The 72,089-nt window shown below is 39.7% G+C and overlaps 2 long non-coding RNA genes across 13 annotated transcripts; both read left to right on the top strand.

Annotated features, from left to right (window-relative positions):
* Positions 1 to 2,055: 2,055 nt before the first annotated feature.
* On the top strand, positions 2,056 to 23,498 carry LOC139157732 (uncharacterized). Of its 11 annotated transcripts, none has more exons than XR_011557547.1 (6): positions 2,056 to 2,070; positions 4,084 to 4,277; positions 6,796 to 6,919; positions 8,646 to 14,187; positions 16,261 to 16,384; positions 23,313 to 23,498. It is a non-coding gene; the product is annotated as an uncharacterized lncRNA (long non-coding RNA). The 11 variants fall into 11 exon arrangements; XR_011557549.1 differs by lacking the exon at positions 2,056 to 2,070 and adding an exon at positions 3,231 to 3,245; XR_011557548.1 differs by lacking the exon at positions 2,056 to 2,070 and adding an exon at positions 3,360 to 3,374.
* Positions 23,499 to 32,894: 9,396 nt separating this feature from the next.
* On the top strand, positions 32,895 to 46,173 carry LOC139157731 (uncharacterized). Of its 2 annotated transcripts, none has more exons than XR_011557546.1 (4): positions 32,895 to 33,139; positions 34,682 to 34,870; positions 36,947 to 37,070; positions 45,988 to 46,173. It is a non-coding gene; the product is annotated as an uncharacterized lncRNA (long non-coding RNA). The 2 variants fall into 2 exon arrangements; XR_011557545.1 differs by having other exon boundaries at positions 34,648 to 34,870.
* The last annotated feature ends 25,916 nt before the right edge of the window (positions 46,174 to 72,089 follow it).

Genomic DNA, 72,089 nt, shown 5'->3' with positions numbered 1-72,089 from the left:
ACCTGGCAGTGAAATCAGGTACTTTGGGCAAAAACGTTGCTGCACAAAGAGCAGACCTGGTCAGTTGTGCAAGCTTCTGAATCCTTAACCGATTAAGGGATATTGCTCACTTGCATCTATGTTCACCTAATAAACATTCCCTGAGAAGCAACATTTCACTGCTCTTGACGCTGCTTTCATCTTACTCTGAACTCATAGATATGTTGACGGCAGAAAAAAACCTCATGGTCCATCTAGTCTGCCCTTATACTATTTCCTGTATTTTATCTTAGGATGGATATATGTTTAGCCCAGGCATGTTTAAATTCAGTTACTGTGGATTTACCAACTATGTCTGCTGGAAGTTTGTTCCAAGCATCTACTACTCTTTCAGTAAAATAATATTTTCTCACGTTACTTCTAATCTTTCCCCCAACTAACTTCAGATTGTGCCCCCTTGTTCTTGTGTTCAGTTTCCTATTAAAAAAAATCCTTCCTGAAGCTTATTTAACTCTTTAACATATTTAAATGTTTCGATCATGTCCCCCCTTTTCCTTCTATCCTCAAGATTATACAGATTAAGTTCATTAAGTCTTTCCTGATAAGTTTTATGCTTAAGACTTTCCACCATTTTTGTAGCCCGTCTTTGGACCCATTCAATTTTGTCAATATCTTTTTATAGGTGAGGTCTCTAGAACTGAACACCGTATTCCAAATGTGGTCTCACCAGCGCTCTATACAGCGGGATCACAATTTCCCTCTTCCTGCTTGTTATACCTCTAGCTATGCAGCCATGCACAAGACAGCTTTATGTCATCCTTAGCTGTAATGTATGAAAGATTTTCCCTTCAGCAACTAATGTCTGTTTCTGGATTTTGCATTTTTATCTCATTTCATCACCTATGCCAGTGATTTTCAACCTTTTTTGAGCCGCGGCACATTTTTTACATTTACGAAACCCTGGGGCACATTGAGGGGGGGGGGCGCTAAAAAAATTTGGACAAAAAAATTCTCTCTCTCTCTCTTCCTCCCCTTCACTCTATTTCTTTCTCCCTCCCTCTTTCTCTCCCTTCCTTCCTCTTTCTCTCTCTCTCTCCATCCCTCTTTCTTTCTCTTCCTTCCTTCCTCTCTTTTTTGCTCTCTTTCTCTCTCCCTCCCTACCTCCCTCTATGTCTTTCTCTCTTTCTCCTTCCCTCCCTCTCTTGCTCTCTCTCTTTCTCTCTCTCTTTCTTTCTCTTGTTTTCTCTCTCTCTTTCTCTCTCTTTCTTTCTCTCTCTTGCTTTCTTTCTCTCTTGCTTTCTTTCTCTCTTGCTTTCTTTCTCTCTGAGCTTCGCGGCACACCTGACCATGTCTCGCGGCACACTAGTGTGCCACGGCACACTGGTTGAAAAACACTGATCTATGCATTTGGTGAGTAAATCAGGTGACCTACAGGGGAGTAGATTCAAATCACTTTGGGTGCTGCAGGGACATTCTGCTGATCTTCAGGTATTGTCCTCCACTGCCATTCGCTTTTTCTCCTCATCTCATAGAAAGTTGTAAAAAAGCCATACTTTCCTGAAAGCCAGTAGCCCTAGATGTTTGGGGAAAAAACCCTTAACCCATAGTTATTCAGTAGCGGTGAAGAACTGCTTATCTTCAGCACTACCGATGCATTCTCTGAGGCCATCGTGGGTGCGTGCATTTTGGGCATTTATTTATTATTAGATTTGTATGCCGCCCCTCTCCGAGGACTCGGAGCGGCTTCCAACAAACAATACAGTCTACAAATCCAATGTTAAAACATAACACATTAAGAACAATCACACAATTCAGCAAACCATGCATAAAACAGAACAGCTAGGGGAATCAATTTTCCCCTGCCTGGCGACATAGGTGGGTTTTTAAGAGTTTGCGGAAGGCAAGGAGGGTGGGGGCAGTCCTAATTTTTCGGGGGGAGATGATTCCAGAGGGCTGGGGCCACCACAGAGAAGGTTCTTCCTGCCTGGGTCCAGCCAAACGACATTGTTTTGTCGACGGAAGCCGGAGAAGGCCAACTCTGTGGGACCTAATCGGTTGCTGGGATTCGTGTGGCAGAAGGCGGTCTCAAAGGTATTCTGGTCCGATGCCATGTAGGGCTTTATAAGTCATAGCCAACACTTTGAATTGTGACCGGAAACTGATCAGCAGCCAGTGCAGGCTGCGGAGTGTTGTTGTAACATGGGTGGATCAAGGGAAGCCCATGATTGCTCTCGCAGCTGCGTTCTGCACAATCTGGAATTTCCGAACACTTTTCAAAGATAGTCCCATATAGAGAGCATTACAGTAGTTGAGCCTCGAGGTGATGAGGGCATGCACACGCGCACCTGCCAGCATGAGATTTGGCTTCTGCACATGTGCAGGAATCAAAATCTCACGTGAGGACATGCATACGAGCAAGATTTCAGAGATTTTCACAGATATTTTTGCTTCCGCGCATGCATGTTTCAAAATTTGTGAAACACGTGCTTAGACTCATCTTCATTTATTTTGCCATGCCATACTTTGCCATGCAAACAGGTAAGCTTTAATCACACCATCTATCAAAATTTTACATCTCCTATCACTGCCCATTCCCACTTCACTGTTTTGTTTCCTTGATTGCTACTAACATTTTGATTGCTAGTGACTTTTGAGATAGTAATGTTGTAGCCTTTATCCAATTTTCTTGGCTTAACGGTTGAAAATTGAAATTACTTTGTCTTGCTCAGTTGAAGTAAGGATAACAGCATCTATCTATCTATCTATCTATCTATCTATCTATCTATCTATCTATCTATCTATCTATCTATCTATTTATTGTTAGAGTTGAAAGGGACCATGAAGGTCATCAAGTTCAACCCCCTGCCCAAGCAGGAACCCTATAGTACACCAGTCAATCTTGGCAGTTCAATCTTCTCTTAAAAATGTCCAGAGTGTTGGAGTTCACAATGTCCGCTGGTAGGTTGTTCCATTGGTTGATCTCTCTGACCGTCAGGAAGTTCCTCCTTATCTCCATGTTGAATCTCTCCTTGGTCAGCTTCCAGCCGTTGTTCCTCGTCCGGCCCTCTGGTGCCCTGGAGAATAAAGTAAGGTGTTAATACCATTTTATAATGCCTTGTTCAAGCCACACTTGGAATACTGCATTCAGTTTTGGTCACCATGATGCCAAAACGATGTTTAGATTCTAGAAAGAATACAGAAAAGTGTAACAAAGATTATTAGGGGACTGGAGGCTAAAACATATGAAGAACAGTTGCAGGAACTAGGTATGTCTAGTTTAATTAAATAAGGATCAGGGGAGACAGTATAGCAGTGTTCCAATATCTCAGGGGCTGCCACAAAGAAGAAGTCAAACTATTCTCCAAAGCACCTGAGGTCAGGACAAGAAGCAACAGGTAGAAACTAATCAAGGAGAGAAGCAACTTAGAACTAAGGAGAAACTTCCCAACAGTTGGAACAGTTAATGCGTGGAACAGCTTCCCTCCAGAAGTTGTGACCTCTCCAGCACTGGAAGTTTTAAAGATGATGTTGGATAACCATTTGTCTTAAGGGGTGTAGGGTTTCCTGTCTATGCAGGGAGTTGGACTAGAAGATCTCCAAGGTCCCTTCCAACTCTGTTATTCTATTCTAAATGAAGAACATTGTTATAAATATAAAGGAATATTTTTAACATAAGTCTAGCAAACTGCAATCTCATATTGTTATACTTTGTGTATGTGGGGGGGGAGTAAATGCTAATGAGAGAAGAGCATTCATAAATAGGTCATGTACTTAATCTTTGTAGATGTATTTACACACATCTACAAAAAGCTTGATATCTGCTATGATTGCTGTTTTAATATCTAGAATCCTTCAATAGAATGAAGGAATACATCTTTCAATGCCAAATAATAGCAAGGGCAAAGGAATAACTTTCACATCTTGCATTTGAATCTCTGCTGGAGAAAAATACTTAACTGACTGAACTTTGTTCTGAAACTCAGGAAGTCAGTTTTTAAACCACCTCTTTTCTCCTCCAATCCTGAATCCTTTCAGGAAACAGCCCACCAGAAAGTAGTTTTTTTTAAAAAAGCCAATGTAATTGTGATATTGTCATTCCCTCAGGTAGCCAAAAATTAGCCACCTTTGACCCTTGTGCTCCTTAAAGCTTCATAAATAGCCCCAGCAAACAACTGCTCAGTCCCACTTGACCTGACTTAGAGATTCCTGCATCTTGAACAGGTTGCTCCGAGCTTCAACCATGAAGGCTTTTCTCCTCCTTTTTGCCATCTTCTTGTTTTCCCAGCAGACACTCACAGGTAAGGAGAGTATTAAAATGACCCAGATGGTCTACAGGAGAAATATACTTGAAAGTAATCTCAAATGCTTTTCACAATGATTATTTACTTATTGTATTTTTGGTGTGGACCACCTCCAGTCAAAGAGCACTAAGGATATTTCAATCTACAAATGTTAAGAGGGTTGTTCTCATCCCATTTTTCTAACAAGAAATGTGTCAGGGGGATCATATCTACTTGTCTTCTATAATAATGCTATGCCTTGTCTTAGTAGTTTGCCCCTTTTTTTAAAAAATAAAAATATTTTTTTTCTTTTTCTCCCATCATATCTGAGAGAGATACTGTTGGAAACATGATAAATAAGATAAAATAATATTTTGTGCCATGGTACCGCAGTGGTTAGAGTGCAGTATTGCAGGGTACTTCTGCTGACTGCCAGCTGACTGCTATTTGGCTGTTCAAAGCTATTTTGGGACTGTAACTTCAGACTTTATACTTGAGGCTGGATTAGTTGTGCTTAATAACAAAATGGACCTGGTTTATTGGATGGCAATTGAAATCTCACCAGGCTGAAGGTTGACTCAGACTTCCATCCTTCTGAGGTGAGTAAAATGAGGGTCCAGATTGTTGAAGGAAATATACTGACTCTGTACACTTCTTAGAGAGGGCTGTAAAGTTGTATACAAATCAAAATGCTATTGCTAATAAGTGCTGTTGCTATCTTATTTTGTGAGTGTATCTTCAGACTTTAATCCTGAAGTGATCTCTGTCTGGACAAAGATTTGTTCTACATACTGACAAAATGGATCTGATTTATTAAAAGAAAGCATTGATAGTTCCTGAAAAGTAGGGAAACTTGTTAAACATGATTATATCTGGAGGAAGACTCATTTCCATATCTTTCAAGATGAGTGTCTGAAGATACACTAACAAAATATTATTTTATGTTATTTATTATGTATCCCTCAGGTATGCTGGGAGAAAAAATAAAATGATTTTTTTTAAAAAAAGAATTTATGGCATTATTATTGAAGACAGGTTTATATGGTCCAGTGGGTACGGTCAGGTATGCAAAACCGGTAGCAAAATTTTGGTCAGGTAAACTGAACCGGTAGAAAAGATTTGAAGTTTTTTCTTTTTTTCCCTTTTGGGCTCTGGGTATGTTTTTCTTATTGTGGTAAATGAAGTTGAATGTGTATAATTTTAGAGGAGCTGTGTGTATGTGTGCACATACACTTTGTATAGTATATAATGTATATTTTTGTGTGCCTGTGTGTAATATGTATGTACCCATATGCAGTAAAGGGCAGCCATTTGCGGCCCTACTGGAATGCTCCTGGGGGAGCATGCATGTGCGCGCACCCACCCTTCAGCTTCCTGCGCTTGTGCAGAATCATGCCCAAAATAGTCCCACATGGGAGCCACCAGTGGGAAGAAAGCAGCTTTTTGGGGAGACAACGTCGTTCCCCCGTCACCCCCATCACCCGCTTGCCAGAGTCTCTCTGATTTATTTTATTATTTATTTATTAATCAGATTTGTATGCCATCCCTCTCCGTAAATTCGGGGTGGCTAACAACAACAATAATACAATATAAACAAATCTAATATTTAAGTTAATTTTTTTAAAAAACCAATTTAAGAAACCAATCATACATACTGACATACCATACATAAATTTTATAAGCCTAGGAGGAAGGGAAAGTCTCAATTCCCCCATGCCTTATGACAGAGGTGGGTTTTAAGGAGCTTACGAAAGGCAAGTATTAAATAGGACACTCAGTCAGCGTTGAACACAGCTTTATTGGAATCCACATAGTTCAGAATAAACAGCTCTGAGGCACCTCCAAATGACAGGCAATAAAGAACCCTCCCCCAAGACAAGCAAATTAACTTGAAGTAAACCTCCCGCCAAAACCAACCTGACTTCCCTAGTAACACACATAACCAATAGAACAACCGTCCCCAGTATCTGGGCAGGAAATAACAGCAAGGAGGGTGGGGGCAACTCTGATATCTGGGGGGAGTTAGTTCCAAAGGGTCGGGGCCGCCACAGAGAAGGCTCTTCCCCTGGGTCCCACCAAACAACATTGTTTACGACTGATGAGCTGGGTTCAATGGACTTGAATCTAGCTAACATCACATCCTATTACAGCATCCACACCATCATCAACATGTAATTATTATTGGTTTATTGGACAATCAGCCAGATGTTTAGACTAGATTTGGCACTTTTATCTACCTATCAAGCCCTTCCCAATTAATGGGGATAGGCAGATGTTGTTGTTTGATGTTATGAAACGTTTTGCCACAGGATTTAACCTGTTCCAAGTAAAGCTGCCTTTTATTGTTAGGAATTTTGTCAATGCCAACAGTATTCAAGCGGTTTCCCTAATATTTTGGGCTTCTTATTATTATTTATAAATGAATGTTAATCATGAAATATGTAAAGTTTGTGAACAGAATAAAACATAATTAATAACAATAAATAAATTCAGATTCTAAAATGTCAATGGTATTTTCCTTCGTTTTTTTTTGCAGTAACTGGCCAAAGTGACCCTGCTAACATTGCTTGTTTCCAAAGTGGTGGCTCCTGTAGACTAGCCTGTCCACCTCCTGGGGAAGCTGTAGGAGACTGTGCTGGTGGTCTGGTTTGCTGTCAATGGTGAGTTACTATTCTATACCCGAGTGTCTTATTCTGCTCTAAACAATGCAGCAATGCAGGATTAAAAATTACAGAAACATAAATCTAGGAAAGATAAAAATCATGAAAAATTCAAAGAAAAAGAGAAAAATGATAAAAGTAAAAGAAAGAGAAAGAAGAGAAAGAAAAAGAGAAATATTTAAAGAAGTAAATTTTCATCATAATTTCAGCAGTATCAGTGCAATGATTTTAATTGCTTGGAAACATTTTTTATTTAAATACTACTAAAATCATTTTGGATTTTTCTTTTAAGATGCATATCTCTCTGATGTAAAGTGTTGAGGAAGTCTTTAACAATCTATTTACCCAGGTTCTTGAATAGGGGACTCTTCAGCTCTTGGGATTTTGTGTTTTGTACTTAGTATCTCCACATATATGTAGTCTATTATTGTTTTTTTAATTCTCAGCAGTGTAAACCACCCAGCATTGATCTTTAGCTGGGTGGCCTTATAACTATACCAATACCTATATCGATATTTTATATCTACATCTGTAGGTACAAAAAATCAGGGCCACATGTTAACTTCCAATTAAACTGATTTATTGCTCATCCCCATGCACAGGAATTTAGTCAATTAATGATCAGTGCCATTTGGGTGCTAAATAACGATTAGCAGAATTTAAGAGTGTTTGGACATAGGCCACTTGTAGGAACATGATGGCTGCAGGCTGATCCCTCTTTTTGATTCTAATGAATGAATGAATTAATTAATCTTATTCTTCTTATATTTTTCTAAAAGTTTGTTCTCTTTTTAAAGAATATTTATATTTCCCATTTACTATTAGAGAGCAGAAGTGTCTCTAGAATGATGATTTTATCAAAATGACAAAGTAAACATGACAACGGATCAATGCGAATGCTACCAATGTCATGATGCATGTACAATAGGGGAACAGCTGATGCCATAATAATATGATGCTCTTATTATTATTTGTCCTGCTTTTATCCCAACCCATCAGAGAACATCTGTAAGAGAAAACCATATTGGGCTTTTGGTTGATTCTTTCTAACATTCCCGTTAAGCATTAATGTTTACAGTTTGAAATCAATTAGAAGTATTGTGATGAGATTTGTCCTTTTTGATTATTAAATCTTTTTCTTATACTCCCTTCTTTAGTCGTCCTGTATTTTCCCATGTAGTTCTTTTAAAACAATTGATCAATGAATGATTTATCTCTTTCCATTGCTTTATCCTTCTACCATGAAATGTTTTTCCCAGTCAGCTGTATTATTTCCCATCGTAATAGTAATTCTCTTGTATATCAGAACATATTCTGAACAAATGCTACTCCTGGGGTTGGGAATAATAGAACCCATAAAGCAGGGCTTTCAAACTCGCAGCCTGTGGGCAGAATGCATCAAATGCTGGCCACTCCCATGCCCAGTTTGACAAAAGGAGATACATCATGTGCTGCCACAATGCTGCACAGATGACACGATTTCAACACCCCTGCCATAAAGTATATAACCAATGAAAACGTATACAATATGTTAATAATTCTAGAACAATATACTGATGTATGCTTTTATAGAACATTGTCTATTAATAGTAGTATTTTCAAAACTGATTTGCTGCTGACTTTATTTATTTATTTATTAGATTTGTATGCCGCCCCTCTCCGTAGACTTATGGTTCTCCTTTCTAAATCTGCAATTCTTATTTCTTTTCTTTAAAAAATTCTACAGGCCGCGCCAAGGTCGTCCTGTATAAAGTATCAGGAAAATTCTGAAGAGTTCTGAAGAAGATATTGAAACATGGTGGCTGGAAGGTGTGCAAGCAATTATGCTGAGATACAAATATTTTGATTGAATATATAATCTGGAAAAGGATAACTGTTTAACCTGTTGATCAATATATTAAAGCAATATAATAGCAATTGGTAATTGGTAATTATTATACTCCTTTACTATATCAAACTGGCATTAAATATTAATTTTAAAAAGTTGATGGAACTGAGATTAATAACATTACTAATTAGTAACTAGGTAGAAGTTACCTAGAAATTGCCTAGTATTACCTTGAGGCCTAAAACTGCTTCATACTCCTTTTGTTTAACTTTGACACAATGTTACAAAATTTGTGATAAGTCCTGTTGGAGAAATCGTTCTTATCTTATAGTTTCCAAATGTAAAATAATGCACTAGGGGAAAAGGAATCCTCAATCTGAGTATTGTATTGGCAGTTCTGTGTTAGCAAAAATTTCAGAAGAGAAGGATTTAGGGGTAGTGATTTCTGACAGTCTCAAAATGGGTGAACAGTGCAGTCAGGCAGTAGGGAAAGCAAGTAGGATGCTTGGCTGCATAGCTAGAGGTATAACAAGCAGGAAGAGGGAGATTATGATCCCACTATATAGAGCACTGTTGGAATATTGTGTTCAGTTCTGGAGACCTCACCTACAAAAAGATATTGACAAAATTGAACGGGTTCAAAGAGGGCTACAAGAAAATTGGAAGGTCTTAAGCATAAAACGTATCAGGAAAGACTTAATGAACTCAATCTGTATAGTCTGGAGGACAGAAGGAAAAGGGGGAACATGATCGAAACATTTAAATATGTTAAAGGGTTAAATAAGGTCCAGGAGGGAAGTTTTTTTAATAGGAAAGTGAACACAAGAACAAGGGGACACAATCTGAAGTTAGTTGGGGGAAAGATCAGAAGCAACATGAGAAAATGTTATTTTACTGAAAGAGTAGTAGATCCTTGGAACAAACTTCCAGCAGATGTGGTTGCTAAATCCACAGTAACTGAATTTAAACATGCCTGGGATAAGCATATATCCATCCTAAGATAAAATACAGAAAATAGTATAAGAGCAGACTAGATGGATCATGAGGTCTTTTTCTGCCGTCAGTCTTCTATGTTTCTATGTTTCTATCTGAAAAACAGATGAATTTTCGAAGTGCACAGAGGAGCATTTCTAGTTTTCAAGTCTAGAAACTCAAAACAATATTGATCCATTCAGATATTGTCACATACAAGATAACATTCATGACAATGCTGGCATTCCAGGTCATTAAATGCAATACACATGGGTACAACTACAGATAACATAAAACACATTAAAAAAACACCAAATGTAAATGGTATTTGAGTTAAACTTTTCAGAAATTACTCTTTAAATAAAAACTGTATCCATTTGGGATACCACATGGGATATTTTGAAAGCTCAAAAGCTCAAAAGAGATTTTCCGCCCCGAGTCTACGGAGAGGGGCGGCATACAAATCTAATAAATAATAATAATAATAATTTTCATAGGAATCTATGGAAGATTCTGGGCTTGATTCCTTGCTATGCTAGCCCATTAAATGTTCATCCTATTCAAAGACCTGATGATAATCCTTTGGTTCTCTGATTATACATGGGAACAGCAAATGGCATAACCACTTTCCTCATATTCAACCAGTCCAAAGACCATTTGAACAACTTGAGCATATTACCTCCTACCCCTCCGGTCAATTGCAGTTGGTGCAGCTAGGGCAGAGGTCAGCTCCTACACCACTCCTGTGTGAGGTACCTCAGGGGTCAGTTCTCTCCCCACTACTGTTTAATATCTACAAGAAACTGCTGGATGAGATCACCTGCCACCACAGGGTGAGCTTCCATCAGTACACTGATGATACTCAGCTGTACATCTCCACCCTGTGCCAATTCAGTGAAGCAGTTAAAGTAATGTGCTGGTGCCTGGAGGCTGTGAGGGTCTGGGTGGATGTCAACAGGCTCAGGCTCAAACCCGACAAGACAGAGTGGCTGTGGGTTCTGCCTCCCAAGGGCAATTCCATCTTTGACCCCCTCAGAGAGGATCCACAACTTGGGCACCCTCCTTGATCCACAGCTGACCTTAGAACATCTGTCAGCTGTGGCAAGGGAGTTGTTCATCCAGGTTTGCCTGGTGCACCAGTTGTGGCCCTACCTGGAGAGGGAGTCTCTACTCACAGTCACTCATGCTCTTATCACCTTGAGGTTTGACTACTGCAATGCTCTCTACATTGCAGCACCTTTGAAGAGCGTTTGGAAACTTCAGTTAGTCCAGAACACAGCCGTGCAAGCCGTTATGGTTCTCATTTCTAAATCTGCAATTCTTATTTCTTTTCTTTAAAAAATTCTACAGGCCGCGCTAAGGTCGTCCTGTATAAAGTATCAGGATGCTTTAGGATATCTAGGATATCTAGGATCAGGATATCTAGATACACCCATATTATTCCAACCCTCTGTGTGCTGCAACTGGCTTTTGACTGATCTCTGAGTGCAATTCTGGTCCTAAGCCTTACATGGCTTAGGATCAGATTACTTACAGGACCGTCTTCTGCCTCACACATCACAGTGACCGGTCAGATCCCACAGAGTTGGCTTCCTCTGGGTCCTGTCAGCAAATAATACCAGCTGGTGGGACCACAGAGGAGGGCTTCTCTGTGGTGGCTCCTGCACTCTGGAACCAGCTGCCCCTGGAGATTCGCACTGCCCCCACACTCCTGTCCTTCTGAAAGACCCTAAAAACACGGCTTTGCCAGCAGGGGAGGCTACTGAATTTTGACACCCTCTTCCACCTCTTGATGAATGAATGATGGATGAATGTTTTTTTACTGTGGGTTTTTAAAACTTGAATATTTTTATTATTGTTCGCCGCACTGAGTCCATAGGAGAAGGGCAGCATACAAATATGAATGAATGAATGAATGAATGAATGAAGACAGGGGTTGAGGGTTTCTTTCTACATGGAGATGCCAGAAAAAAAATATGTGCATGTGTGTGTGTGTGGGGGGGGATGTAGGCATGGGCATGCATGCTACCATACCCACACACACCCTTTTGGCACACAAACTAAAAAAAGGTTCACCATCACTGGTCTACGGAGAGGGGCGGCATACAAATCCAATAAATAAATGAATGAATGAATGAATGAATGAATGAATGAATGAATGAATGAATGAATGAATGAATAAGGTCTCCTGCTTGAGCAGGGGGTTGGACTAGATGGCCTACAAGGTTCCTTAAAACAACAACAACAACAACAACAACAACATAAATAAATAAATAAATAAGGAAGGAAGGAAGGAAGGAAGGAAGGAAGGAAGGAAGGAAGGAAGAAAACATTTCTCCAATTCTTTGCCATTTTTGTAGGTCAGGCATACTTGCACAGAAATACATAGCAAATAGTGTATTTATTCTGTGCTGTTTGCTGTTTGGCTAGAACATAACACTTCTTTTAAAATAATTGTTCAATGGATGGTTTCTCTCCTTCCATTTTTTTATGCTTGTAGCAAGAACCTTTTTTTCAATCAATGACATTATTTCCCTTACTAATTGTAATTCTATTTGTTTGTTTGTTTGTTTTGTCAAGTACATATTGGTGGTATACACAGATATAATAATATTTATATACATGATACTAGTAAAAGAGAAACATTAGGACAGGGGATGGAAGGCACTCTGGTGCACTTATGCACGCCCCTTACTTACCTCTTAGGAATCAGGAGAGGTCAACAGTGGAGACTCTAAAGGTAAAGTTTTGGGGGTTAGGTGATGATACTACAGAGTCTGGTAATGAATTCCATGCATCAACTACTGGGCTACTAAAGTCATATTTCCTGCAGTTGAGTTTAGAGAGATTTACTTTAAGTAAATACTTTAAGAACATATTGGGAATAAACGCTACTTTTGGGAATCAATAAAATATATCACACATGAAAAAATATATGAATAAGTTAATAACTCTAGAACAATATAATTTTATAGAACATTAATACCAGAATTTTCAAAATTATTTTACTGCTGACATGGTTCTCTCTCATTTATAAATCTGAAATTCTTGTTTCTTTTAAATAAATGTCTGTAGGCCCCCAGCAGTCCATTTTCAGTATTAGGAAAACTCTGAAGAGTCTGAAGAATTCTGAAGAAGATATTAAAAGATAATGGCTGGAAAGGTGCAGGCAATTATCCTTTTGATCTGTATATTAAAGCATTATACTAGCAATTGGTAATTCATAATTATTATACTCCTTTACTGGCATTAAATACTAATTAAAAAAAGTTAATCAAAAGATTAATAACATTACGAATGTATAATTTCCATGTGATTAGGTGGAAATTACCTAGAAATTACTTAGCATTAACTTGAGTACTGCAAGTACCTCACACTCTTTTTTTTAAAGAAAAAAATAAGCTTTATTAAACAATTAAAATAAACAAAAAAAAGTCTATTTGTTTAACTTTGACTGAGTTGGATACAATTGTTCCGTACGGGGAAATGATAGCAGATGAATTTCCTAAGTGCATTAGAGGAGCATTTCTAGTTTTCAAGTCTAGAAATTGAGAACAAATTTAGATGATTATTGATATTCATTAGTTCAGCCATTCGGATAGTGTCATGTACAAACGCATGATGTTCGTCCTTTGTGTTCGAGGGCCTTGACATCTAATGGGTTATGGGATGTACACGATTTGTCCGCAGGTAGCTGGTAAGGCCGTCAAGTCCACAAGTGTTAAAGCTGTCAAGTTTGAAGTTTATAAAAAGTGTACATGGTTGTAAAAAGTATTCTGCTACACTGGTATTTTATTAAAAAATATATCACTACACCATTTGGTTCAGAATATTTTTTTCCTTGTACTCCCCCTCTAAAATTTAGGTGCGTCTTATAAGTCCGGTGTGTCTTATACTCTAAAAAATAGCGTAATCTTCGGCCTAAAATATGAATTTATTAAATGAATAAGATTAAAAGAGTTGGAGATCAGTTAGGAAGTTCATTCTTAATATTATAGTATTTAAATAACTAAATGGTATTGTATGTGAGAAAAATATGAACTTTTTAGTATTAGCTTTATAACATTAAAACTAATTGAACATTTTTCATGTGATGCTCTTTGTACTGAAGCTCCCTCTTGTGGCTGAGGGAGAGGGAAATAAATCAAAATAAACAATAGCTGCATTAGCTAGGCTAAATTAGATACTTAATTAGCCTTAAAAAGAGGCAGCTATTTTTAAATGCCTACTACTCTCCTTTCCTAGAATTCTTGCTGGCTTCCTCATGTCATTTCTCCAGGTTGCCAATAATTCAGTCACCTTTGACCCTTGTGCTCCTTAAAGCTGCATAAATAGCCTCAGTAAAGAACTGCTCAATACCACTTGATCCAACTTAGAAACTTGTGCCTCTTGAACTGGTTGCTCTGAGCTTCAGCCATGAAGGCTCTTCTCCTCCTTGTTGCCATCTTCTTGTTTTTCCACCAAACAGGTAAGGAGAGACCTAAAATAACCTAGGTGAACTAGGTGAGGTATACTTCAGATTAATCTCAAATGCTTTTCATAATGATTCTGTACATGTTTTATTTTTATTTTTGGTATTGATCACCTGAAGTCAAAGAGCGTTAGGGGTACAATAATCCCTCGCTACTTCACGGTTCATCTTTTGCGGATTCGCTGTTTCATTTTTCAAAGGGGGCTTAAATCCATTAAATCCACTAAAAATTTAAATCCATTAAAATTCATAAAATTCTTCTACAGTACTACTGTACTCTATTAAAGAAACTGGTAGGATATCATCTGAGAAACATTATAGAATGACTGTTTAATGCAAAGGGTGGGTGTTAAAAGTCCAAATACTCTTTAAATACATTAAAAAATATATTTTGTCTACTTCACGGAAATTTGTTTTTCACCAGTGGTCTTGGAACACATCCCCCATGAAAAACGAGGGATCACTGTATTTCAGACTACAAATTTCCACCCCATTTCCCCCACAAGTAATGTCTCAGGGAGATCATATCTACCTGCCTTGTATAATAATGCCATGTCTCATCTTAGCAGTTTGCCTTTTTTTAAAAAAGAGTCATTTTTCTTTTCCTCCCATCATATCTGAGAGAGATACTGTTGGAAACATAATAAATAAGATAAAATAATATCTTATTTTGTGAGTGTATCTCCAGTCTTCATTTGTCCTGCATAATAACAAAATTGACTTGATTTATTGGATGTGCTGAACACATTAAAATAAAGCATTGATATATCCTGAAAACTTGTATTTTAAACATTATTATATCTATGGGAAGACTTATTTCCATGAGTCTTGAAGACTTAGGGCTTGGAAAACATTCTTGTTTGCAGAAAGTAACAATGAAAGAGTTTGCAAGTGGGTAAGAGCTGGGAACATCATTAGCACCTGGTTATGGCTAGAAACAAATATTTGGAACAAATGGAGAATGAAAAAAAAAATCAAAGACAGGGTTTGGAAAACATTCTTCAAAAAGAGTAACAATCTAAGAGCTTGCAAGCTTGTAAGAGCTAGGAACATTGTTAGTACCTGGTTAGGGCTGGAAATAAACTTACTCAGAGCAAGTTAGAGCAGTGAAAACCCCCCTGCAAAGGGCTTGGGAAACATTATTCGCAGAGAGAAACAGTGAAAGACACTGCAAGGTAAGAGCTGGGAAGATCGTTAGCAGCTAGTTAGGGCTGGAAAAAAAGTTACTTTCAGAGTATAAGATGCACCCAAATTATCAGCCTCTTTTAGAGACGAAAAGGGTGCATCTTATACACTGAAAAATACAGTATTTCTTCTAGCAATCTTAATATTGTATGATGTACTCTGTATATATAATGTACCCTGCATTGACTTGCTAGCCTGTCAAATGAGCACTATTGCCTAGTAGTTTGAATATTATTTGACATTGTCCTTTGAGATTGGAATGTAAACTGACCTTTTCCAATCCTGTGCCCATTGCTAACTATTCCAAATTTGTTGGAATACTGGAGTGCTGGACTGAAGCACTTTAATAGCATAATGTTTTAGGATTATGCTGAGCCCATATATTATCATCTCCACTAGCAGTTTCTATCTAATCGTCCAATTTTCATAGGTGAGAATGGGCTTGAATCTAGTTCTAGTTCATACACTTCCTAAGACAGAATCAGCACCCTAATAAACATCTTATTATTATTGGCTTGTTGAATAGTCAGCCGGATGTTTAGACTAGATTTGACACTTTTATCTACCTAGCAAATCCTTCCCAATGAATGGAGATTGACAGATATTCTCCAATGTTATTAAAGGTTTTGTTGCTAGATTGAATCTGTTCCAAGTAAAGCTGCCTTACACTATAATATTGATTGATAGGGATTTTTTTTAATGCCAAAAGTGTTCAAATAGTTTTAATAATATTTTGCACTGCTTCTTCTTATTATTATTATTTGTAAAATGAATGTAAGTCATGAAACATGTAAGATTTATGGAAATAATAAAATATAATTGGTCTTAATACATATCGATTCTAAAATGCCAATGGTATTCCCCCCACCCCCATTTTTTATGCAGCAGCCGGCCAAGAAAACCTTGCTGGAATTGATTGTCCCATAGATATTGGCCACTGTGTTCCGACGTGTAAACCCATTCGTGTTACATCATACAGGTGTCCTTCTGGTGGGACTTGCTGTAAATGGTAACATTCTATTATGCTTTATCAAATGAAGCAATGTCTTTTATTTACAATTTTTTATTGAATAAATATTTTTGTAGGTTTAAAAACTATGGAAACATAAACCTAGGAAAGATCTTTGAAAAACCATGAAAAATTAAAAGGAGACATTTAAAGAAGTAATCTTTGATATTTCTTGCAGCAGTACAAATGCAACCGTTTTAATTGCCAGGAAACATTTTTAATTTAAATACTACTAAAATCACTTTGAATTTTTCTTTTTCTTAAGATGCATATGTCTCTGATGTAATGGTGTTGAGAAAGTCTTTAAGAATCTACTTATTTTCCGTTTGTGTGTGTGTGTGTGTGTGTGTGTGTGTCTTCAACCCTTGGGATTCTATGTTTTGTACTTAGTATCTCCACATATAATGTATTTTTTGGAATACAAGATACACCAGTATATAAGACACACCTAGATTTTAGAGGTGGAAAACAAGGAAAAAAGTATTCTGAACCAAATGGTGCAGTAATATATTATTTAATAAAATACCAGTATAGCAGAATAATTTTTACAAACATGTATACTTTATACAATCATGGACACGTTGTACAAACTTCAAACTTGGCAAGTTTAAGACTAGTGGACTTCAACTCCCAGAATTCCTCCTCCAATTATGCTAGCTCAGGAATGGGAATTGAAGTCCACAAGTCTTAAAGCTGTCAAGTTTCCTTTCTGTGAGGGGTCATTTCTGCAGCTGCTGAAGGAAGTGGTTGTCTGATCCCTCCTCAAGAACCACCATAAAATGGTGCCTCACACTCCCAACCTCTCCAGCCATTGCAGAAGAATACAATGGTCAATGGTATTGAAGGCCACTGAGAGGTCAAGAAGCATCAGGATAGAGGAATGACCCCTATCACAGGCCTGCCAGAGATCATCTATCAGCATGATCAAAGCAGTTTCTGTGCTTTGACTGGTCCTAAAGCTAGACTGAAAAGGTCCAGATAATCGGCTTCATCCAAGGACCTCCAGAGCTGGAGTGCCACAATATTCTCAACAAACTTATCCTGGAAGGGCAGGTTGGAGACTGGTCTGAAGTTTTTCAATTCAGCTGGATCCAGATATGGTTTCTTGAGGATGGGTCACACAACTGCTTCATTCAGCAGCTGCAGAAATTACCCCTCACTTAAGGAAGCATTAATCAATGCCTGGATCCAGCCATTTGTCATCTTCTGGCTGTCCGCAACCAACCAGGAGGGGCACGGGTCCAGTAAACAGGTGGAGGAACTTACAGCTCCTATGACCTTGTCCACTTCATCAGGAGTTACCAGATCAAAGTCATCCCAAATAACAGGACTAAGCTTGACCCTATTGCCTCAGTCTGAATTGCCCAATTGGAGTCCAGATCATTCTGAATCTGAGTGACTTTATCTGCAAGAAAATGAACAAATTCCTGAGCTCTACCCTGCAATGGGTCCACCTCTCCCTCCCTATTCAGAAGGGAATGGGTTTACCCTAAACAGGACCAGGACCTGATTACATATGACACCAGCTACAAGGGATGAGACCGAGGGTCCAGAACAAGGAATTGCTTTCAAGCAGTGAGTCCTCATTCCCCGAGAGTGACATACCCCTCGGCTCCTGCCAAACCTGCCCTCCCAGTAATGACCATGATGTCCCAGCTCTTCACTCCAACTTCGCTTGCCTCCCTATCTCTCGGCAGGCCTGCCATTCCATACACAACAGTCTCGGGGATACAGCTGGGTCCCTGCCCCCCCACAGTTGACACATATGGTAGGTGAGGCACCAGCCTTCACCTCCATTCTGACTAACCAATCATCCCCCTCCTTGCTTACTAACACCTTTCACACCAGCACTTACTATCCATCCACCCTCCTTATCTAGTTAAAATGGTTAAATCCTCTCCCTCCCACGGCTCACAATTCCCGCCCCAAAAGATCCTTCCCATGCACAGGCAGCAATACAAATTACAAGATAGTATTGCAAGATGGTAAAAACACTGGGTTTGGGTAGCTGATTGCATAATAATTGGAGCAGTGTTCCTCAGTATCATACAGCTTGGAGGAGTCTATTTCTAAAGGTTGGTCCCCAAACAGGATAGTCCATATCCTAAGAAAGGTATAAAGATTGTCTCTATGTCTTATAATAGAGTTCAGGTTAAAAGGTCCAGTGATACAACTCACAGAGGAAAAGGTAGGCATGGTAGCAGTCTTTAAAATGCACAGTCTACATTTCAAGCCCAGTGTTAGCATCACAAATGTGAATCCCCTGGCCAAATTCAAAGGGGCTTCACACAGGAGACTCTTATGATCTACTCTCCTGTCAATTCTTATCACAACTGCATTCAAACAGTCCATAGACCGGGACAGGCCTCGATGATGTGGATTTGTGCTATTTCAATGCCTGGGTGTGTACCTTGGCGACCCCAGCAGTCTTAGCATCTTCAACATCCTCTGACATCCAGCCATCTGCCTGGTCATCCTCCACATCCAGCCACTTTCCTCAATGTCCCAAAGCTCTCAGTGGTTGGCTGTCATCTTGCACCACCGAGTTCTAATACAGCCAGCCTTGCTGTTCAACTCTGGCATTTGGAGTGGCCATCGCCATCTTAACCCACCCTCCGACACAGTCTCCATTTTTCAGCTCTTCAAACTACTCCAAATTCACTCCATCACATTCGTTCGCTGGCAGATTTTTACTCCACTGACAAAAGTAGAATCCTAACACACTTTAACTGGTCTTTAGACTGGTGGCAGCTCTCACCTGCCCATTCACTCCAGTTCACTATGTTCCTCTCGCTACCCAGTTCTGCCTCTACCAGCTCCTCCCACCAGTCAGCTAGGCAGAACCAGCACCATTCAATAGTGGAGTCTCCAGCTGTTCTCACCAGCTGGGGGGTGGTTAGCAGCCATTTTTACCAGTGGGGGTGTGCCAGCTGCTCTCACCAGCTGGGGAGCCCACATCTGCTCCTTCTGTCTTGGTATAACTCTTCAACCACCACTGTCATTGCTGTCTTCTATCTCCCTCATCCCCGACTCCTACGGTGAGTGCCACCGAACCAAGCCAATGCTGGCTGCTTTCACTCACCGGCATAAGCGGTTTAGATTTAATTCAGGTGCTCAGCACAGGTCGAGGGCAGCTGCATTCATGAGACCAAGCAGAGGTCTATTCAGGGGTCCTCAGCAGTTCACCTCTCCTTTTCTGCTGTTCTTTCTCATGTCCTTTTATCAGTTCAGCAATTCTCTCAGTAGTTCTTTCTGATGCTCCGTAACCTCTCGGCTTTGCAGACTTTTCTTGTTCAGGTTCTTCTCGGCTTTCTATTTTGCGCAGTCACAATGAATTAAACAATGAGTTCATTAACAATAACTCTTATTCTTCTCCTCATATTTTACTAAGAGTTTGTTCCCCTTTTTAGAATATTTTTTATTTCCTCCTTAAACACTATTAGAGAGCAGAAGTGTCTCTAGAATGTGATGATTTTATCAAAGTGACAAAGTAAACATGACAACAGAGCAATGTGAATGCCACCAATGTCATGAGGCATGTACAATAGAGGAACAACTGATATGATAATAATATGATGTTCTTATTATTTTCCCTTCTTTTACCCCAACCCATCAGAGAACATCTCTAATAGAAAGTTGTATTGGCCTTTTGGTTGATTCTTTCTTACATTCCTGTTGAGCATTAATTTTTATAGTTTGAAATCACTTAGTGGGCTTTGGCACTTAGGTCATTTGATAGGAGTATTCCAAGATCTTTTACAGAGTGAGGATTGTCTGTAAGGCCTTCAGCTTGTATTTGGTGCTCTGATTCTTTTTGCCAATGTGTAGGACAGAGCATTTTTTGGTAGAGATTTGAAGTTGCCAGATGTTTGACTATTCTGACACAAAGTCAAGGTCTTTCTGGAGAGTAGCTATGTTATTGGTGGTGCTGAAAAGTTTTACATCATCGGCGAAGAGAACACAGTTGCTTGTAATGTAATTGAAAAGGTCATTTATATAGAGTATGAAAAATGTTGGTCCTAGTATGCTGCCTTGGGGTATGCCGCTGTTAACCAGAACAGGATTAGATATGATGCTCCCTGTTTTGACAACTTGCTGTCTGTTTGATAGGAACACAGTTATCCAGCCATGTAGGAATCCTGAGATAATAATAATTATTAATAATAATAATTTATTATATTTGTACGCCACCCCTCCCCGAGGACTTGGAGCGACTCGCAACAAAATACAATGTGACAAATCCAATATATTAAAAACACATTAAAAAAACATTATTAAAAACATACAACTCAGTCATATCATACATAAATCTACTGTACCTAAGGGGTAAGTCTGTAGGATTTCAGTTTTGGAAGTAGTTTGTTACAAACCACTGAGTTGAAAGTTTTACAGAAGTCAATGTAAATTGCATCTATTGATTTGCTCTGATCGAGATGTGTAATCCATATATTCTTGCAGTGGAGGAGTTTCAGGTTACAAGATATTTTTTTTTCTGAAACCAAATTGTTTGTTAGAGAATAGATTGTTAATTGGTAGATGGTAATTAATTGGTTTATGATTGATTCTATGACTTTAATATAGAGTCATGGAGTAAAATATAATAATAATAATAATAAAATATAATAAAATAAAATATAATAAAATAAAATATAATAATAGTAATAGTAATAGTAGTAACAACAACAACAACATGGCATCAGATCAGATTACTTGAAGGACCGCGTCTTGTTGCATGAGTCTAAAGCAATCGCTTAGGTCCCACAGAGTCAGCCTTCTCCAGGTCCCATCAACTAGACAATGTTTCTTTGTGGGACCTAGGGGAAGAGCCTTCTTTGTGGGGGCTCTGGCCCTCTGGAATCCACTCCCCCCAGAGATTCACTCTTCCCCCACCCTCCTCATCTTCCACAAGAATCTGAAGATTCATTTATGCCACCAGGCTTGGGGCTATTAGACTCTAGCCTCCTGACTGGCAAATGCAATGCATGTTTGTTGTTTGAATGGGAATGATTGATTTTTAATGTTATGGGTTTTTTTAGACTAGCTAGTCTAAATTAATTGGATTTAGGATATTTGTAGTGTTTTCTTTTATATGTTGTAAGCCACCCCAAGTCCTCGGAGAGGGGCGGCATATAAATCAAACAAACAAACAAACAAACAAACAAACAAACAAACAACAAAGTTGGAATTGACCTTGGTGGTCTTCTAGTCCAACCCCCTGCTTTGGTAGAAGACCCTACACTACTTCAGAGAAGAGGTTATCCAACATCTTCTTCAAAATTTCCAGTGTTGAAATATTCACAACTTCGAGAGGCAAGCCATTCAACTGATCAATTGTTCTGTCAGGAATTTTCTCCTTAGTTCTAAGTTAATTCTCTCCTTGTTTAGTTTCTTGTCCTACCCTGAGATGCTTTGGAGAATAGCTCAACTCCCTCTTCTTTGTGGCAACCCCTGAGATATTGGAACACTGCTATAACATCTCCCCTAGTCCCTTATTAAACTAGACATACCCAGTTCCTGCAACCATCCTTCATATTTTTTATCTTTCAGTCCCCTAATAATCTTTTTTTGCTCTTCTCTGCACTCTTTCTAGAGTCTCAACATCCTTCTTACATCATGTTGACCAAAACTGAACGCAGTATTACAAGTGTGGACTTACCAATGCATTAGATAGTGGTATTAATACTTCATGTGATCTTGATTCTATCCCTTCCTGAATGCAGCCTAGAACTGTGTTGGCTTTTTGGCAGCTGTTATACATGGCTGGCTCATATTTAAATGGTTGTCCATTAGGACTCCAAGATTCCTCTCACAGTTACAATGTACTGCATATACTATGGTATACATTTTGTATTTGTTGCCTAAATGTAGAACTTTACCTTTTTCAGCATTGAATTTCATTTTTTTATAGCGCCCAATGTATCTTGAACCTATCTTCTGGAGAGTTGGCAATTCCGGCCAGTTTGGTGTCATCTGCAAATTTGATAAGTTCTCCATCTATCCCTTTGTCCAAGTCATTGATGTAGATACTGAAGAGTACTGGGCCTAAATCAGAGCCTTGGGGTACTCCACTGCATACTTCCCTCCATATAGATGCAGTTCCGTTGAACACTATGCATTGAGTGCAGTTGGTTAGCCTATTTTGAATCCCTCTGATGGTGTTGCTCTCTAATCCATATCTTTCAACATTAGCTAGTAGTAGGTTATGGTCTATTCTATCAAATGCCTTACTGAAATCCAAGTAAATTAAATCGGCAGCATACAAATTACGGAGAGGGGCAGCATACAAATCCAATAAATTATTATTATTACAGTATTATTATTATTCCTCTGGTCCACTAATTTTGTCACTTTGTCAAAGAATGCAATAAGATCAGTCTCAGATTATATGTTTTTGACAAACCCATGTTGGCTTTTGGTTATTACTTTGTTTACCTCTAGGTGTTCATTGATTTCTTGCTTGATTATCTTTTCCAGAATCTTCCCTGGTATTGAGGTCAGGCTGATAGGTTGATAGTTTCCTGACTCTATTTTTCCCCTTTTTTGAAAATGGGAACTACATCATCTCTTTTCCAGTCTTCTGGCAGTTTCCCGGTCCTCCAGGATATTTGAAAGATATAGTTCAATGGTTCTGAGAGCTTGTCTAATAATAGTATGAACTATGTACTAATAATGGTAATTCTCTTGTATATCAGAACATATTCTGAATAAATGCTGCTTTTGGGGATGGGGGTAACTGAATCAATAAAACATAACAAATGAAAAAATATATACAAGTACATTAATAACTCCACAATAATATACTGATGTACACTTTTATAGAACATTGTCTATTAATACCAGTATTTTCAAAATTGATTTGCTGATGACTTATGGTTCTATCTTATTTCTAAATTTGCAATTCTTGCTTCTTTTAAATAAATGTCTATAGGTTTTTCACTAAGAGCAGCGTATAAAATATCTGAAGAGTCTGAAGAGTTCTGAAGGTTTTGAAACATGGTGGCTGGAAGGTGTGCAAGCAATTATCCTGAGATACAAATATTTTGATTAAATATATAATCTGGAAAATATAATTGTTTCACCTGTTGATCTATATATTAAAGTTCTATAATAGCAACTGGCATTGGTAATTATTTTACTCCTTTACTGTATCAAACTGGGATTAAATACTAATTAGAAAAAGTTGACCAAACTGAGATTAATAACATGACAAATGTAGGAGGACTTCCAGTGGCAGAGCTGAGTGAGGTAGGAGGAAGAAGACTATCTCTGTCTTCCAAATCTGAACAGTTTGACAATTGAGGACTCTTCGAGATATGGAAATTCTGGAGGACTTAACAAAAGAAGAGGGGCACCCCAGGCAATGCTGAGGTGGAGGGAGGCTGCCCAGCAAGGCAAGGAGTTCCCTCCCTAATGCAACACCAAAATGCTTGTTTATGTTGTTTAACAAAACGTGTTGAATATTTTCACATTGTCAACAAGGAGAACATAATTAGTTATAATATGATCACCAAGATCGTTTCTGTAAAGAATGAATAGTGTTGGTTCTAGAATGCTGCCTGGAGGGACACCACTGTTGACAGGTGCAAGATTTGATAGGGCACTTCCAATTTTAACCATTTGTTGTCTGCTTGACAAGAACACAGTTATCAAATCATTAAGATATGCTATAAGATATTAGTTTACAAAGTAATTTATCCTGTACTACTGAATCAAAGGCTTTACAAAAGTCTATGTAAATTGCATCTATTGTTTTACCTTGATAGAGTTGTGAAGTCCATTTATTTTTGTAGTGTAGGAGTTGCAGGTTAGTGGATAATTTTTTATCTACCAAACTTTTTATAACTTTTAAAGGAAAACACATGAAAAATACTACAGACAGGATATAAAAAGTATAGTAGGCAACTACAATGGTATAGTAGATAAGAAAAAAGATCACATCGGGGATAAAAAGAAACAAATTTTAAAAACTACAAACAAATTTAAAAAACATGTTTCGATATGATAGAAGAAGTAAATCTTATAGACCTTTGGAGAACACTATATCCAACAGAAAGACAGTCCACTTTCTATTGCCATCCACATAAATGATATACAAGAATAGACATGGCTTGGTTATCCCGTAAATTGACTAACCATATATAAAAAATAGAAATTACCCCAAACATCTGGACAGATTACAACACTATAGTATGGAAAAACACAAAATAGAGCAATAGAAGATGGACATTCAATACTCAATTATTACAAGATGGTCAATGCACGCAAAGGATAGTAAAAGAATTAGAACTATTTTTAAAAGAAAATATAAAACAACCTACCACACTACAAAATCTCTGGGATACTTTAAAAACATATGCTAGTGGTATAATAATATCATATACCGAAGAAAAACCAAGGAAAAAATATAATAACAAAACCAAGTCTTAAAAGAAATTAAACAACTAGAAAATAAATCCCAGGAAAAAACAGAAGATGATGACATGAAAGAAGCATTAACAATATCCAAACACAAATTATATATGTTAGAACAATTGGAATATGTAAAAAATCTCAGATTCATGAAACAGTCATATTTTGAAAACATCAATAATCCAGGCAGATAGCTTGCTTATAAAATTAAAAAAGATAAGGGAAGTAAAATGTTTCACCAATTAAAAGATAAGATGGGGAAGCCACAAAATAATGAAGGGAAAATAAAGGAAATGGTAGTTGAATATTTCAAAAAACGTGTACAAACAAATAGAGAGAGACAAATGATAAATGCCTTCAACAGAAAATGATGCCAACCTTAAAGGAAGAAGACAAACAACTATTGAACAAGGAAATAACCTTAGAGGAATGTAAAAGTGCTATTTGAAAATAGAAAAACAACAAAGCCCCAGGACCAGGTGGCTTTCAGGATAATTTTATAAAAATATAGGTGACACAATAGAACAGTTACTATTGGATCTTTACAATGATGTCCTGACAAAAGGGAAAATACCAGAATTGTGGAGGAAAGCATATCACCACATTACAAAAGAGGGTGCAGACCCAAATTTAATACAGAATTATAGGCCAATCTCATTGTTAAATGCTGATTACAAAATGTTTTATTTATTTATTAGATTTGTATGCCGCCCCTCTCCGGAGTATAATGAATATAATGGCAGAAAGAACAAAAAGAATATAGCTTTCTGTCAAAGAAATAGATCATAAGCAATATAAGCCACCCCGAGTCTGCAGAGAGGGGCGGCATACAAATCTAATAAATAATAATAATAATAATAATAATAATAATAATAATAATAATAATAATAATAATAATAATAATAATGGCAAGTGGCCCTTGTCTTATTGGATGTGCAAAATAGTGTTCAATAATGTGAATTAGCAATACAGTGATCCCCCGCTCGTTGCGAGGGTTCCGTTCCAGGACCCCCCGCAACGAGCGGGTTTTCGCGAAGTAGCGCTGTGGAAGTAAAAACACCATCTGCGCATGTGCAGATGGTGTTTTTACTTCCGCAGCGCTAGCGAGGAGCCGAAGATTGGGGGCGGCGCTGGTGTTTTAAAACGTCCCCGCCGACATGGGGGGCTCGCTAGCACCCCCCCAAACCCCCAACCCGGGTTTGGGGGGGTGCTAGCGAGCCCCCCATGTCGGCGGGGACGTTTTAAAACACACGCGCCGCTTTCCAATGAGTCCCGAAGACAAACGGGGAAGTTTGACGTTTGTCTTTGGGACTCATTGGAAAGCGGCGTGTGTGTTTTAAAACGTCCCCGCCGACATGGGGGGCTCGCTAGCACCCCCCCGAACCCCCAACCCGGGTTTGGGGGGGTGCTAGCGAGCCCCCCATGTCGGCGGGGACGTTTTAAAACACATGCGCCGCTTCGCAGCTGTCTCCTGAAGCCGAACGCGGAAGTTAGCATTCGGCTTCAGGAGACAGCTGCGAAGCGGCGTGCGTGTTTTAAAACATCACAGCCGGCCTGGGGGGGCTTTCCAGCAACCCCCAAGCCCGGGTTGGGGGCTCGGGGGTTGCTGGAAAGCCCCCCCAGGCCGGCTCCGATCATTTTAAAACAGGCGCGCCGTTCTCCGCTGACTCCTGGCGAACTTCCCCGCTTTAGGAGTCAGCGGAGAACGGCGTGCCTGTTTTAAAACGATCGGAGCCGGCTGGCTCCGATCGTTTTAAAACAGGCGCGCCATTCTCCGCTGACTCCTGGTGAACTTCCCGGGCGAAGGGCGAAGGGCGGGCGAGCGGGTGCTGGGGGGGGGCTTCGCCCTCCCGCCAGCAAGAGGGGGAAGACCCAGGGAAGCCGCCCAGCAGCTGATCTGCCCGGCTCCATCTACGCATGCGTGCCCATAGAAAAAAAGGGCACGCATGCGCAAATGGTGTTTTGACTTCCGGGTTCAAAAATCGCAAATTACCCTGTTCGCAATGGTTGGGGATGCAATAACCGGGGTATTACTGTATATGAAACAGCAGATTAAAAAGATGGAATTTGATGATAAATTTATACAATTTATATTGTATATTTATATATTGTTTCCAGTCAGCTGGTAATAAATGGAGACATTACTAGATCATTCTATACCAGATAAATCACAAAAATAAATTCCAGATAAAAAAGGGAATTCGGCAGGAAGGTCCAATGTCACCTCTGCTTTTTATATTAACCCCTCTGCTTTTTATATTAACTCTTGAAACACTATTAAATAGAATTAGAGCCAATCCGAACATTAAAAAAAATCAAAACAGAGGAATACAAATTGCAGGCATTTGCTGACAACCTAGTATTTTTTCTAGAAAACCCACAAAAGTTAGGCCCAATATTAATAAAAGAAATAGAAAAATATGGTATAGTGGCAGGCCTTAAAATAAACAAACAAAAAACCAAATTATTAACAAAAAATATCAGATCAAGAGGAAAAATTAGCAGGAGAATTGGGATTACAAATTGTTAAAAAAATATTTAGGCATTAATTTAACAAATAGATGCTCCCCAATAAAAGAAAATAGATTGGATGGAGGGGGATCAGAACCCCAGAATTACCTGCAAAGGGATTGTGACTGGATCCCCCTGTTGCGAGTTAAGGAAGGTAGGACCCTCTTGCAATATTTGGTCTTGGTCAGGATGGGTTTGAGCACTTCACCAAACAGGGTCCAACCCTTGAAGGGAGTGGACACCAGATGCCATTTATGGTGGGCATCCCTTGACACTGTCAGCACCACTGCATTCTTTGGTAGACCACCATGTTGGCAATTGCCAGATTGAAAAGTGAAGAATAAGAGGGAGTGTCTGGAATGAATCCCTCATCCTTCGAGAGGACCACATCAGCTGACTGATCTGATGATTCCTCTGCTGAGGATTCTGAGGAACCAAGGGCTCTATCCCCCACCGCAAACCATTGAGGCATATCCCCTGGGGAACAGGCTGGGGGACAGGTAGGGAATTTTGCTATGGTAATATAGGCTGCTAACGATTCTGGGACAATCCTGCAGCTATGTCCTATTGGACCGCACAGGCATGCATGGCCTGGAGGTCAGCCTGGTTAATTTGGACCATCGCATTATGAGGTGTCAACCGTATAAGCAGGGAGCAGTTACTGGCCTGGAGCAGTGGTGACCTCAGGAGCTGCTGGGGCCAAATGGATGCTTGGTCATGGTCCCCCATGGGGGCCTCAGAGGTCAGCGGTCTCTGAGATGATGGTGGCACAGGTAGTGCAGTACTAGTGGGCTGGAAGATTTGCCCCCAGAGGTTGCTGTATCAGGAAAGACTTAATGAACTCAATCTGTATAGTCTGGAGGACAGAAGGAAAAGTGGGGACATGATCAAAACATTTAAATATGCTAAAAAATAAGGTCCAGGAGGGAAGTGTTTTTAATAGGAAAGTGAACACAAGAACAAGGGGACACAATCTGAAGTTAGTTGGGGGAAAGATCAAAAGCAACGTGAGGAAATATTATTTCACTGAAAGAGTAGTAGATCCTTGGAACAAACTTCCAGCAGACGTGGTTGGTAAATCCACAGTAACTGAATTTAAACATGCCTGGGATAAACATATATCCATTGTAAGGTAAAATATAGGAAATAGTTTAAGGGCAGACTAGATGGACCATGAGGTCTTTTTCTGCCGTCAGTCTTCTAGGTTTCTATGTTGGAGTACTGTATTTGAACCCTGTCAAGTGAGAGAAGGTCTCCTGACAAAATCTGAGACCCAATCTGAGACCCTGTAACACGGTTAGGATTGGAGGGTGGGAGCTGTATGGTACTGCCCTGCTTCTGCCTATGCTTCCTCCTTTCCTCTCATTGAGAGATTTTGGAAGGTGAGGTATAGGCCTAGGAACAGTGAGGCACGGCATAAACGACTAACCAAAATGGCAGCTGGGATCAGGAGCTCTAAGATGGCCATTTGCCCCAATCTTAATTACAAATGTTTTATCTGGTTACTACAGGTGACTCAGAAGCTGAGGAGATCAATGGAGGGCTCCAGATGCTTGTATGATTTGAATTGGTGGCTCAGATTTTGCTCCATGAAGGGCAGGTTGGAGACTGGATGATATTTTTTTAAGGTCAGCTGGATCCAGGGAAGGTTTCTTGAGAAAGGGCTTCATCACTGCTTTCTTTAATAATTGCAGGAAGGACCACTCCCTCAAGGTGGTGTTAATCAAAGCGTGGAACCAGCCTCGTGTCACCTTAATGCTGGCCAAAATCAACCAGGAAGGGCACAGGTCCAACAAACACATGGAGGAACTCATTGCTCCCACAGCCTTGTCCACATCCTCAGGAGTTGCAGGATGAAATTCATTCCACTAAAACCTGGTCCTGTCATCTCAGTTGGAATTGCCCAATCAGAATCCAGTTCCATTCGAATCTGTGTGAATTTGTCCAAAAGAAAGGGAACAAATTCCTCACTACTACCTTGCAAGGGCTCCTCTATTCCTCTACACTGAGAAGAGAATGAGTCACCCTAAAGAGGTGACTCTGCTGAGGGCCTAGATAATCAGCTTCATCCAAGGATCATTGGAGTTAAAGTACCACCACTTTCTCAACAACCTTCCCTAAAAAGGGAAAGTTGGAGATAGGATGATAGTTGTTTAAAGTAAACAGATCCAGGGAAGACTTCTTGAGGAGGGGATGCACTACTGCCTCCTTTAACAGAGATGGGAAGGACCCCTCCACCAAGAAAGCGTTGATAACCACCTGGATCAAACCTCTTGTCATCTCCCTACTGGTAGAAACCAGCCAGGAGGCACACAGGTCTGATAAGTAGGTGGCGGACCTTACAGCTCCCATGGCCTTGTCCACTCAGGCATTACCAGGTCAAACTCCTCCCACACAACATGACTAAGATGGGCCCCAGGCATCTCGACTGACTCCTTATCAGTCAACACTGCATTCTAGTCAGAGTCTAGGTCAGTGATGGTGAACCTTTTTTTCCTTGGGTGCCGAAAGAGTGTGCATGTGCATTATCGTGCATGCTTGAGTGCTCACACTAGACTATTATAGACTATTATAGACAGCAAATTACAGTGAAACTTTCAGAAAAATACAAATTCTGAAAGAGCTGAGGTGGCACAGTGGTTAGAATGCAGCATTGCAGGCTACTTCAGCTAAGAGCAGACTAGATGGATCATGAGGTCTTTTTCTGCCGTCAGTCTTCTATGTTTCTATCTGAAAAACAGATGAATTTTCGAAGTGCACAGAGGAGCATTTCTAGTTTTCAAGTCTAGAAACTCAAAACAAAAATGTATTAATATTTATCCATTCAGATATTGTCACATACAAGATAACATTCATGACAATGCTGGCATTCCAGGTCATTAAATGCAATACACACGGGTACAACTACAGAAAACATAAAACACATTAAAAAAAACACCAAATGTAAATGGTATTTGAGTTAAACTTTTCAGAAATTACTCTTTAAATAAAAACTGTATCCATTTGGGATACCACATGGGATATTTTGAAAGCTCAAAAGCTCAAAAGAGATTTTCCGCCCCGAGTCTACGGAGAGGGGCGGCATACAAATCTAATAAATAATAATAATAATAATAATTTTCATAGGAATCTATGGAAGATTCTGGGCTTGATTCCTTGCTATGCTAGCCCATTAAATGTTCATCCTATTCAAAGACCTGATGATAATCCTTTGGTTCTCTGATTATACATGGGAACAGCAAATGGCATAACCACTTTCCTCATATTCAACCAGTCCAAAGACCATTTGAACAACTTGAGCATATTACCTCCTACCCCTCCGGTCAATTGCAGTTGGTGCAGCTAGGGCAGAGGTCAGCTCCTACACCACTCCTGTGTGAGGTACCTCAGGGGTCAGTTCTCTCCCCACTACTGTTTAATATCTACAAGAAACTGCTGGATGAGATCACCTGCCACCACAGGGTGAGCTTCCATCAGTACACTGATGATACTCAGCTGTACATCTTCACCCTGTGCCAATTCAGTGAAGCAGTTAAAGTAATGTGCTGGTGCCTGGAGGCTGTTACGGTCTGGATGGATGTCAACAGGCTCAGGCTCAAACCCGACAAGACAGAGTGGCTGTGGGTTCTGCCTCCCAAGGGCAATTCCATCTTTGACCCCCTCAGAGAGGATCCACAACTTGGGCACCCTCCTTGATCCACAGCTGACCTTAGAACATCTGTCAGCTGTGGCAAGGGAGTTATTCATCCAGGTTTGCCTGGTGCACCAGTTGTGGCCCTACCTGGAGAGGGAGTCTCTACTCACAGTCACTCATGCTCTTATCACCTTGAGGTTTGACTACTGCAATGCTCTCTACATTGCAGCACCTTTGAAGAGCGTTTGGAGACTTCAGTTAGTCCAGAACGCAGCCGTGCAAGCCGTTATGGTTCTCATTTCTAAATCTGCAATTCTTATTTCTTTTCTTTAAAAAATTCTACAGGCCGCGCCAAGGTCGTCCTGTATAAAGTATCAGGATGCTTTAGGATATCTAGGATATCTAGGATCAGGATATCTAGATACACCCATATTATTCCAACCCTCTGTGTGCTGCAACTGGCTTTTGACTGATCTCTGAGTGCAATTCTGGTCCTAAGCCTTACATGGCTTAGGATCAGATTACTTACAGGACCGTCTTCTGCCTCACACATCACAGTGACCGGTCAGATCCCACAGAGTTGGCTTCCTCTGGGTCCTGTCAGCAAATAATACCAGCTGGTGGGACCACAGAGGAGGGCTTCTCTGTGGTGGCTCCTGCACTCTGGAGGCTACTGAATTTTGACACCCTCTTCCACCTCTTGACGAATGAATGATGGATGAATGTTTTTTTACTGTGGGTTTTTAAAACTTGAATATTTTTATTATTGTTCGCCGCACTGAGTCCATAGGAGAAGGGCAGCATACAAATATGAATGAATGAATGAAGACAGGGGTTGAGGGTTTCTTTCTACATGGAGATGCCAGAAAAAAATATGTGCATGTGTGTGTGTGGGGGGGGATGTAGGCATGGGCATGCATGCTACCATACCCACACACACCCTTTTGGCACACAAACTAAAAAAAGGTTCACCATCACTGGTCTACGGAGAGGGGCGGCATACAAATCCAATAAATAAATAAATAAATGAATGAATGAATGAATGAATGAATGAATGAATAAGGTCTCCTGCTTGAGCAGGGGGTTGGACTAGATGGCCTACAAGGTTCCTTACAACAACAACAACAACAACAACAACAACAACAACAACAACAACAAAATAAATAAATAAGTAAGTAAGGAAGGAAGGAAGGAAGGAAGGAAGGAAGGAAGGAAGGAAGGAAGGAAGGAAGGAAGGAAGAAAACATTTCTCCAATTCTTTGCCATTTTTGTAGGTCAGGCATACTTGCACAGAAATACATAGCAAATAGTGTATTTATTCTGTGCTGTTTGCTGTTTGGCTAGAACATAACACTTCTTTTAAAATAATTGTTCAATGGATGGTTTCTCTCCTTCCATTTTTTTATGCTTGTAGCAAGAACCTTTTTTTCAATCAATGACATTATTTCCCTTACTAATTGTAATTCTATTTGTTTGTTTGTTTTGTCAAGTACATATTGGTGGTATACACAGATATAATAATGTGTTAAATGTTTTTAGCTGGAATTTTAAAATTAAGGGAGACTAGGATAGATCCATTTCGGCCTTATATAATAATATTTATATACATGATACTAGTAAAAGAGAAACATTAGGACAGGGGATGGAAGGCACTCTGGTGCACTTATGCACGCCCCTTACTTACCTCTTAGGAATCAGGAGAGGTCAACAGTGGAGACTCTAAAGGTAAAGTTTTGGGGGTTAGGTGATGATACTACAGAGTCTGGTAATGAATTCCATGCATCAACTACTGGGCTACTAAAGTCATATTTCCTGCAGTTGAGTTTAGAGAGATTTACTTTAAGTAAATACTTTAAGAACATATTGGGAATAAATGCTACTTTTGGGAATCAATAAAATATATCACACATGAAAAAATATATGAATAAGTTAATAACTCTAGAACAATATAATTTTATAGAACATTAATACCAGAATTTTCAAAATTATTTTACTGCTGACATGGTTCTCTCTCATTTATAAATCTGAAATTCTTGTTTCTTTTAAATAAATGTCTGTAGGCCCCCAGCAGTCCATTTTCAGTATTAGGAAAACTCTGAAGAGTCTGAAGAATTCTGAAGAAGATATTAAAAGATAATGGCTGGAAGGGTGCAGGCAATTATCCTTTTGATCTGTATATTAAAGCATTATACTAGCAATTGGTAATTCATAATTATTATACTCCTTTACTGGCAATAAATACTAATTAAAAAAAGTTAATCAAAAGATTAATAACATTACGAATGTATAATTTCCATGTGATTAGGTGGAAATTACCTAGAAATTACTTAGTATTAACTTGAGTACTGCAAGTACCTCACACTCTTTTTTTTAAAGAAAAAAATAAGCTTTATTAAACAATTAAAATAAACAAAAAAAAGTCTATTTGTTTAACTTTGACTGAGTTGGATACAATTGTTCCGTACGGGGAAATGATAGCAGATGAATTTCCTAAGTGCATTAGAGGAGCATTTCTAGTTTTCAAGTCTAGAAATTGAGAACAAATTTAGATGATTATTGATATTCATTAGTTCAGCCATTCGGATAGTGTCACGTACAAACGCATGATGTTCGTCCTTTGTGTTCGAGGGCCTTGACATCTAATGGGTTATGGGATGTACATGATTTGTCCGCAGGTAGCTGGTAAGGCCTATACAGGCACGAAATGTTCTGTCACATTTTAGGCAGACGTGTGGGCACCACTGTCACAGCATTCTCATTTGCAACCCTGGCTTTGTGTAGTGCTCACTTCTTTACTGCTCTGAATATGCCATGTTGGTTGATCTTGTGCCGGGGTTTTCCAGGAGGTGGTGTCGAGGAGATGCCAGACACCCTAACCCTAACCCAAGCACTTGATGCGACTGACGTCAAGTTGGCCACCTTTAAGCCAGTCACATGACCTTTTAGCCACCCCACTCACATGATTGTCAAGCCACTCCCACCTGGCCACATGTCCAGCAAGCCACACCTACAAAATAAGCCATGCCCACAGAGTGGTCGTAAAATGTTTTGCAGCCCTTCACTGCCCCCGGGTTAGGGGTGCAAGGGTATTCAAATTTGGCAAGCTTAAGACTTGTGGACTTCAACTCCCGTTGTTGAGCTAGCATGACTGGGAGCAGAATTCTGGGAGTTGAAGTCCACAAGTGTTAAAGCTGTCAAGTTTGAAGTTTATAAAAAGTGTACATGGTTGTAAAAAGTATTCTGCTACACTGGTATTTTATTAAAAAATATATCACTACACCATTTGGTTCAGAATATTTTTTTCCTTGTACTCCCCCTCTAAAATTTAGATGCGTCTTATAAGTCCGGTGTGTCTTATACTCTAAAAAATAGCGTAATCTTCGGCCTAAAATATGAATTTATTAAATGAATAAGATTAAAAGAGTTGGAGATCAGTTAGGAAGTTCATTCTTAATATTATAGTATTTAAATAACTAAATGGTATTGTATGTGAGAAAAATATAAACTTTTTAGTATTAGCTTTATAACATTAAAACTAATTTAACATTTTTCATGTTATGCTCTTTGTACTGAAGCTCCCTCTTGTGGCTGAGGGAGAGGGAAATAAATCAAAATAAACAATAGCTGCATTAGCTAGGCTAAATTAGATACTTAATTAGCCTTAAAAAGAGGCAGCTATTTTTAACTGCCTACTACTCTCCTTTCCTAGAATTCTTGCTGGCTTCCTCATGTCATTTCTCCAGGTTGCCAATAATTCAGTCACCTTTGACCCTTGTGCTCCTTAAAGCTGCATAAATAGCCTCAGTAAAGAACTGCTCAATACCACTTGATCCAACTTAGAAACTTGTGCCTCTTGAACTGGTTGCTCTGAGCTTCAGCCATGAAGGCTCTTCTCCTCCTTGTTGCCATCTTCTTGTTTTTCCACCAAACAGGTAAGGAGAGACCTAAAATAACCTAGGTGAACTAGGTGAGGTATATTTCAGATTAATCTCAAATACTTTTCATAATGATTCTGTACATGTTTTATTTTTATTTTTGGTATTGATCACCTGAAGTCAAAGAGCGTTAGGGGTACAGTAATCCCTCGCTACTTCACGGTTCATCTTTTGCGGATTCGCTGTTTCATTTTTCAAAGGGGGCTTAAATCCATTAAATCCATTAAAAATTTAAATCCATTAAAATTCATAAAATTCTTCTACAGTACTACTGTACTCTATTAAAGAAACTGGTAGGATATCATCTGAGAAACATTATAGAATGACTGTTTAATGCAAAGGGTGGGTGTTAAAAGTCCAAATACTCTTTAAATACATTAAAAAATATATTTCGTCTACTTCACGGAAATTTGTTTTTCACCAGTGGTCTTGGAACACATCTCCCATGAAAAACGAGGGATCACTGTATTTCAGACTACAAATTTCCACCCCATTTCCCCCACAAGTAATGTCTCAGGGAGATCATATCTACCTGCCTTGTATAATAATGCCATGTCTCATCTTAGCAGTTTGCCTTTTTTTTAAAAAGAGTCATTTTTCTTTTCCTCCCATCATATCTGAGAGAGATACTGTTGGAAACATAATAAATAAGATAAAATAATATCTTATTTTGTGAGTGTATCTTCAGTCTTTATTTGTCCTGCATAATAACAAAATTGACTTGATTTATTGGATGTGCTGAACACATTAAAATAAAGCATTGATATATCCTGAAAACTTGTATTTTAAACATTATTATATCTATGGGAAGACTTATTTCCATGAGTCTTGAAGACTTAGGGCTTGGAAAACATTCTTGTTTGCAGAAAGTAACAATGAAAGAGTTTGCAAGCGGGTAAGAGCTGGGAACATCATTAGCACCTGGTTATGGCTAGAAACAAATATTTGGAACAAATGGAGAATGAAAAAAAAAATCAAAGACAGGGTTTGGAAAACATTCTTCAAAAAGAGTAACAATCTAAGAGCTTGCAAGCTGGTAAGAGCTAGGAACATTGTTAGTACCTGGTTAGGGCTGGAAATAAACTTACTCAGAGCAAGTTAGAGCAGTGAAAAAACCCCTGCAAAGGGCTTGGGAAACATTATTCGCAGAGAGAAACAGTGAAAGACACTGCAAGGTAAGAGCTGGGAAGATCGTTAGCAGCTAGTTAGGGCTGGAAAAAAAGTTACTTTCAGAGTATAAGATGCACCGAAATTATCAGCCTCTTTTAGAGACGAAAAGGGTGCATCTTATACACCGAAAAATACAGTATTTCTTCTAGCAATCTTAATATTGTATGATGTACTCTGTATATATAATGTACCCTGCATTGACTTGCTAGCCTGTCAAATGAGCACTATTGCCTAGTAGTTTGAATATTATTTGACATTGTCCTTTGAGATTGGAATGTAAACTGACCTTTTCCAATCCTGTGCCCATTGTTAACTATTCCAAATTTGTTGGAATACTGGAGTGCTGGACTGAAGCACTTTAATAGCATAATGTTTTAGGATTTTAAATAGCTGAGCCCATATATTATCATCTCCACTAGCAGTTTCTATCTAATCGTCCAATTTTCATAGGTGAGAATGGGCTTGAATCTAGTTCTAGTTCATACACTTCCTAAGACAGAATCAGCACCCTAATAAACATCTTATTATTATTGGCTTGTTGAATAGTCAGCTGGATGTTTAGACTAGATTTGACACTTTTATCTACCTAACAAATCCTTCCCAATGAATGGAGATTGACAGATATTCTCCAATGTTATTAAAGGTTTTGTTGCTAGATTGAATCTGTTCCAAGTAAAGCTGCCTTACACTATAATATTGATTGATAGGGATTTTTTTTAATGCCAAAAGTGTTCAAATAGTTTTAATAAATATTTTGCACTGCTTCTTATTATTATTATTTGTAAAATGAATGTAAGTCATGAAACATGTAAGATTTATGGAAATAATAAAATATAATTGGTACTAATACATATCGATTCTAAAATGCCAATGGTATTCCCCCCACCCCCATTTTTTATGCAGCAGCCGGCCAAGAAAACCTTGCTGGAATTGATTGTCCCATAGATATTGGCCACTGTGTTCCGAAGTGTAAACCCATTCGTGTTACATCATACAGGTGTCCTTCTGGTGGGACTTGCTGTAAATGGTAACATTCTATTATGCTTTATCAAATGAAGCAATGTCTTTTATTTACAATTTTTTATTGAATAAATATTTTTGTAGGTTTAAAAACTATGGAAACATAAACCTAGGAAAGATCTTTGAAAAACCATGAAAAATTAAAAGGAGACATTTAAAGAAGTAATCTTTGATATTTCTTGCAGCAGTACAAATGCAACCGTTTTAATTGCCAGGAAACATTTTTAATTTAAATACTACTAAAATCACTTTGAATTTTTCTTTTTCTTAAGATGCATATGTCTCTGATGTAATGGTGTTGAGAAAGTCTTTAAGAATCTACTTATTTTCCGTGTGTGTGTGTGTGTGTGTGTGTGTGTGTGTGTGTGTCTTGAACCCTTGGGATTCTATGTTTTGTACTTAGTATCTCCACATATAATGTATTTTTTGGAATACAAGATACACCAGTATATAAGACACACCTAGATTTTAGAGGTGGAAAACAAGGAAAAAAGTATTCTGAACCAAATGGTGCAGTAATATATTATTTAATAAAATACCAGTATAGCAGAATAATTTTTACAAACATGTATACTTTATACAATCATGGACACGTTGTACAAACTTCAAACTTGGCAAGTTTAAGACTAGTGGACTTCAACTCCCAGAATTCCTCCTCCAATTATGCTAGCTCAGGAATGGGAATTGAAGTCCACAAGTCTTAAAGCTGTCAAGTTTCCTTTCTGTGAGGGGTCATTTCTGCAGCTGCTGAAGGAAGTGGTTGTGTGATCCCTCCTCAAGAACCACCATAAAATGGTGCCTCACACTCCCAACCTCTCCAGCCATTGCAGAAGAATACAATGGTCAATGGTATTGAAGGCCACTGAGAGGTCAAGAAGCATCAGGATAGAGGAATGACCCCTATCACAGGCCTGCCAGAGATCATCCATCAGCATGATCAAAGCAGTTTCTGTGCTTTGACTGGTCCTAAAGCTAGACTGAAAAGGTCCAGATAATCGGCTTCATCCAAGGACCTCCAGAGCTGGAGTGCCACAATATTCTCAACAAATTACCCCTCACTTAAGGAAGCATTAATCAATGCCTGGATCCAGCCATTTGTCATCTTCTGGCTGTCCGCAACCAACCAGGAGGGGCACGGGTCCAGTAAATAGGTGGAGGAACTTACAGCTCCTATGACCTTGTCCACTTCATCAGGAGTTACCAGATCAAACTCATCCCAAATAACAGGACTAAGCTTGACCCTATTGCCTCAGTCTGAATTGCCCAATTGGAGTCAAGATCATTCTGAATCTGAGTGACTTTATCTGCAAGAAAATGAACAAATTCCTGAGCTCTACCCTGCAATGGGTCCACCTCTCCCTCCCTATTCAGAAGGGAATGGGTTTACCCTAAACAGGACCAGGACCTGATTACATATGACACCAGCTACAAGGGATGAGACCGAGGGTCCAGAACAAGGAATTGCTTTCAAGCAGCGAGTCCTCATTCCCCAAGAGTGACCTTCCCCTCGGCTCCTGCCAAACCTGCCCTCCCAGTAATGACCATGATGTCCCAGCTCTTCACTCCAACTTCGCTTGCCTCCCTTTCTCTAGGCAGGCCTGCCATTCCATACACATCAGTCTCGGGGATACAGCTGGGTCCCTGCCCCCCCACAGTTGACACATATGGTAGGTGAGGCACCAGCCTTCACCTCCATTCTGACTAACCAATCATCCCCCTCCTTGCTTACTAACACCATTCACACCATTCCATCCACCCTCCTTATCTAATTAAAATGGTTAAATCCTCTCCCTCCCACGGCTCACAATTTCCACCCCAACAGATCCTTCCCATGCACAGGCAGCAATACAAATTACAAGATAGTATTGCAAGATGGTAAAAACACTGGGTTTGGGTAGCTGATTGCATAATAATTGGAGCAGTGTTCCTCAGTATCATACAGCTTGGAGGAGTCTATTTCTAAAGGTTGGTCCCCAAACAGGATAGTCCATATCCTAAGAAAGGTATAAAGATTGTCTCTATGTCTTATAATAGAGTTCAGGTTAAAAGGTCCAGTGATACAACTCACAGAGGAAAAGGTAGGCATGGTAGCAGTCTTTAAAATGCACAGTCTACATTTCAAGCCCAGTGTTAGCATCACAAATGTGAATCCCCTGGCCAAATTCAAAGGGGCTTCACACAGGAGACTCTTATGATCTACTCTCCTGTCAATTCTTATCACAACTGCATTCAAACAGTCCATAGACCGGGGCAGGCCTCGATGATGTGGATTTGTGCTATTCCAATGCCTGGGTGTGTACCTTGGCGACCCCAGCAGTCTTAGCATCTTCAACATCCTCTGACATCCAGCCATCTGCCTGGTCATCCTCCACATCCAGCCACTTTCCTCAATGTCCTAAAGCTCTCAGTGGTTGGCTGTCATCTTGCACCACCGAGTTCTAATACAGCCAGCCTTGCTATTCAACTCTGGCATTTGGAGTGGCCATCGCCATCTTAACCCACCCTCCGACACAGTCTCCATTTTTCAGCTCTTCAAACTACTCCAAATTCACTCCATCACATTCGTTCGCTGGCAGATTTTTACTCCACTGACAAAAGTAGAATCCTAACACACTTTAACTGGTCTTTAAACTGGTGGCAGCTCTCACCTGCCCATTCACTCCAGTTCACTATGTTCCTCTCGCTACCCAGTTCTGCCTCTACCAGCTCCTCCCACCAGTCAGCTAGGCAGAACCAGCACCATTCAATAGTGGAGTCTCCAGCTGTTCTCACCAGCTGGGGGGTGGTTAGCAGCCATTTTTACCAGTGGGGGTGTATGGGGGTGTGCCAGCTGCTCTCACCAGCTGGGGAGCCCACATCTGCTCCTTCTGTCTTGGTATAACTCTTCAACCACCACTGTCATTGCTGTCTTCTATCTCCCTCATCCCCGACTCCTACGGTGAGTGCCACCGAACCAAGCCAATGCTGGCTGCTTTCACTCACCGGCATAAGCGGTTTAGATTTAATTCAGGTGCTCAGCACAGGTCGAGGGCAGCTGCATTCATGAGACCAAGCATAGGTCTATTCAGGGGTCCTCAGCAGTTCACCTCTCCTTTTCTGCTGTTCTTTCTCATGTCCTTTTATCAGTTCAGCAATTCTCTCAGTAGTTCTTTCTGATGCTCCGTAACCTCTCGGCTTTGCAGACTTTTCTTGTTCAGGTTCTTCTCGGCTTTCTATTTTGCGCAGTCACAATGAATTAAACAATGAGTTCATTAACAATAACTCTTATTCTTCTCCTCATATTTTACTAAGAGTTTGTTCCCCTTTTTAGAATATTTTTTATTTCCTCCTTAAACACTATTAGAGAGCAGAAGTGTCTCTAGAATGTGATGATTTTACCAAAGTGACAAAGTAAACATGACAACAGAGCAATGTGAATGCTACCAATGTCATGAGGCATGTACAATAGAGGAACAGCTGATATGATAATAATATGATGTTCTTATTATTTTCCCTTCTTTTACCCCAACCCATCAGAGAACATCTCTAATAGAAAGTTGTATTGGCCTTTTGGTTGGTTGATTCTTTCTTACATTCCTGTTGAGCATTAATTTTTATAGTTTGAAATCACTTAGTGGGCTTTGGCACTTAGGTCATTTGATAGGAGTATTCCAAGATCTTTTACAGAGTGAGGATTGTCTGTAAGGCCTTCAGCTTGTATTTGGTGCTCTGATTCTTTTTGCCAATGTGTAGGACAGAGCATTTTTTGGTAGAGATTTGGAGTTGCCAGATGTTTGACTATTCTGACACAAAGTCAAGGTCTTTCTGGAGAGTAGCTATGTTATTGGTGGTGCTGAAAAGTTTTACATCATCGGCGAAGAGAACACAGTTGCTTGTAATGTAATTGAAAAGGTCATTTACGCCAGAAGAGACGTCTAGAGAAGTGATGGAGGAAGAGTAAGTCTGAATCCGATCGAACACTTGTAAGAGCACATGTTAAGACTTACAAAGTGGCGCTCAAGGCGGCAAGATGCGCGTATCATTACGCCTTGATTGCATCAGCGGAATCCCGCCCGGCCGCTCTGTTTAGGGTGACCCGCTCCCTTCTTAATCAGGGGGGAGTTGGGGAGCCCTTGCAGAGTAGTGCCGAGGATTTTAACACGTTTTTCGCTGATAAAATCGCTCGGATCCGAGCGGACCTCGACTCCAATTGGAATACAGAGTCGACTGACAACGAGTCAGTTGAGGTGACTGGGGCACGTACTTGTCCACCTGTCTGGGAAGAGTTTGATCTGGTGACACCTGATGAAGCGGACAAGGCCATTGGAGCTGTGAGTTCCGCCACCTGTTTACTGGATCTGTGTCCCTCCTGGCTGGTTTCGGCCAGCAGGGAGGTGACACGGAGCTGGGTCCAGGAGATTGTCAACGCTTCTTTGGGGAGGGGGTCCTTCCCGGATCCCTACAAGGAGGCACTTGTGCGCCCCCTCCTCAAGAAGCCTTCCCTGGACCCATCCATTCTCAACAACTATCGACCAGTCTCCAACCTTCCCTTTATGGGGAAGGTTGTTGAGAAGGTGGTGGCGCTCCAACTCCAGCGGTCCTTGGAAGAAGCCGATTATCTAGGTCCTCAGCAGTCAGGATTCAGGCCCGGGTACAGCACGGAAACTGCTTTGGTCGCGCTGATGGATGATCTCTGGCGGGCCCGGGACAGGGGTTTATCCTCTGTCCTGGTGCTTCTTGACCTCTCAGCGGCTTTCGATACCATCGACCATGGTATCCTTCTGCACCGGCTGGAGGGGTTGGGAGTGGGAGGCACTGTCCTTCAGTGGTTCTCTTCCTACCTCTCTGGTCGGTCGCAGTCGGTGTTAGTGGGGGGTCAGAGGTCGACCTCTAGGTTACTCCCTTGTGGGGTGCCTCAGGGGTCGGTCCTCTCCCCCCTACTATTTAATATCTACATGAAACCGCTGGGTGAGATCATCCAAGGGCATGGGGTGAGGTATCATCAGTATGCAGATGATACCCAGCTTTACATCTCCACCCCGTGTCCAGTCGGCGAAGCAGTGGAAGTGATGTGCCGGTGCCTGGAGGCTGTTGGGGTCTGGATTGGTGTCAACAGACTCAAGCTCAACCCGGATAAGATGGAGTGGCTGTGGGTTTTGCCTCCCAAGGACAATTCCATCTGTCCGTCCATCACCCTGGGGGGGGAGTCACTAACCCCCTCAGAGAGGGTTCGCAACTTGGGCGTCCTCCTCGATCCACAGCTCACATTAGAGAAACATCTTTCAGCTGTGGCGAGGGGGGCGTTTGCCCAGGTTCACCTGGTGCACCAGTTGCGGCCATATTTGGACCGGGAGTCACTGCTCACAGTCACTCATGCCCTCATCACCTCGAGGCTCGACTACTGTAATGCTCTCTACATGGGGCTACCTTTGAAAAGTGTTCGGAAACTTCAGATCATGCAGAATGCAGCTGCGAGAGCTATCATGGGCTTTCCTAAATTTGCCCATGTCACACCAACACTCCGCAGTCTGCATTGGTTGCCGATCAGTTTCCGGTCACAATTCAAAGTGTTGGTTATGACCTATAAAGCCCTTCATGGCACCGGACCAGAATATCTCCGGGACCGCCTTCTGCCGCACGAATCCCAGCGACCAGTTAGGTCCCACAGAGTTGGCCTTCTCCGGGTCCCGTCAACTAAACAATGTCGTTTGGTGGGACCCAGGGGAAGAGCCTTCTCTGTGGTGGCCCCGACCCTTTGGAATCAACTCCCCCCAGATATCAGAGTTGCCCCCACCCTCCTAGCCTTTCGTAAGCTCCTTAAAACCCACCTCTGTCGTCAGGCATGGGGGAATTGACATGTTCCTTCCCCCTAGGCTTATAAAATTTATGTATGGTATGCTAGTGTGTATGATTGGTTTTAACTTGTGGTGTTTTAAAATTAATTTAAATATTGGATTTGTTTACATTGTATGGCGATTGCTGTGAGCCGCCCCGAGTCTGCGGAGAGGGGCGGCATACAAATCTGATTAATAAATAAATAAATAAATTTATATAGAGTATGAAAAATGTTGGTCCTAGTATGCTGCCTTGGGGTATGCCGCTGTTAACCAGAACAGGATTAGATATGATGCTCCCTGTTTTGACAACTTGTTGTCTGTTTGATAGGAACGCAGTTATCCAGCCATGTAGGAATCCTGAGATAATAATAATTATTAATAATAATAATTTATTATATTTGTACGCTACCCCTCCCCGAGGACTTGGAGCGACTCGCAACAAAATACAACGTGACAAATCCAATATATTAAAAACACATTAAAAAGCATTATTAAAAACATACAACTCAGTCATACCATACATAAATCTACTGTACCTAAGGGGTAAATCTGTAGGATTTCAGTTTTGGAAGTAGTTTGTTACAAACCACGGAGTTGAAAGTTTTACAGAAGTCAATGTAAATTGCATCTATTGATTTGCTCTGATCGAGATGTGTAATCCATATATTCTTGCAGTGGAGGAGTTTTAGGTTACAAGATATATTTTTTTCTGACACAAATTGTTTGTTAGAGAAAAGATTGTTAATTGGTAGATGGTAATTAATTGGTTTATGATTGATTCCATGACTTTAATATAGAGTCATGGAGTAAAATATAATAATAATAATAATAAAATATAATAAAATAAAATATAATAAAATAAAATATAATAATAGTAATAGTAATAGTAGTAACAACAACAACAACATGGCATCAGAACAGATTACTTGAAGGACCGCCTCTTGTTGCATGAGTCTAAAGCAATCGCTTAGGTCCCACAGAGTCAGCCTTCTCTAGGTCCCATCAACTAGACAATGTTTCTTTGTGGGACCTAGGGGAAGAGCCTTCTTTGTGGGGGCTCTGGCCCTCTGGAATCTTCCCCCCCCCAGAGATTCACTCTGCCCCCACCCTCCTCATCTTCCACAAGAATCTGAAGATTCATTTAGGCCACCAGGCTTGGGGCTATTAGACTCTAGCCTCCTGACTGACAAATGCAATGTATGTTTGTTGTTGGAATTGGAATGATTGATTTTTAATGTTATGGGTTTTTTTAGATTAGCTAGTCTAAATTAATTGGATTTAGGATATTTGTAGTGTTTTCTTTTATATGTTGTAAGCCACCCCAAGTCCTCGGAGAGGGGCGGCATATAAATCAATCAAACAAACAAACAACAAAGTTGGAATTGACCTTGGTGGTCTTCTAGTCCAACCCCCTGCTTTGGTAGAAGACCCTACACTACTTCAGAGAAGAGGTTATCCAACATCTTCTTCAAAATTTCCAGTGTTGAAATATTCACAACTTCTAGAGGCAAGCCATTCAACTGATCAATTGTTCTGTCAGGAATTCTCTCCTTAGTTCTAAGTTAATTCTCTCCTTGTTTAGTTTCTTGTCCTACCCTGAGATGATTTGGAGAATAACTCAACTCCCTCTTCTTTGTGTCAACTCCTGAGATATTGGAACACTGCTATAACATCTCCCCTAGTCCCTTATTAAACTAGACATACCCAGTTCCTGCAACCATCCTTCATATTTTTTAGCTTTCAGTCCCCTAATAATCTTTTTTTGCTCTTCTCTGCACTCTTTCTAGAGTCTCAATCCTTCTTACATCATGGTGACCAAAACTGAACGCAGTATTACAAGTGTGGACTTACCAATGCATTAGATAGTGGTATTAATACTTCATGTGATCTTGATTCTATCCCTTCCTGAATGCAGCCTAGAACTGTGTTGGCTTTTTGGCAGCTGTTATACATGGCTGGCTCATATTTAAATGGTTGTCCATTAGGACTCCAAGATTCCTCTCACAGTTACAATGTACTGCATATACTATGGTATGCATTTTGTATTTGTTGCCTAAATGTAGAACTTTACCTTTTTCAGCATTGAATTTCATTTTTTTATAGCGCCCAATGTATCTTGAACCTATCTTCTGGAGAGTTGGCAATTCCCGCCAGTTTGGTGTCATCTGCAAATTTGATAAGTTCTCCATCTATCCCTTTGTCCAAGTCATTGATGTAGATACTGAAGAGTACTGGGCCTAAATCAGAGCCTTGGGGTACTCCACTGCATACTTCCCTCCATATAGATGCAGTTCCGTTGAGCACTATGCATTGAGTGCAGTTGGTTAGCCTATTTTGTATCCCTCTGATGGTGTTGCTCTCTAATCCATATCTTTCAACATTAGCTAGTAGTAGGTTATTGTCTATCTATCAAATGCTTTACTGAAATCCAAGTAAATTAAATCGGCAGCATACAAATTACGGAGAGGGGCGGCATACAAATCCAATAAATTATTATTATTATTCCTCTGGTCCACTAATTTTGTCACTTTGTCAAAGAATGCAATAAGATCAGTCTCAGATGATCTGTTTTTGACAAACCCATGTTGGCTTTTGATTATTACTTTGTTTACCTCTAGGTGTTCATTGATTTCTTGCTTGATTATCTTTTCCAGAATCTTCCCTGGTATTGAGGTCAGGCTGATAGGTTGATAGTTTCCTGGCTCTATTTTTCCCCTTTTTTGAAAATGGGAACTACATCATCTCTTTTCCAGTCTTCTGGCAGTTTCCCGGTCCTCCAGGATATTTGAAAGATATAGTTCAATGGTTCTGAGAGCTTGTCTAATAATAGTATGAACTATGTACTAATAATAGTAATTCTCTTGTATATCAGAACATATTCTGAATAAATGCTGCTTTTGGGGATGGGGGTAACTGAATCAATAAAACATAACAAATGAAAAAATATATACAAGTACATTAATAACTCCACAATAATATACTGATGTACACTTTTATAGAACATTGTCTATTAATACCAGTATTTTCAAAATTGATTTGCTGATGACTTATGGTTCTATCTTATTTCTAAATTTGCAATTCTTGCTTCTTTTAAATAAATGTCTATAGGTTTTTCTCTAATAGCATCGGATAAAATATCTGAAGAGTCTGAAGAGTTCTGAAGGTTTTGAAACATGGTGGCTGGAAGGTGTGCAAGCAATTATCCTGAGATACAAATATTTTGATTAAATATATAATCTGGAAAATATAATTGTTTCACCTGTTGATCTATATATTAAAGTTCTATAATAGCAACTGGCATTGGTAATTATTTTACTCCTTTACTGTATCAAACTGGGATTAAATACTAATTAGAAAAAGTTGACCAAACTGAGATTAATAACATGACAAATGTAGGAGGACTTCCAGTGGCAGAGCTGAGTGAGGTAGGAGGAAGAAGACTATCTCTGTCTTCCAAATCTGAACAGTTTGACATTTGGGGACTCTTCAAGATAAGGAAATTCTGGAGGACTTAGCAAAAGAAGAGGGGCACCCCAGGCAATGCTGAGGTGGAGGGAGGCTGCCCAGCAAGGCAAGGAGTTCCCTCCCTAATGCAACACCAAAATGCTTGTTTATGTTGTTTAACAAAACGTGTTGAATATTTTCACATTGTCAACAAGGAGAACATAATTAGTTATAATATGATCACCAAGATCGTTTCTGTAAAGAATGAATAGTGTTGGTTCTAGAATGCTGCCTGGAGGGGCACCACTGTTGACAGGTGCAGGATTTGATAGGGCACTTCCAATTTTAACCATTTGTTGTCTCCTTGACAAGAACACCATTATCAAATCGTTAAGATATGCTATAAGATTTTAGTTTACAAAGTAATTTATCCTGTACTACTGAATCAAAGGCTTTACAAAAGTCTATGTAAATTGCATCTATTGTTTTACCTTGATAGAGTTGTGAAGTCCATTTATTTTTGTAGTGTAGGAGTTGCAGGTTAGTGGATAATTTTTTATCTACCAAACTTTTTATAACTTTTAAAGGAAAACACATGAAAAATACTACAGACAGGATATAAAAAGTATAGTAGGCAACTACAATGGTATAGTAGATAAGAAAAAAGATCACATCGGGGATAAAAAGAAACAAATTTTAAAAACTACAAACAAATTTAAAAAACATGTTTCGATATGATAGAAGAAGTAAATCTTATAGACCTTTGGAGAACACTATATCCAACAGAAAGACAGTCCACTTTCTATTGCCATCCACATAAATGATATACAAGAATAGACATGGCTTGGTTATCCCGTAAATTGACTAACCATATATAAAAAATAGAAATTACCCCAAACATCTGGACAGATTACAACACTATAGTATGGAAAAACACAAAATAGAGCAATAGAAGATGGACATTCAATACTCAATTATTACAAGATGGTCAATGCACGCAAAGGATAGTAAAAGAATTAGAACTATTTTTAAAAGAAAATATAAAACAACCTACCACACTACAAAATCTCTGGGATACTTTAAAAACATATGCTAGTGGTATAATAATATCATATACGAAGAAAAACCAAGGAAAAAAATATAATAACAAAACCAAGTCTTAAAAGAAATTAAACAACTAGAAAATAAATCCCAGGAAAAAACAGAAGATGATGACATGAAAGAAGCATTAACAATATCCAAACACAAATTAAATATGTTAGAACAATTGGAATATGTAAAAAATCTCAGATTCATGAAACAGTCATATTTTGAAAACATCAATAATCCAGGCAGATAGCTTGCTTATAAAATTAAAAAAGATAAGGGAAGTAAAATGTTTCACCAATTAAAAGATAAAATGGGGAAGCCACAAAATAATGAAGGGAAAATAAAGGAAATGGTAGTTGAATATTTCAAAAAACGTGTACAAACAAATAGAGAGAGACAAATGATGAATGCCTTCAACAGAAAATGATGCCAACCTTAAAGGAAGAAGACAAACAACTATTGGACAAGGAAATAACCTTAGAGGAATGTAAAAGTGCTATTTGAAAATAGAAAAACAACAAAGCCCCAGGACCAGGTGGCTTTCAGGATAATTTTATAAAAATATAGGTGACACAATAGAACAGTTACTATTGGATCTTTACAATGATGTCCTGACAAAAGGGAAAATATCAGAATTGTGGAGGAAAGCATATCACCACATTACAAAAGAGGGTGCAGACCCAAATTTAATACAGAATTATAGGCCAATCTCATTGTTAAATGCTGATTACAAAATGTTTTATTTATTTATTAGATTTGTATGCCACCCCTCTCCGGAGTATAATGAATATAATGGCAGAAAGAACAAAAAGAATACAGCTTTCTGTCAAAGAAATAGATCAGAAGCAATATAAGCCACCCCGAGTCTGCAGAGAGGGGCGGCATACAAATCTAATTAATAATAATAATAATAATAATAATAATAATAATAATAATAATAATAACAACAACAATAAAGGCAAGTGGCCCTTGTCTTATTGGATGTGCAAAATAGTGTTCAATAATGTGAATTAGCAATATATGAAACAGCAGATTAAAAAGATGGAATTTGATGATAAATTTATACAAATGATAGAAACCATATATTGTTTCCAGTCAACTGGTAATAAATGGAGACATTACTAGATCATTCTATACCAGATAAATCACAAAAATAAATTCCAGATAAAAAAGGGAATTCGGCAGGAAGGTCCAATGTCACCTCTGCTTTTTATATTAACTCTTGAAACACTATTAAATAGAATTAGAGCCAATCCGAACATTAAAAAAAATCAAAACAGAGGAATACAAATTGCAGGCATTTGCTGACAACCTAGTATTTTTTCTAGAAAACCCACAAAAGTTAGGCCCAATATTAATCAAAGAAATAGAAAAATATGGTATAGTGGCAGGCCTTAAAATAAACAAACAAAAAACCAAATTATTAACAAAAAATATGACATCAAATCAAGAGGAAAAATTAGCAGGAGAATTGGGATTACAAATTGTTAAAAAAATATTTAGGCATTAATTTAACAAATAGATGCTCCCCAATAAAAGAAAATAGATTGGATGGAGGGGGATCAGAACCCCAGAATTACCTGCAAGGGGATTGTGACTGGATCCCCCCATTGTGAGTTAAGGAAGGTAGGACCCTCTTGCAATATTTGGTCTTGGTCAGGATGGGTTTGAGCACTTCACCAAACAGGGTCCAACCCTTGAAGGGAGTGGACACCAGATGCCATTTATGGTGGGCATCCCTTGACACTGTCAGCACCACTGCATTCTTTGGGAGACCACCATGTTGGCAATTGCCAGATTGAAAAGTGAAGAATAAGAGGGAGTGTCTGGAATGAATCCCTCATCCTTCGACAGGACCACATCAGCTGACTGATCTGATGATTCCTCTGCTGAGGATTCTGAGGAACCAAGGGCTCTATCCCCCACCGCAAACCATTGAGGCATATCCCTTGGGGAACAGGCTAGGGGACAGGTAGGGAATTTTGCTATGGTACTATAGGCTGCTAACGATTCTGGGACAATCCTGCAGCTATGTCCTATTGGACCGCACAGGCATGCATGGCCTGGAGGTCAGCCTGGTTAATTTGGACCATCGCATTATGAGGTGTCAACCGTATAAGCAGGGAGCAGTTACTGGCCTGGAGCAGTGGTGACCTCAGGAGCTGCTGGGGCCAAATGGATGCTTGGTCATGGTCCCCCATGGGGGCCTCAGAGGTCAGCGGTCTCTGAGATGATGGTGGCACAGGTAGTGCAGTACTAGTGGGCTGGAAGATTTGCCCCCAGAGGTTGCTGTATCAGGAAAGACTTAATGAACTCAATCTGTATAGTCTGGAGGACAGAAGGAAAAGTGGGGACATGATCAAAACATTTAAATATGCTAAAGGGTTAAATAAGGTCCAGGAGGGAAGTGTTTTTAATAGGAAAGTGAACACAAGAACAAGGGGACACAATCTGAAGTTAGTTGGGGGAAAGATCAAAAGCAACGTGAGGAAATATTATTTCACTGAAAGAGTAGTAGATCCTTGGAACAAACTTCCAGCAGACGTGGTTGGTAAATCCACAGTAACTGAATTTAAACATGCCTGGGATAAACATATATCCATTGTAAGGTAAAATATAGGAAATAGTTTAAGGGCAGACTAGATGGACCATGAGGTCTTTTTCTGCCGTCAGTCTTCTAGGTTTCTATGTTGGAGTATTTGAACCCTGTCAAGTGAGAGAAGGTCTCCTGACAAAATCTGAGACCCAATCTGAGACCCTGTAACACGGTTAGGATTGGAGGGTGGGAGCTGTATGGTACTGCCCTGCTTCTGCCTATGCTTCCTCCTTTCCTCTCATTGAGAGATTTTGGAAGGTGAGGTATAGGCCTAGGAACAGTGAGGCACGGCATAAACGACTAACCAAAATGGCAGCTGGGATCAGGAGCTCTAAGATGGCCATTTGCCCCAATCTTAATTACAAATGTTTTATCTGGTTACTACAGGTGACTCAGAAGCTGAGGAGATCAATGGAGGGCTCCAGATGCTTGTATGATTTGAATTGGTGGCTCAGATTTTGCTCCATAAAGGGCAGGTTGGAGACTGGATGATATTTTTTAAGGTCAGCTGGATCCAGGGAAGGTTTCTTGAGAAAGGGCTTCATCACTGCTTTCTTTAATAATTGCAGGTGGTGTTAATCAAAGCATGGAGCCAGCCTCGTGTCACCTTCTTGCTGGCCAAAATCAACCAGGAAGGGCAGAGGTCCAACAAACATATGGAGGAACTCATCGCTCCCACAGCCTTGTCCACATCCTCAGGAGTTGCAGGATGAAATTCATTCCACTAAAACCTGGTCCTGTCATCTCAGTTGGAATTGCCCAATCAGAGTCCAGTTCCATTCGAATCTGTGTGAATTTGTCCAAAAGAAAGGGAACAAATTCCTCACTACTACCTTGCAAGGGCTCCTCTATTCCCTCTACACTGAGAAGAGAATGAGTCACCCTAAAGAGGTGACTCTGCTGAGGGCCTAGATAATCAGCTTCATCCAAGGATCATTGGAGTTAAAGTACCACCACTTTCTCAACAACTTTCCCTAAAAAGGGAAAGTTGGAGATAGGATGATAGTTGTTTAAAGTAAACAGATCCAGGGAAGACTTCTTGAGGAGGGGATGCACTACTGCCTCCTTTAAAAGAGATGGGAAGGACCCCTCCACCAAGAAAGCATTGATAACCACCTGGATCAAACCTCTTGTCATCTCCCTACTGGTAGAAACCAGCCAGGAGGCACACAGGTCTGATAAGTAGGTGGCAGACCTTACAGCTCCCATGGCCTTGTCCACTCAGGCATTACCAGGTCAAACTCCTCCCACACAACATGACTAAGATGGGCCCCAGGCATCTCGACTGACTCCTTATCAGTCAACACTGCATTCTAGTCAGAGTCTAGGTCAGTGATGGTGAACCTTTTTTTCCTTGGGTGCCGAAAGAGTGTGCATGTGCATTATCGTGCATGCTTGAGTGCTTACACTAGACTATTATAGACTATTATAGACAGCAAATTACAGTGAAACTTTCAGAAAAATACAAATTCTGAAAGAGCTGAGGTGGCGCAGTGGGTAGAATACAGCATTGCAGGCTACTTCAGCTAACTCCTAGCTGTAGTTCAGCAGTTCAAATCTCACCACCAGCTCAAGGTTGAAACTGCTGGGTGAGATCATCCAAGGGCATGGGGTGAGGTATTATCAGTATGCTGATGATACCCAGTTGTACATCTCCACCCCATGTCCATTCGGAGAAGCAGTGGAAGTGATGTGCTGGAGCCTGGAGGCTGTTGGGGTCTGTATGGGTGTCAACAGGCCCAAACTCAACCCTGACAAGATGGAGTGGCTATGGGTTTTGCCTCCCAAGGACAATTCCCTCTGTCTGTCCATTAGCCTGGGGGGAAGCTATTGACCCCCTCAGAGAAGGTTCACAACTTGGGCATCTTCCTCGATCCACAGATAACATTGGAACACCATCTTTCAGCTGTGGTGAGGAGGCATTTGCACAAGTCCACCTGGTGCACCAGTTGCAACCCTATCTGGACAAGGAGTCATTGCTCACAGTCGCTCATGCCCTCATCACCTCGAGGTTTGACTACTGCAATGCTCTCTACATGGGGCTACCTTTGAAGAGTGTTTGGAAACTTCAGATCATGCAGAATGCGGCCACGACAGCTATTGTAGGGCTACCTAGATTTGTCCACGTCTCTCCAACACTCCGTGGCCTGCACTGGCTGCCGATTAGTTTCAGGTCACAATTCAAAGTGTTGATAATAACCTATAAGGCCCTACATGGCATCGGACCAGAATACCACCAGAACCGTCTTCTGCCACACGAATCCCAGTGACCGATTAGGTCCCACAGAGTTGGCCTCCTCCGGGTCCCGTGGACTAAACAATGTTGGCTGGCGGGCCCCAGGGGGAGAGCCTTCTCTGTGGCAGTCTTCGTCCTTTGGAATCAACTCCTCCCAGAGATTAGAACCACCCCCACCCTCTTTGTCTTTTGTAAGTTGTTAAAGACCAACCTATGTCGCCAGGCACGGGGGATATTTTATTTTATGTACGTTGAGAGCATATGCACCAAGACAAATTCCTTGTGTGTCCAATCACACTTGGCCAATAAAAATTCTATTCTATTCTATATATATACTTAACGCATGGAATGATTGTGTTGCATGGTTTTAAACGTGGGGTTTTAGATGTTTTTTTTAATATTAGATTTGTTGTATTGTATTATTTGTTGTGAGCCGCTCCGAGTGCACAGAGAGGGGTGGCATACAAATCTAATAAATTATTATTATTATTATAATTATTGAACGTAAAATGTTAATTCCATTAACTGTGTGAATGAGTGTTTAATTGGAACTGGAAGCAGGACATTATAAGGAAAACTTTGTTTTGAAATCCTTTGAGGATTTTTAATATTTAACATCTCCATTAAGAAATGTATTTTGCAAAGCCATTAAGTGATTTTCTTCAGTGAAAGGTCTCATGTTGTCTCAAACGTTTTATATCAGCTGACAAAGCCAGAAAGGGCTTCTATGTATTGTCTACAATAACCAGATAAAATCCTAATTTGGCTTTATACAAGCCATGTTGGGGAAAGCAAAAGATCATCTGAAACAGTTTGGCAAAGTTTGGGATAAGTCAGGGTCATAGTTCCCTCTAAGCGAACTACGAACTCATTGAAGACCACCTCTCAACATTAAACTAGAAAACTCTAGTCTCTGAATCATAGTTCCCTCTAAGCTGAGCAGTGAGCGATCGCTCACTTAAAAATCATCATCAACTCAGAGTTTTCCAAACCTGCCCAGAAGCCGAGAAGGAAAGAGTGAGAGGGAAGGAGAGAGAGAGGAAGAGAGGAAGAGAGAGAAACAGATAGAAAAAAGAGAGGAAGGAAAAGAGAAAGAAAAAGAATGGGAGTAAGGAAGAGAGAAAGAAAATCAAAATCTAGTTTGAAACTAGCTCAACTATTTAAGTGGAATTTTGATATTGATAGAGTTGCCCTATTATGAGCTCACTGTTATAGACACACAGTACAGTATTTTATTTTGAAATTATCTGAGGCAAAACAGGGTGGGTTTTTTATTTATTTGTTTGTTTGTTTGTTTATTTATTATTTCTATGCTGCCCAGTCCCGAAGGGACTGCCGCTCAGACACTATACTTTTCCGCCCACCCCAAAAAAATATTAGAGGGAACACTGGTCAGGGTCCCTTTCAACTCTAAACAAACAAACAAACAAACAAACAAACAAACAAACAAACAAACAAATTAGATAGGTAGGTAGGTAGGTAGATAGATAGATAGATAGATAGATAGATAGATAGATAGATAGATAGATAGATAGATAGATAGATAGATCTTCAATATTAGATTGTCTACAGTTGATCTCTCCCCTTTTCTAAGAGGTCTGTAAGGGGCATGCATAAGTGCACCATTGTGACTACCATCCCTGACCTACTGTCCTATTGTCTTTTTTATCATTACTTTCTATGTTGTGTTTATATGTTTATATAAACTACTATGCTATACTTGATTGACAAATAGATAAATAAAATAAAATAAATTTAAAAATGCACATAGATAATTCAGAAAACTAGGTTTATTCAGAAGCAATCACACACACAAAAGGTTGAAAATTAATAAATGATTTATATCCCATTTCCATAAGCTGAAAAGATCACCAAAGAAGTGAAGTTTTTTTTTTTGTTGAAATGAAGGAACCTCTTCTTCAAACTTTCTTCTTTACTATGCTCCAAATCTGTAGAAAGATAGTAAACATAATTCCAAGCTTCAGTTTATTAATCCAATATATTAATTTCAGCAGTCAGTAGATTGAGCAGAGCACCTGAATGAAAAAGTATAATAATCCATTAAAACAAATAATAGAAGCTGAATGATTAAAAAAAACAGGAAAAAGCATAAGATTTGACTAGTTCTAAAGCAATAGTGATCAGTGTTCTCTCTAATTGTTTTTGGGGGTGGGCGGAAAAGTATAGTGTCTGAGCGGCAGTCCTTTCGGGACTGGGCGGCACTCTTTCCCTCTCACTCCTTCCCTCTCGGCTTCTGGGCAGGTTTGAAAAACTCTGAGTTGATGATGGTTTTTAAGTGAGCGATTGCTCACTGCTCAGCTTAGAGGGAACTATGATAGTGATATGGTGGATGAAGGGGGCTACAGAGAATATTTTATAGGCTACTTCTCCAGCACTATGGATTGTTTTCCCTAGATTGCAATTTACCGTATATCACTTAGGAGAGATGTTCCACTGTGACTTTAAAGCAAGAGAATGCAACACTTTGGAAAAACCTATTCTCAAATCGTAAAAACCATAACAATTGTGCTCAGGTGTCATTAAACAATGATTTAATAAGATACCATAGTCAGATGAAATGCATTACTCTATCAGTCTGATCTGGCCATCCAATCAGGTTGGAGAGATTTAGAATGGTCTCAGAAGATAATTTTCTAATTAAGGTAATTATATACAGTATTGTAAGGAGGCCATTATGATCTTTAATTGTTGTGATGATTTGTATACTATGCATGAGTCAAAAAGAAGGCTGTGAAAGTATCTACAGAACCTTCACATCATGGTTGTACATTTTTTTTCAACTTCTACCCTCAAAACTATGCTATAGAGCACTGCACATGGATCATTGCATTTGGACATTATCACTTAGGGGTGTACTCACTTTTGGTGCCAGCACTTTAGACATTAATGGCTGTGTGTTGCATTATTTTGATGGGACAGCACATTTATACTATTATACAAGCTGTATACTCACTACTTTTCATTGAAGCCAAATGTCATTTCTTCAGGATTGCCACATGAAAAGATATAATTAAATATTTACAAAATGTGAGGATGTACTCGCTTCTGTGACATACTGCACATCAATCATTGCAATGAATTAGTAATTATTTCTCTTTGGAGAGTAAGAAAAATACAATTTTAAAATAAAATATATTTCATTTGTGCAAAGTTTGTAAGAATTTTAAAAAAACCTTACTTGAGACAACATAAAGTATCTTTTCCACATGTTCCCTGGATGGGATATGGTGTATTACATGCAGTTTCAGTTGTACAAAAGCCCTTAATTGCTTTGCAGTCTGCTACACTTTCTATTGGTACCGTTCTTACTGCATATCCTAGGGAGATAAAGTAGTTCAATTAGATTTTAATTAAATATATTAAAGATCACATTCATTGGCTGGTTGTTATCCATGGGATCCCATGGCATGGGATGAGATAAGATTATTTATTTGTTTGTTTGTTTGTCAAAACGTGTACAATACATGATAATGCAAGAATCCCAGCAACCGGTTAGGTCCCACAGAGTTGGCCTTCTTTGGGTCCCGTCGACTAAATATCGTCTGGCGGGACTCAGGGGAAGAGCCTTCTCTGTGGTGGCTCTGACCCTCTGGAACCAGCTCCCCGCTGAGATTAGGATTGCCCCCACCCTCCTTGCCTTTTGTAAACTCCTTAAAACCCACCTCTGCCGTCAGGCATGGGGGAATTGAAACATCTCCCCCTTGCCCATGTTGTTTTGGTGTTTGATTGATTGTGTGCTTGTTTTTTATATATATTGAGGTTGCTTTTATGAATTTTTAACCTAAAACTGCAATTAGATTGGTAAATATTAGATTTGTCACTATGTACTGTTTTTGCCATTGTTGTGAGCCGCCCCGAGTCTGCGGAGAGGAGTGGCATATACATCCAATAAATCTAATCTAATCTAATCTATAATAGGTATGGTATAAACATAAACAGAAGCAAAGTAGGTATAGGTAAATTTGGACAATAGGACAGTAGGAGAGGGATGGTAGGCACAATGGTGCACTTATGCACGTCCCTTACAGATCTCTTAGAAATGGGGTGAGGTCAACTGTAGACAGTCTAAGGTTAAAGTTGTTGGGGTTTGGGAAGGAAACCACAGAGTCAGGTAGTGCATTCCATGCATTGATCACTCTGTTGCTGAAGTCATATTTTCTGCAGTTGAGTTTCAACAGGTTTACATTGAGTTTGAATCTATTTTGTGAGCTTGGGTTGCTGCAGTTGAAGCTGAAGTATTAATTGACCAGTAGGACATTGTGGTAGATGATTTTAGGAACTACACTTAGAACAGATCGAAGGCAACATAGATCTAGGTTTTCTAATCCCAAAATTTCAGGTTTGGTGGAATAAGGTATTCTGTTGCGAGTAGAGGAGTGGAAGAATCTTCTTGTGAAATATTTATTTATTATTTATTTGTTCAGCACATGCACAGAAGCAAAAAAATGGGAAATATCACTGACACATCGCCTCGCACAAGCTTCCTGACATGAGATTTCACTTGCTGCACATGTGCAGAAGCCAAATCTTGTATGGGGGCATGTGTGCGTGCATCAGGGAAGTGCAGCTGTGCATGCAGCTCCAATTTTTCCAACTGGAGCTGCACACCAGTCTGCATAACCAACAGCCCATCATTGCAAACAAGACATGAAATACACCTTACCAGAGCTTACAAAACATTCGCCAGACCCATCCTAGAATACAGCTCCTCTGTTTGGAACCAATACCATATTTCTGACATTAACACCCTGGAAAATGTCCAAAGATACTTCACCAGAACTATCTTCACTCCTCTACCCGAAACAGAATTCCCTACGACACTAGACTTACAATCCTGGGTCTTGAAAGCTTAGAACTATGACGCCTTGCTGCAATGTCCTGCCTATAAAAGACTACTACAGCTTCAACCACAACAACACAAGAGCACACAACAGATTCAAGCTTAATATTAATTGCTCCAAACTTGACTGTAAAAAATATGACTTTAGTAATCGAGTTGTTGAAGCGTGGAACTCATTACCGGACTCCATAGTATCATCCCCTAACCCCCAACATTTTACCCTTAGACTATCCACGGTTGACCTCTCCAGATTCCTAAGAGGTCAGTAAGGGGCGTACATAAGCGCAGTAGAGTGCCTTCCGTCCTCTGTCCTATAGTCTCACCTATATCTCGTATTTCCTCTCTACTATATCCTCTATAACATTCATTGTGTATTATTGTGTATTGGACAAAATAAATAAATTGAGGATCATTTGGAGTACTAATTGTGTTTATGGCATGACATGATTAAAGCCTCCATGACTTATAATTGCTGATGTAGCCAAACAGGAAAAGAAAACCCAAACCTGCAAAGATGGAACTAAAGGAACAATATAGAACAAATGAGGTATGAACACAGGAAAGATAAACACTTGGAGTAGTTTTAATTTTCATGGTGTCACATTGAAATTGGCATCTAACTTACTAATATGGCCATATATGGGCAGTGATATTCTGCTGCAAAGTAGACGGACCCTATGGTTGGTGACCTGAGGATGGCAACTGAAGCTCTCTGTTTAGTTCCACATATATTCAGGAGTATGTTGTTCCTAGTATTGATTTTGAATGAAAATATAAGGAGGACCAGCAGCAATATGGGTAGATTCAATGGCATTACATTAGTGGGTCTCTATTGGAAGAGCTAAAAGGCCAAGTTAGGAAAAAATCATCATGGAGAAAACCTATTTATGTGTCCAGAGACTTGACAATTACCTGATAACAATCAATTAATCAATCAATCAACCAACAAATCAATCAATCAAATATCATATTACCTCCCATATATAAAAGAACAGAGGAGAAAAAGAGAAGAATTTAGTATCACAGTAAATCCAATATATATGACAACATATCCTAGGTGTTGTACTGTAGATAGTCTAGAACAGGGACAGCCTAAAAGGGTGGAAATACTGTGGAACCTCTGACACCCAGTACAGTATTAATGATAAGGTTCTGCAAAGGCTCAAATGGGAATTCTAGTTCAGTGTAAGTTTGTTCTCATAACTTGATCAAAATAGACTGTTGAATCAGAATGGAGATCTGTCTTAAAAGCAATAAATTAAACTGGCTTGCATCCAAAATGACTTAGGGTCCTATATAGTATTTCACACATTTGATGGTTTTCTGTTTCTCCTAGGATTTTTGCAGATAGTATATAGTATCTCTAATTAAAATCCATATTTAGAGGACACGGAAGGGTTGATTTGTGTGGTGTTTTCTAAACCAATGAGATAATCAACACATTAACTTCTCCACTTCTTCTAATATTCTGGAATTCATTTCTGATCCAGTGGAATGCAAGTTCCAGTCATTTCCAAACTATATTATATCATTCTGTAATCATTCTGTGAATTGTATATGCCTTACCTGGAGAAGCCAAAAGTATCCATGATGCCAGAACAATAGAAAAAATGCCAAACTGCATAGCTGAAGTTAGATGGGGGGGGTCTTTAAACAATACAGTAGAGACAGAAAGAGACAGAGAGAATAAGACCAAAAGCAAAGCTAAATATGTATCTATTTATAAGGCTAGCTACCTAGGTAACGATCCTTTAAATCAAAGTTGCAGATATAAACTGTGCAATCATAACAACTCATTATTCTTTCATCTTCTGGAATAAATGATACAGAGAAGGAAAACTGATTTACTATATTAATCTCAATCTCAGATTCACTGAGTTGGAAAAATGATTTTATTGCTTTTTTAGAATTTGATTATCTTTCCAGTAGCTGCCTGCCATAGTCAGTGACTAAAAATAAGTTGAGTAAAAACAGCAGTGAAATGATCTGGGGGGGGGGACTTTAGCTGTGCTGCCAAAGATTACTAGGCTCAATTTAACAGTAGTTGGAGTGAGGAAGTTCTTAATCATCTGTACAATGAACCTGATCAAGATCAAGATATCCTTTTTGACAATAGGCATGGTCAATTTGTTTGCCATGCTCATTTTATCCAAATTCAACAAATGCAATCCTTCCAAGAGCACTTATTGTATCAGCAGAAAGAATCTTGTTCACCTTCAAATCCAAGGTTGCATAGAACCAAAACATCACACCGCATCAGCTAAAGGGAGAAAGGAAAGAAGAAATGTTTTAGACTGTATCCATAATAAGGAGGGAGGAAAGCTTCAAAACATTGCTTTATTTCTATTTTTTGCATAAATAGAAGTTCCCTTACTAATCCAAAGTTGTTTTAACAGGAGACTTCTGTAAGAAATACTACAAAAGCATATTGAGAGAAATCCTCTGTCAGCCTCTTTGATGCTTGCTGGCTATCAGCTGCCATAGTAATGGGGTGGTGGTGGTGGAAGATTGGTATTTGGGTGTAGAAGTGAGCTGCAGTGAAGACAACCTGTGTGTGAACCAAAAGGGCGGGATGCTCTCATGATCTACTACACAGCTGAATGGTATACCCAGTCAAGGTCAACCATCTTGGCATACCAGATGGGTGAAAACACATGAAAATGTGCTTCACATGACACCATATGGAATAAAGATTGGACATTCAGCCTGGTCCCTTGGAGGAGGGATTTGGGGAAAATTTCAATATGTAACTTTCATGCCTTTGACTCAGAATTTGTTTTTCTTTCTTTGCTATCATTTCAATCTCAGTAAATGTGCCTCTTCTCCATAAACATGGAGTTGGGAGTTTTCTTTCTTGGGTTTTGAAAGGAGGCATGTCTGACATTATCTTTCACACTGATGGATGATCTCTGGCGGAGCACCAGGATATCCTCTATCCTGGTGCTGGTGCTCCTTGAACTCTCAGTGGCTTTCGATACCATCAACCATGGTATCCTTCTGCACAGACTGGAGGGGTTGGGAGTGGGAGGCACTGTCTTGGGTTGGTTCCCCTCCTACCTCTCCGGTTGGTCACAGTCGGTGCTAGTTGGAGGGGTCAGAGGTTGACTCCTAGGTCCCTCAGGGATCGGTCAACAACATGAAACCACTGGGTTAGATCCTCCAAGGGCATGGGGTGTGTTGCCATCAGTATGCTGATAACACCCAGTTGTACATCTCCACCTCGTGTCTACTCAGTGAAGCAGTGGAAGTGATGTGCCGGTGTCTGGAGGCTATTAGGATCTGGATGGGAGCTAACAGGCTCTAACTCAACCCTGACAAGATGGAGTGGCTATGGGTTCTGTCTCCCAAGGACAATTTGATCTGTCCATCCATCACCCTGGGGGGGGCTATTGACCCCCTCAGAGAGGGTCCACAACTTGGGCATGCTCCTCGATCCACAGCTGACTTTAGAACATCATGTTTTGGCTGTGGCAAGGTGGATGCTTGCCCAGGTTCGCCAGGTGCACCAGTTGCAGACCCTATCTGGACAGGGAGTCTCTACTCATGGTCACTCATGCCCTTATCATCCTGAGGTTCGACTACTGCAATGCTCTCTACATGGGGCTACCTTTCAAGAGCATTTGGAAACTGCAAATTGTGCAGAACACAGCTGCGTGAGAAGTCATGGGGTTGCTCAGACATGCACATATCTCTCCAACACTCTGTAGTCTGCACTGGCTGCCAATTGGTTTCAATTCAAAGTGACCTTTAAAGCCCTATATGGCATTGGGCCTGAATACCTGAGGGACTGCCTTTTGGTGCATGAATCCCAGCAACCGGTCATGTCCCGCAGAGTCGGCCTTCTCCAGGTTCCATCAATGGATAATGTCATTTGGCGGGACTTAGGGGGAGAGCCTTCCCTGTGGGGGCTGTGGCCCTCTGGAATCAGCTCCCCCTGGAAATTTGTACTGCCCCCACCCTCCACACCTTCCATAAGAGTCTTAAGACTCATTGACGCTGCCAGGCTTGTAGCTACTAGATTCTTGCCCCCTGGCCAATGAACATGTTGAGAGAATGGAATGACTGTCTTCAATTCCAATTTTCATTCTGTTATTTCTTCACGCCAATATTTAATTTTCTTCCAAAATTTTTGAGCTTCAGGACATGTCTACCACATGTGATAGACTGTCCCCAGTATCTGATTACACTTCCAGCAATTTGGTTTAATAGATGGATGTATTTTGGGCAATCTCACTGGTAGTAGATGCCATCTATAGTTTAAATATGTTTTCTTTGTATGTGGTGGACATAGATAATTTATAGTCCCCCACACACACATTTGTTCCCAATTTTCCAAATCAACACTATACCCAATTTTTTTTTGCCTAGGCAATCATTGTTTTTTTAATGACTTCACCCTTCATTTTATGCTTGTTTGCTTGCTTGCTTGGTTTGTTTGTCTGAGGGCTAGAATCTAATAACCCCAAGCCTGGTGGCATAGAAGAATCTTAGGTTCTTACAGAAGGTGAGGAGGGGGAGGCAGTACGGATCTCCAGAGGGACCTGATTCTAGAGGGCTGGAGCCCCCACAGAGAAGGCTCTTCCCCTAGGCCCTGCCAAACAACATTGCCTAGTTGATGGGACCTGGAAAAGGCCTGATATTTTAATGTATTTTAATATTAGATTTTTTAATATATTCTGTACAGTACTTGTTTACTGAGAGTTGCCCTGAGTCCCAGGAGAAAGGTGGCATAGAAATCTGATTAAATAAATCAAAATAAATAAATAAAATGAAAACCAAGGGGACTGTTTTCAAGAGAACAGAAAAGAAAAAAAACAGAGTGATGACTTCATTGGGATTTACAGTGATAAGGAAAAATGAAAAGAGAATTGAAAATGATTAAAAGATTGATGATTACACTGGGATTTACAGTAACACAAAACAGCAAGAGAGGAGTATTTGTATCAGAGAAAACAATTAAAAATAAGAGTGGCAATAAGGAAAAGAGGTTAGGAGGAATTGAGAGCAGATTTATGCAAATGACTTAAACAAAAGGAAGGAAAGGAATTTGGAAGAAAATAAATTATTGGTATAACAACAAAAGAAAGGAAAAGAAAAGTTTATAAGAAATCGAATTTGTGGGAAACCAAAAGAGAATGGATGATTGGTGGTTGAATGTTATAAGGTTTTTTTCTCAAGAATTAGAATTAATGTTCTATATATAATTATGCTAATAATATTAGTTGTGGATAAGTTGTATAATTAATCAACAAAATTACCCATTAAGAGGCTTTTTATAAGTTAACGATCTTACATTAGATTGGTACATGTTAGTTTGAATTAAACTTTGATGCTCTTTATAAGATTTGTCTATGTGAGATCTGCATAATTTATAATTTGATTTAATAGATATAATTTGGAACATTGTAATATTTGCATAATTATTATTTTTAAAGGTTTTTGTAGAAGATTATATAATTTACATGCTGGTTTGAATTAGGTTTCGATGAACAAAGATATGAAGAGAAGTGAAATCGATTACAGTAGGTCAATTGTTGGAAAGATATAAAATTTGAAAAAAAAGTGTTAAATTTGATCGTAACTTAGAAAATATTAGAAAGTTAAAAATTAAATAAAGACCAAGAGCTGTTTGGAATAAATATTTGAAAATAAGTATAAAATCCTTCCTGTGGGAAGTGGGATTTGGTGTGCAGGAGGTTTTCCTCTTGTTTGCTGTGGTAGTTGAAGCATTCTGTCTTTATTTGGTGACATATATTTTTGTAGCGCCTTTTGAAGTTGGCTACGTGTCCTTTTTTGGTTTGTAGTTTTCTTATTGAGATAGGTAAGTTGTTTTTCTTGCTTATGGTAGTTATTAGTGGTATATGTAGTCGGATAATTCTTTTGACTTCAAGCAAGAATATGTTATAGAGCTCACCGGCAGTATTACAGCCAGAGAATAGAGTTTGTCAGTCAAGAGTATTGTTTGTTAGTAGTTGGTCAAGTCCCAGATTGGTAACAATGTTGCATAGGATAGTATGGATGGGTTCTGTAGTGCATTCATTTAGGGTCCAGTTAATGTGGGGTGTTTTGAGCTCACCAAGGAAAATAAAGGGGTATGGGCAGGAGGCTGCCCATATTAGTAGAGAGGTTAATTTGTTCGCATGGGTGATGTTGTAGTCAGGGACTTTGTAACAAAGTAAGAAGCAAAGTGTGGCATTTAGGGATAGATCATAGATGATGGTTTCAAGGAGGATAATGTGCACATCCAATGTGCAACTTGGATGGTTTTTTAGCATTAGTGATGTTTTGTAGAATATAGCTACTCTGCCTCCTATGTGGGATGAACAGTTGGACCAAAAGACAAGATAGTTTCTTGATGTGATGATGGAGTTGGGGAAGGATGCATTTAGTCAGGTTGTGCAGACAAAAATAATGTCAAAGGTGTCAGTGTCTAGTAGTTGTAGGAATTCAGAGATCTTGTTAACCATGCTTCTTGCATTGATTAGTTTGCATTTGAGATTAGTTTTGGATTGGATTGAGAAAGTAAGGGGTGGACTTTCCTATTCTTGGTTGGTGGTGCTTGGGATGTCTATTTGTTGTTGAGGGATGGTAGGTTGGAAGATGTAGGATGGATTGTGGGTCTTGAATTTGATGCATTCAGCATGATCATTTATGTATAAATTTGTTTCTCCAAGACCCAGTCATCTTTTAAGTTCTGCACAAAGTTCTTGGGACCCTTCTTGTACCCTTCATGATCATTGATGGTAGCGTTGCAATTAAAACATGTACTGGGGTCATTTGGGTTATTGTTGTTTTTTGCTTGGTGGCCTTTGGGTTTTTTGCCTGGCATGTTCAGGGACAGTTTGACTGTATGGTGAAAAAGACTCACAATCAGATATTGACGAAGACTCACAACCAATTAGTCAATATTGCATAATCAAATTAATTAATATAGTATTATTTGATAGTAATTAATGAATAGATTACATTAATTGCATCAATTAATCTATAAACAGTAATCAATCTGCTCAATAATTAGTTAGGATCAGAGTAAAACCAGAGTAAAACTACCTTTGGATGTAGATTTTGTGAGACCTTTCTTTTCCTTTTCTCTAGGCAGATCCATTTGTTTTCAAAAGCAAAGGGTGGGAAGTGCAGCTGAGATAAAATTTAAAGAAAAGACAGGAGGAAAAGGAAAATTCCTTTGCTTTTTTAAAGTGATGTTTGGTACTTGGTAATATAGGTAGCTGATTCAGGAGGTTCAGGAAAGGGTCATTAAGTTTTAATAATTAAGTAGCAGAGATGTAAAGTACAAATCCTTTGAGATATGAAGTACAAAATCCTTTGTTTTCAGCTTTTTAAATGCAGATTTCATGACTCTCCCACCTTTTTCCCTTTTCACTATGTAACTCCTAGGCAGCTCCTTTTGTTATTCAGAAGGTTGATTGGAGAGGAGGGAGTTCTTTCTTAATGCTGAAAAGGTTTGACTTGTTGCTAGATCCTAGGCCTCTGGGATTCATTGCTTTATTACTTACTTTGCAGCTGGGATTAATATTATTAATATGTTTATTGAAATGAGGTGAGATATGGGAGGAAGACATTGTTGTATCTTAAGAGATGGTAATAAGTTATTAAAGTTGTATATGCTTGCTGAAAAGAAGGGAGAAGTCATTTTTTTCTTTCCTTCCCTTTTTCTTTTTTATATTTTTCCCTTTTATCTGTTTTTTTATTTTTTTATCTTTTCTAATTTGAATTAGTTTTATTTGTATATTATCTTAAATAAAATTATTATTCAAAAAACAAATAAATACACATATATACCCAGACAAGGATTTCTGAAACTTGGGATTTATTCTCTGTTTGGTAATTGCTGACATAAAGAAAAGATGAAGAACCGATCCATTGATTAACCAGGAAACCTCTTCACTTCAAGGTCACATTTTCTGGAAAGTATTTGTTGTGTCTTAAAATCATTCTTATTGTTGACATTAATAGTAAAATTTGTCTTCTGCTTTTAGGTTTACTTTCCAGTTCAGAAACTACATTGCACATCTGCAAAAGAAAATTTATTCATACTTTTACTGTGAAGTATCACATTGACCAAACATATAACGCATTTCATATACAGGTAGTCCTCAACTTAAATCAGTTAATTTAGCAGCCATTCAAAGTTGCAATAACACTGAAAAAAGTGACTTATGACCATTTTTCATATTCACACCTATTGCAGCATCCTTATGGTCATGTAATCAAAATTCAGACATTTGGCAATGACTCATATTTATGGTGGTTGCAAGGTGTCATGGCAATATGATCACCTTTTGAGACTCTTGTCAGCGTACAGCCAAACAAACAATTAAAACATGCTGTACTATAGAAACAGATAATTTAATATAAATAAAAACTAGGTCATAAAAGGAAGGAATCAGAATATTACATTCAACAAAGCTAGAACAGGGGATCTACTGGGGTTTTTTTCTTGTTTAATATACTACGTTTCCCTGAAAAAAAAGGCTCAGTCTTATTTCATTTTGGGCCCCAAAATAAGCACCAGGTCTTATTTTGGGGCGATGTCTTACCCGCTTACCTTAGGACCACTACAACCTGGCCTCCCATGCTCCGACACCTGTCACACTGCTACAAGACTTGTTCTGCAGCCACTCATGGCCAGATGCTGTATGGCTCATCAGACCAGTGCTGTCACTCATGGCAGGAGGCCACATGGGAAGCTGTGCCATTGTGCGCACGAGTGGTGGTACCGGCATGATATATCGCACAGAATCATGCCATGAGTAATGGCAACAGTGTCATGAGCCACATTGTGTATTGTCGTGACTGGCCACAGAGAAAATTTGGGCAGTAGCGTGACAGGTGTTGGGGCATGAGAGGCCTAGCTGTGACAATCCTAAGGTAAGTGAGTGTGGGAAATGTGGGACAGCTCCACCCCACAGTCCCACCCTAGCTTGATTTTTTTGCATGCACCTCACCACACTTTGTACAATCAACCAGTGGGATGGAGTGAGTGGGGCTTATTTTGAGGGTAGGGCTTATATTAGACACCAGCGCGAAAATCTATCCAGGGCTTGTTTTCAGGGTAGGTCATATTTTGGGGAAAACACGGTACATGGAACATTATGATGCATATATAAAAGGAATAAGCTTGCTTCATGGATCTGCTATACTGCTTTCATCTCTCTTACCCTCCCCTCTCCCCTTCTCAGTATGTAATACTGTGCATTATGGTTCAAGAAAGAACAGTATCTCATTTAAAAATAGCCACAGTAGATTTCAGGTCGATCGTCCCATATTACATCAGTTAGCCTCCTGTATTTGTTCAAAGCAGCAATATTCATACTTTGATAAAAGAACAATTAATACACCTGCCATGGAAGCTTGATTTAAGCCCCACCTATTTGTGCATATATGTGATATCCATACAAAAGGGTAGGGCTTTGATCATGCTAGCGTGCTGCCTTGTTGCCTTTTTTTAAAACCTCCCCTGCAGATTCCACTGAATGATATTGTATACAATCCTTACACATATTCCCTTGTCCTTAACAGTATACTATTTACAATAATTGTATTAAAAATGCTTTCAGAATAATCCACTCTAACAATTCAGAATATCTTTTGTCAATAGTCTAAGGCAGTGTTTCCCAACCTTGGCAACTTGAAGATATCTGGACTTCAACTCCCAGAATTCCCCAGCCAGCTTTTGCTGGCTGGGGAATTCTGGGAGTTGAAGTCCAGATATCTTCAAGCTTCCATGGTTGGGAAACACTGGTCTAAGGAGCAAGGTGATTCCTCTTGCTCATTGCATCTCACTCCTCTCTAAACATGAATGTTTGTTTGTTTGTTTGTTTGTTTGTTTGTTTGTTTGTTGGATTTATATGCTGCCCCTCTCCATAGACTCGGGGCAGATATATGGGTCTCTGGAGACCATCTACACTTTGAAATACCTAAATAAAAATAGAAAAATCTGGAAGCATTTTTCATCTCATTAAAAATAAAATGGAGCTCTTACTGCTCTGCACAGCAAACCCCAACTGTACAAGGGCCATGCACTTTCTCATCTTTATCACACTTTAAGACACAGCGACCACCATGTTGAGTCAGGCAATCGGCAAAAGGGATTTGTCCTCCTCCTCCTCCTCCTCCAGCTATTCCATCTCCACTTGCTTCAGTAACCTCTTGAGCATCAACTCCTAGAAGGAGACAACATTTGGACTATATGACACATGTGGGATGAAGTGGTTAGAGTACAGTATTACAAGCTACCAGCTGCCAGCAGTTTGACAGATTGAATCTCAGTAGGCTCAAGGTTGACTCAGACTTCCATCCTTACAAGGTCGGCAAAATGAGGACCCAGATTGTTGGGGGCAATATGCTTACTCTCTGTAAACTGCTTAGAGAGGGCTGTAAAGCATTGTGAAGCGGTATATAAGTCTAAACACTATTGCTAATGCTATTTTTCTTCTTCAAATCCATGGCAGTTGAGAAGTATTATGTCACAGATGTTCTATTTTTACTCAGACCCAAAGGATTCTTCTATCACACAGACAAAATGGTAGAATTTTTTTCCATCTTAGATCATAGTGGGGATTAAACAACTTATGCCATATTCTTTATAGCTCAATTAAAATGCAACATGATATCAATTCTTCAGAATTATGCTAATCACTTTGAAGGCTGGCTGACAATATATATGAGAATGGAAATGTTACTCTATTAACATAGTTAAATAAGAAATTCCTCAGTGGCAATCTACAAGCATTAGGTTATAGATACTACGTTCTGCTCGGAGACTCAATAAGATAACAAACATACAGCATCTATAACGTATTGATCTAAAATATAAATGTAGAGGAAAGAAATTTAGATTTAGATCAAACCATCTATCTTTTCCATCAAAAATGTGGACAGTGTGGTCTTCAAAAGAGTCCTGTAATGATTCTGTAGCAATAAAATGAAAAGTTAAATGATGGGAAACAATTGCCATTAATAAAAAATAATTGTACTTTCAGTTTATTGTGACTGTCTAACTGGCTGATTTCATTCTACTCTCCTCTGCTTTGTGTATAAAAAACACTAGCAGGTAAATTTATCTATCCCAGTCTTTATCACCTTTATTGTTCCCTGCTGGTAAATTAGTTTGGTTTAAATCTCCTTATTTCTGGAAGGATAGCAATTTTATATGGCAGTGATGGTGAATCTATGGCACGGGTGCCACAGGTGGCAGATGGATAAGGTGAACAGACGTCCTGCTGTTCAATCATTTGTCCTATGCCCCATGGTGTATCCAAAATGTCCCAATTTTGGAATGGAAGAGGTGGACAGCAGAGGCAGGGTGTGGGAGATCAGGAGGGGAGGCCCATGTTTCAATTCTGCCCCTCCTCCTCTTCTTCATTGGTAGCGAGGCTTTTTCCTGCCACCACTCCTGCCCCAGTCAAGCTGGCTTAGTTGGTCAAAGGCAGCGCTTGGGGGCCACCAATTCTTGAGAGTGGGGTATAGTGCTCGGGGGCCACCATAGCAGCCGATGCCATGAGGAGCCGAGGAGGCGGCAGCACTAAGCCCTGGAGTGGCCCTCGGGTTCAGACTCTTTTTACGCATTCCATCCATGAGTAAAGGGCATTTATTTTTTTTTCCTTTGGCTTTTAAGCTGCCTGCAATTCCTTCCTCTCCCTCTCTCTCTCAAGGCAGGGGGAGTGAAGGGGATGGCTGGCCATTTGGACAAAACCTGACTCCTCTTTGGCCTTTGCCCAGCCTCGCCCCCCTTCCACTTCAGCCTCGACTGTTATTGAGAGTCTTGAATCCATCCCCCTTCATCGCCTCAAGCCCTAACCCTCTTTTCCTCCCTCCCTGCCTGACGTGCCCTCCACTTGCACCCTGTTGCTCTGTTTGGGTGGCTCCCTGGAGGGAAACATTGAACAACAACTGAAAAGTAGCAGTTTCAGGGCCGGCAACCTTGCAGTAGCTAGAAGGGGAAAGAGTGGAAAAGTTTCAGAGAGAGAAAAAAAGACAGGAAGGAAGGAAGAAAGAAAGAAAGAAAGAAAGAGGGAGGGAGGGGTAGAGAGAAAGGGAGGAGAGAGAAAGAGAGAAAAATAGAAAGAGAGAAAAATAGAAAGGGAGAGAAATAGAAAGGGAAGAAAAGAGAGAGAGACAGAGAGTGAGAGAGAGGGTGGGAAGGAAGGAGGGCAAGAGACAGAAAGAAAGAGAAAGGGAGGGAGGAAGAGAGAGATAAGGAGAAGAAGGAAGGGAGAGAAAGAGTGAGAGGGAGGGAAGGGGGGGAGAGAAAGAGAAATAGTGAGGGAGAAAGAAAGAAAGAAAGAAAGAAAGAGGAAGGGAGGGAGGGAGAGTGAAATAGAGAGAAAGGGAAGGATGAAGAGAGAAAGAAAAAAGAGAGAAAGGAAGAGAGAGAAAGAGAAAGAAAGAGAGGGAGAGAGGGAGAGAAAAAAATAGAAATAGGGAGGGAGGAAGAGAGATAGAAAGAGAGCAAGAGAAATAGGAGAGGGAGGGAGGAAGAGAGAAAGAAAAGAGAGAGAACGGAAGAGAGAGAAAGAGAAAGAAAGAGAGGGAGAGAGAAAAAAGAGAAATAGGGAGAGAGAGAGAGAGATCGAAAGAGAGTGAGAGGGAGGGAAGGGTGAGAAAGAAAGAGATGGAGGAAGAGAGAAAGGAAGAAAAAAGAGAAGAAGGGAGAGAGAGAAAGAAAGAGGGATAGAGAGAAAGAGAGAAAGAGAGAGAAAGGGAGGGAGGAAGAGAGAAAGAAAAAAGAGAGAAAGGAAGAGAGAGAAAGAGAAAGAAAGAGAGGGAGAGAGAGAAAAAGAGAAATAGGGAGGGAGGAAGAGAGATAGAAAGAGAGTGAGAGAAATAGGGAGAGGGAGGGAGGAAGAGAAAGAAAAGAGAGAGAAAGGAAGAGAGAGAAAGAGAAAGAAAGAGAGGGAGAGAGAGAAAAGAGAAATAGGGAGGGAGGGAGAGAGATTGAAAGAGAGCGAGAGGGAGGGAAGGAGGGGGAGAGAAAGAAAGAGATGGAGGAAGAGAGAAAGGAAGAAAAAAGAGAAGAAGGAACAGAGAGAAAGAAAGAGGGATAGAGAGAGAAAAAGAAAGAGGAAGGAAGGAAGAGAAAGAAAGAGGGGGAGAGAGAAAGAGAGAAAGAGAGAGAAAGGTAGGAAGGAAGAGAGATAGAGAGAAAAAATATATAATATTTTTTTGCTCCATATAGGCCGAATTTTTAATCAAGATGAGGGTCGTCCAGATCTCAGAAGGTAACTGTTTCCAGAGAGCTGGGTCACTCACAGAGAAGGCCCTCCCCCACAGACCTGGCAGCCAACACTGTTTAGCTAATGGGACCTGGAGAAGACCAACTGTGTGGGCCCTTACCACTCACTGGGAGCTATGTGGTAGAAGGGGGTCTCAAAGATAGTAATAAATTGTGTACAATCGGGAGCCAGTGTTGTTCTCAGAGGATTGGTATAATGTGGGTGCACCTAGGTGCACCCAGAACAACTTGTACAGCTACATTCTGGACCAAATGTATTCTCCAAATACTCTTGATGGGAAGCCCCATGTAGAGTGCATTGCATTAATCTAACCATGAGGTGACAAGAGCATGAGTGACTGTGAGAAGAACCTCCTGATCCAAGTAGGGTCGCAATTGGTGCAATAGGCAAACCTATGCAAAGCTCCCCCTAGCTACATCTATCAAATATTGGTCTAAGCTGTGAGTCTAGGAGGTCACCCGAATTGTGCACCAATTCTGAGGAGTCTATTTCTCTGTCCTCCAGAACCAAGGATGGACAGTCAATATAGTCTTTTGGAAGCAATACCCACAGCTACTTGGTCTTGTCAGGGTTAATTCTGAGCCTGGTAACTCCCATCCAAATCCTCACAGCCTCCAGGCACTGGCACATCATATCCACTGCTTCATGAACTGACACAGAGTGGAAATATATCCGGGTGTTATCAGCATATTGCTGATACCTCACCCCATGCTGTTGGATTATCTCAGCCAGTGATTTTATGTAGAGGTTAAATAGGAGAGGAGAGAGGACCAAACCCTAAGGCACCCCGAAAAAGAGGGGCCGGGGGGTTGACCTCTGTCCTGCTACCAACACCGACTTTGACCGGCCAGAGAGATAGGCAATATTAATACTAATTCTGAATTACAGCTACTATTTTCCCTGACTGGCCAGTCCCCTGCTAATTTCCCTTCTCATCCATGCAAATAAAAGAAATTATTGTGTTGACATATCTACCAGAACTTGGCCTTTCCCTTTTTTTTGGGGGGGGGGGGTTACATTCCTCCCTGCTGCCTCCTGACTAGTACCCATTCTTTCCCCCTGTTTTTCTTTTTCTGTTTCTAATAGAAGAGAAAATATAAAGCTCAGGGTTGAGCTTGATGCTCCATGACTTTGGTTGTTTGCTTGTAGACATTTCATTAACATTGTGATAATGTTTCCCAGTTTGGTAATGAAAGATCTGCAATGTAAAGTAATTTCTCTCTGTTCTTAAATCTCCATTTCCAATGTGGAAAATTAGCCTTTTGATTTTTTTGAATGAAAAAAAAATGTTTTGAAATTTCAAAACATTGTTTCCACTGGATTGGGACCAGGGCAGTTTGGGATGACACTTACCTAAGTAACTTTAAGAGGTAGCTAGAGGATGCATGAATACATTTTAATAATAACAAGGCATGCTGTAATTAAAATAATTAGTTTTCCTGATATAAAGAAGGAAAAGAAGAGAGATACTGTAGTCTCTTATGTTACTGCCCAAGTAATAGAAAGGAAGGTGATTGTATGCTTGGGGATTATTGGTGGTTTGGAAAGCTGCAATAGAATCAGAGATCTACTGAATATTTTTTTCAGCTCCTCATAACCTCTCATTACTTGATCTAATGTAGGGGAGAAAATCAGGCCACGTTTGAAGAAGGGTCTTCTAAACGTCTAATGTTTCCATCTATAATTATGGATATAAATATACACCTTACCTGGGGAAACCAAGAACAT

Source organism: Erythrolamprus reginae, chromosome 1 (assembly GCF_031021105.1).
Source record: "Erythrolamprus reginae isolate rEryReg1 chromosome 1, rEryReg1.hap1, whole genome shotgun sequence".
NCBI classification, from domain to species: Eukaryota; Metazoa; Chordata; class Lepidosauria; order Squamata; family Dipsadidae; genus Erythrolamprus; species Erythrolamprus reginae.
The sequence above is the reverse complement of the archived record's forward strand: the minus strand, read 5'-3'. Positions and strand labels throughout refer to the sequence as shown.